We start from the raw sequence: 72089 nt of genomic DNA, 5'->3' as shown, positions 1-72089 counted from the left end.
ATCAAGATTTAATAGGGCAGACAGCTAGGTAGGTAAATATTTTGTTAGACATAAAATTTGGACGGTGCATATTGAATCAAAAATTCAATATGGCGTTCGGGGTGGTTAAATCGTACATGAGTATTTGTTTACTAGTATTTCAGCTTTAATATATATTTTACCTTTAGAAACATCTGAGCTATTACTAAGAAGTAAACGTAAAAATAGCGTCCATTGATCACATTTCAATACTATTTTAAAAATAATCATTTGTCGTGGAATTCCAAATTTACATGTAAAACTTCAGGACAATATGTAGGAGTTTTACCTGTAAATTTTAAAACTTCATGATAATGATTATTTTTTCAGAAGTTAAATTTTGGCTTTTTGTGAATTCCACCAAATAAACTTGGCAGTACCTCGTCATAAAATATTTCCGTGTAACTGTTTAAGTAAGAAAAATATAATAGCTACCAGAAAAGTGGACAGAGAAGCAGTCCTACTTTTAATCCAAACTAAAACAAAATTAAAGCCCTATTCTATCACCTTTTTTCACTTTGGGTGGACCGGACCGTGCATGTTCTTATTAATTATGGGCAAGAAATACGAATGATTATTGTTTCCAATTTGAACTACTGCTAGTGGTATTTTCTTCGCATTATCGATAGAGATTTTTACACTCTCAGCTATTTGATGGAGGTTTGAACTGATTGTGAACAAGAATGACAACTAAAAATTGCATAAGAAGTTCGTCTCTGTAACTAGTGACGTGTTATACACATTTATATATTATTTATATAGATATACAAATATCGTATGAAAATGTAACACTGTTGTTAACAGAAAGTAGGTTATAGAGGTATACACTAAAAATATAACTACATGAATACAAAATCTTGTGTTGGCTATATATTTCTGAAAAAATTCTTATTCAATATCCACTGATGTTTATTCTATATCAACCTCTTAGACGTTACAGCGTCCCTTGGTCGTTGGGTTCTGGCCTAACATAATTATTCACACGAAAATAACTTTCAACGTTATAGTCAAAATTTTACTCCTTAGATTTTTTCTTCTTCAAGTGGCAATTAATTACATTTTACACATTATGGGTGTGTTTGGTATGGAAAATGTTTTTTCGAAGTAAAACATTTTTACTCCTTAGATTTTTTCTTCTTCAAGTGGCCATTAATTATATTTTACACATTATGGGTGTTTTGGTATGGAAAATGTTTTTTCAAAGTAAAATATTTTTACTCCTTAGATTTTTTCTTCTTCAAGCGGCAATTAATTATATTTTACACATTATGGGTGTGTTTGGTATGGAAAATGTTTTTTCAAAGTAAAATATTTTTCTGGAAAATAAGTGAATTTCTACTTATTTTTTCATATTCGGTTGGATAGTGAAATACAAGTGAATTTCTTACTTATTTTCTCATGTTCGGTTGGTTGATAGAAAATATTTTCTTGAAAAATACCACCCATGCCCCACCAACCCCACCACCCCATACCACACCAATCCCACACTCACCTCACCACCACCACCCACCCCAAGCAGCCGCCCTCCACCACCCATCCCCCAAACAAATCCCACCCCCACCCATCCACTACCCTCCAATGCACTTCATCTTCACCCACCCCTCCCAAATTTTCTATTTCATATATTTTATTTTACTTTTATAAAAAATGGGAAGTTTTTTCTTATTCACCCAACCACCACCCACTATCCCTCACCACCACCCACCCCACCCCAACCACCACCCCACTCCAAAGTTAACCACTCAAACTTTTCATTTTTATAAAGGTGAAATTAAATATGAAGTAAAAATTCGGGATGGGGTAAGGGGTGCGGGTGGAGACGGGGGGGGGGGGGGGGTAGGGGGTGGGGTGGTGAGTCATAGAAAACCAAAATAAAATTAAAAAAACTTCTCAAAACTTTTTTTTAAAAAAAATGGAGGGGGTGGTGGTTGGGGCGGGGAGGACAGGGGTGATATAAAAAACCAAACAATTTTTTTTTATTTGGTGATTGGTGAAATGTCAATTGTAGACTTGTTTTCCCTATTTTGATTAGGGAAGTCATATTCCCCATTTTTAAAGAACTTATTTTCCTAAAGAAAATATTTTTCAAAAATTTTGACCAAACGAACATGAGAAAATTAGAAAACATCCCTACCGAACACACCCTATGTTTTAGCTTGTCTGCCGAAGTTTTGTCGTGTTATAAATGTTGTATCAAATTGTCATAATTTTCTGTCGTTTAAACCTAACGGAACCTAGAGTTATGTAAGGTAAACCACCACTAATTACTGTTCTTGATGGCAAAATATAAATTGCTTCTGTACAAAAAGACGGAATTTGTTTGTGCGAGAAAAAGTAAGAAGACAAAGGGATAAAAATCAATACTACAAGAAAAACCGAAATTAAAAGCTCTATTAGAGTTCATTGAATCTCATAACTAAAATAATAGATCATGAAAAGAACCAATTAAGAACAGGGAAGTTACAACCTTGAGTATTTGAAAATGGAGATACAATATCCAAACAATGTTTTAAACGACATTTTGTGACTCGTCTGGGGCTCGTCCCTGGGGAGGGCATTCACAAAAATGCCCTGAGGCTCACGAGTGAGACTTTATTATGTGAGGCTTACGTCTTAGTGATCAAAGGTGTGCCTCAAACGCCCAACGCTCAACGTTCGGGGCTCACCCTATAGTTCCTATGCAAATCCTCTGTCAAATTCTGTAATTAGCAATATTGGCTTTCAAAATTCTTTAACAAATAAATGATAAAGGTTCAATTTATCTATAGAAATATGACTGTATGGGGGTAAAAGCGTGTCCGGACCTGGGAACCTATTTCAGCCACAGGGGTTGTCCAGTTGGTTCTCATTCTCACTAACTCCCGTCACATCAGCAGTCAACAATCAGAGCGCTATCGCAGGTATATACGTAAGGGTGGCGAAAAAAGTCACGTCGGTTGTACCTTGGGAACTATGAAAAATGGAGGAGTGGCTTAGATGGACCTAGCTTAGGGAAGAAGGAAGGTGTTGTGGACAAAATGCATATCCGGGCGAGCCTCAGCAACCGGGAACTTGGAGAGTTCGGGGTATCTACACAGCTGTCCTCCACTCCTACCAACTCAGGTCATGTCCGCAGGCCTGGATCAGTGTGTCATAGCAGAAGCGTACGTTGAGCCACAATCACATCACATCGCCCGAACGTTAGGGTTAGAAAAGTCTTGTTTTGGCTTATATAAGGGAATCTAGGGGAAAAGAAAGGCATTTTCTTCTTTCCCATACACATTCTTGTAAACAAATACTCTTGCAAACATCAATCTATTCTTAAGAGAACAGGGCAGATACCCGGAATCGTAACTTTCAGATCATTTTTATCTGTTTTGATCATACTATATTATTTTCATTATTCAATAAACTATATCACGATCTACTGGGCTCGTAAAAGGAGTTCTCGGGGTTAGATACGTCCCACTTGTCTTCAAAACCTTAGAAAACAAATCTTTAACTGATTTTTTGGTTAAGTCCGATTTCACCGGAAAACAGTTTGGCGCCGTCTGTAGGGACAGACAATTGTGGTGTCGTCCTGACTCAAAGCAGAAAACCTTAAAAGGCTTACTTAGGTCTGGAGTCGTTCTGTTTGAAAAAAAAACATGTTTGATCATGCCTATAACAGCTAACAGCATGTCAGGAAGCAGTGTTCCAGCAGGAACGAGGGACCCACAAGGCTCGCAGTTGAGGAACCAGCAGAGCTTTGTCAAGAAAATCAACCCGAAATTGGAAATGCAAGTAAAGAGGGAGGAAATAACGCCACCCCTAGAGGAAACCCATAATGAAGACCCAACAAAGAAAACCCACTCTGACCAGTCGGCGAAAAGCAGCGACAGAGTTTCTCGAAGACGTTATTCCAAAAAAAAAGAAAAATGCGCCCTTACCCCAGGGTGGAAGGAATCTATAAAACGGAAGACCTCCCATAGGAGATAACACTAGCAGCAGTTCTGGAATCAAATAGCGCCATGATGAAACGTATGGAGAAGCTCATGAACCGCATGGTCAGGGTCCAGGGGAGCACTAGTTGAATGCCCTATGGATAACTCGGAGGTCATTAAGGCGCCTGGGACACCCAAGGTGGACACGAAACAGATGGAGCCGGAACCAGTCAAACAGAGTGCAAAATTGGAAAGGATTGCCAAGTTAGAAAAAAGAGTTCCACGACCGGATGAGCCAAATACCTGGGGCTCCCCATATCCTAAAAGGGGCAGGGAGCGAGGAAATATAGAAAGATTCTGTACAAACCAAGTTCGGCTCCCTCGCTCATCCCAAAGATGTTCAAAATACGAGATATTCCTAAATATGATTGAACCACGGATCCGGAGGAGCACATAACGATCTTCAAAGCATCCATCACTAGACATGACCTCAAGCAACACGAGATTGAATCAGTCATGCTGAAAAAATTCCAACACACGCTCGGTAAGGGAGCGCTTTCCTGGTATAATCTCTTGCCTAAAAATTCTATTAACTCTTTTGTTGCTCATGCAAATACGTTCGTAAAGGCCCATGTTGGGGCTCGAATGTTCGAGACGCACAAAGAGGATAACTTTGCTATAAAATATAGGAATGGTGAGACGCTCCGCAACTATTGGAGAGGTTCTAACGAGAGAGGATGCTACTGCCCGCCATACCGGAAGACTGGGCTGCTACGACATTCACGGATGGATTAAACAACAATGGTTCCGAGGCATCGAGAAAGTTCAAAGAAAGCTTGAGGGAGTTCCCGGCCAAGTCTTGGAACGTGGTTAACAACAGAATAGAGTATGACCTTAGAACTGGATCCCGAACAGAAATAAAAAAATAAGTCGCTGGAAAGGCCTGCTAATGCCCATCATGCTAGGCAAAGGAACCCACGAGACTGGTATGAACCGTATGCAACATGTCCTCCTCCAAGGAGGGACGCAGGGATCCAAAGACCGTGATATGATCAAGGCCAGCCCAGGAAGTCCTCAGTGGACTTGCCCCCCCCCCCCCCCCCCCCCCCAAGCATGGCATAATATAATTTTAATGTGGAAGCTGGGGAACTGATCATAGCCATGAAAAAGATGAAGGAAGCAAGGTTTCCAGTAGCAACGCGGTCTAATCCAAATAGACGCGACGTAGAACTATGGTGCGAATTCCACACCCTCCCCTAACACTCGATCGAGGATTACATGCATTTGCATTATGAGGTAGTGGACCTATTGCGAAGGGGACACCTGAAGAAGTTTCTAAGCAACCGGTCCAAATACACTCGGGAGAAGGACACTGGGACTTAGCACAAGCAACAAATTCCCCTGGGCACGATCAATGTGATTTTTTAGGCAAAGGCCGCCGGGACAATAACCCAAGATCCTTATGACAACAACCTATATACTTCCAGAAAAGGAGGAAGAAACCATCTCAAGGACCCCGTTACGTTCGAAGCTGCGAAAGAAAGGAATGTTGGTGGTCCACACACTAATGCATTGGTAATATCTCTTCAAATTTCTAATTTTAACATAAAGTGTGTGCTTGTTGATCCAGGTAGTACTGTGACCGTTATGCAACTCCGAGTTCTCAAGGAAATGCAGATAATGGAGCAAGTGATCCCGGTGATTAAAGTCCTGATTGGGTTCAACTTATCCAGCGAGACCACACGAGGGAAAGTCAAGCTAGTCACGCATATTCAGGGGGTCTCCACGAAGGCTCTGTTTGACGTCTTGGAGGGTGACATGCCTTACGATCTGGTGATAGGATTACCATGGTTGTTCGGCATGAAGGCGGTCCTTTCTACTTTCCATCAAATCATGAAATTCCCCACTCCTTGGGGGATAGTCGAGGTCCAAGGGGACCCAGAACCCAGCCTAGAAAGCGTAGCCCCGACGATCGCCAAAGACGATCGTAGGGACAAAAATTGCTAGCAATTACAGAATACCGACCTTAGGCCCCAACCCGTGGCCAAGTATGAAAAATAAGCAGACCGGGTAAAAGATTTGTCCAATGAGGGTCCGCGGGAAAAGACACCAAGAGGATTAATTGCACCGGAAGAGGTAGACGCAGGAAGTATCATACCTGAGGACCTCAAACTCACCGCATGCTGTCCAGACCTACCGAAGGAACATGTATACCTGGGCTCGGGCTTGGAGCCAGAGTCCCGGAAGAAATTGCTTAAGTTTTTAACGCATAACATGAATAGCTTCACTTGGTCGGGTTTGGATGTTGCAGATATCCCTCTGGAGGCGATCATCCATAAGGTAAGCATAAACCCTGATTGCCAGCCGATCAAACAAAAAAGGTGCCTGATGTCGGAGGAACGCAGTCAATTCGCTAAAGAAGAGGTAGCCCGGCTCATTGAGCATGGAGTGATCAGGGAGGTAAAATAGCCGGATTGGTTGGTCAATGTTGTGGTACTCCCTAACAAACCTGATAGCTTTTGAATGTATTTAGATTTAAATAAAGCATGCTTGAGGAACTCGTACCCCATGCCCCGTCTAGATCAGGTGATCGACTCGGTGGCTGGGCACGAATTACTCAGCTTTCTGGACGTGTTTTCAAGGCTCACCCAAATTTGGTTGGACCCTGCAGACCAGGAAAAAACTTCGTTCATCAGGGAGAACGAGACCTACAGCTATAATGTCTTGTCTTTTGGCTTGAAAAACGCAGGGGTCACCTTCCATCGACTGACTCATCAGATGTTCCAGCATCAAATGGGCCTGAGCATTGAAATTTATTTGGATGACATAATTGTTAAATCCCTGGGAACAGAAGAACACATAAGACATTTGCAGGAAGCATTCGATATTCTCTGTGCCCACAACCTGAAGTTGAATCTAGAAAAATGTGTTTTCGGGGTTGGCACCGGAAAATTCTTAGGTTTAATAGTATCCAACAGAGGTATCGAGGTTAACCCGGATCACATTCGGGCCATCAAACAAAGACCAGACGTCCTTGATAATACTAGAAAGGTGCAACAGCTAGTTGGGAGAGTGACATCGCTAGGCAGATGCTTGTCTCGATTGTCCGAGCATTGCCAGAATAGCGTGCTAAAAAAGAAAAAGAACTGTGAGTGGACTTTAGAATGCCAACGGGCTTTGAGAGATTTGAAGAAATACTTGTCAAATCCGCCCCTTCTAGCAAGACCGAACGAATGAGAACCCGTGCTAGTTTATTTGGCTTTTTCGTTGGTATATGAACGAAATAGGATTTTTTTTTTGTATTTCGTTAATTAAAAAACGAAATATGAAAATATTTTTTTTTATTTCGTTCATATAAAAACGAAATAGGATTTTTTTTTTTTTTTGTATTTCGTTTATAAAAAAACGAAATATGAAAATATTTTTTTTATTTCGTTTATATAAAAACGAAATAGGAATATATATATATATATATATATATATATATATATATATTGCATTTCATTGGTATATGAACGAAATATGATAATTTTTTTTTGTTTTTTTGCATTTTGTTTATATTCCAACGAAATAGGACATTAATTTTTTTTTTATTTCGTTTATAGAAAAACGAAATAGGATTTTTTTTTTTTTTTTTTTTTTTGCATTTCGTTCATATTCCAACGAAATAAGAAAGTATATATATATATTTTGCATTTCGTTTATATTCCAATGAAATAGGATTTTTTTTTATTTCGTTCATACCCTTTTTCTGATCTCCTTATCCTCTCCATTCTCCATTCGCCATTCTCCCTTCTCCATTCTCTGTTCTTCATCTACCTCCATTCTTCCTCTTCTTCCATTCTTCAATCTTTTCTTCTTTTTCTACTAATCCTATCACAAGGATTCCTCAACTTTTGCTCCATAATCTTCTTCATATTGAGGTAATTTATTAATTTTATAAATTTTTACATATATTTTTTTATTTAGTCATTATAAATTAGTTCACATTTATTTTTTTGATTTATTTATATCTTATACTTAGTGTAGTAGACTATAATTAAGAATACAAAAGTTACAAGTTTAATTAATCAATAGTTGGTAATTTCAGTCGTTGCTTCAATTAAAAAAAACTTAAAAAAATGTTAGTAGAGTTTATTGGTCAACGAACTATAATTAAAATACTAAAAAGATCGTCGAAGCTATTGATTAAAAAGGTCTAAATTTATATTATAAAATGTTCTTTTAGTTAGTCATTTTCATAGAACAACAGTTAAAAAAAAGATGAAGAAATTGTGAGGAAAGTAAGATTGTTAAATATAACATAAAGATATTTGTATCATTTGTTGGGTCATTTTCTATGATCAAATTGTGACTAATCGTTGGAGATTATTTTCTGTTGATAAGCATGAAGAATTTTTATTTTTCAAATTAAAAGTATAAGATCAAGAAACTGTGAGGAAGTTGGACTTGTTTTTGAAGCTAATAGACAAAAATAGCATGTCCTTTTTTTTTTTTAATACCAAAATGGGTATTTCGTTGGATAACTAACGAAATACTGTTCCGATCCGGTAAAAAAAAATTAGCTGTCCTTGCATCCCCTCTCCAATCATATGGTTTGTTTTAAATAGAAAAGAAGTAGTTATATGTAAGATGAATACTATTATGGCAATTAATTATGAGCTTAACCAAAAGTTTAATTACATTTCGTTGACCACATAGGGAACTGCAATTATTTTTTGACAGTTGTACTCTTATTAATTTTTTTCCTTTTCTCACGTGATAATATATCTTATAGTTTGACCTTTGTTGACTTTCCTATTGAATATATAGTAAACAATTGTGTAATGTGTTGTCAATTATTCTAACAACAGTGGCTTGGTGTTGCAATGTTATAGATATGGATCGCCCCAAAGTCACTGTACATCCAGGTCTAGAAAACTATGATTTATTAATACTCTAGCAACAGCATCGATCCCAGGCTGTGTGGGATGGAAAATTGACTGGACAGAACACGTGTTTAACTATACGTCGTGCGAATCATGAATTCTGGAATCACGTGAGGCATTACCCTTTACATAATCGCATCCTTAATTACTTTGAGAGGTGTGGATTTGGGGGAGTTTTAGCAGTAGGTAATGTGCAGTATGATGAAGGAATCCTCACTGCACTTATTGAGAGATGGCGTCCAGAGACGCATACATTTCATATGCGGACTGGCGAATATGTCATCACACTGCAGGATATCGAGGTGTTATATGGCATTCCCGTGGATGGCCACCCATTGGTGCAGAAAAATGTTAAAAATATAACTAAATCAACGTGGCGGGAATTAATGTACGACCTTACTGGTTGGTTGCCTGGAGAAGAAGCAATTATAGGTAATAGCTTGTTGGTAATAACACAATTATCTAATCATTTGGAAACCTTGATTGCCAAGAATGATATTATTGATGAACACACTGATGAGGCTGAGGTACAAAAGAGGGTCAGGTTGTACTTGCTTTGGTGGATTGGTGGCACTATATTCCCTGATAATACTGGTTCAAAGCTTAGTTTACACTTTTTGCTTGACATAATAGACCTTGATGCAATCGGCGGGAAAGCTTGGGGAGCAACAACATTATCATACTTGTACAATTGTCTATGCGGTGCTTCGATGGCTAATAGCCGTTCCACAGGCTTTCTTCAATAAACCGTTGTAAGAATCAAAGACATTTGTCGTCATAGCCCCCACCTATAACCACCGTCCTTATACAATGTTCATTTTTCCTTCGAAAGCTCGCTTAACCACATATGCGCTGCAGGTGACAAAGTTTTGATTTGTTGCATCCTCATTTGGTATTTCTTCTTCTGGTGCTCTGTAGCAGCCAACTACATTAGCTTCTTAAGATCAGAGTTAAGAAACTTTTTGTTAAAGTTACTTTTTAAATGTCGAACACAAAATCTATGATGTGTGGTGGGTGGCTGTAACCATTCATGTGTCATTACACATTGCAAGATCCCTTGGTGACGTTCAGAAATTAGTCCAATGCCTTTTCTATCACAAACAACATGTCTCCATAAAAAACTGAGAAACCAAGTCCATGACTCATAGCTCTCACGTGCAACTATGGCATATGCAAGTGGAAAAATATTTCCGTTTGCATCAATGCCAATAGCAATCAACAATTTCATCTCATACTTACCATAGACATGGGTGCCATCTATTGAGATGACCGGCCTGCAACTTTTGAATCCATCGATACTTGGTTTAAAGGCCCAGAAAAGATACTTGAAGATGTGTTCGCCTTGCATTGTAGTTGACTCGTGTGTCCACTCAACAATAGTGCCCGGATTGAAATGTTCTAGGGCAGCCATGTATTGAGGCAATGCCCTAAAAGAACCTTCGAAATCACCATACACCATCTCAAAAGCTTTCTTACGCCCTTTTTGCGCTTTTCTATAACTAGAAGTATAGTGATGGATGCCTTTTATAGTTTCCTGAACAAACTTAATACTGATTTGTGCATTGATCATAACATATGGTATCAATGAAGTAGCAATCATGTTGCTATTCAAATTGAAATGATCCTCTGTATAATCATTCGTGTCACAATTATGTGGCTCAATCATTTTTCCTGCTTTCCACATACCACTTCCGATCAACGAAAAACGGATCATCCAACTACAACCTTCCTCATGCCGCTTGCAAATAACCTTCCAAAATGTACCTTTGGCTTGATCTGTTTTAAATTCTTTTTTGTGGGCTATATTATAGAGTCTCACTGCACCTTTCATTTGCTTCTTGCTGTGAAATAACATACCTATTTGTATGTACAAGAAAAAATATCAACTCCTAATTACACCAATTAAAATCACAAAATTCAAAAATAATATATTATTAAAAAAATTAGTCGCACCAAACTAACCTGATTTGATAACTTTAAGATTACTGGAATTCCAAAGTGCAGCCCAAACAGACCTGTTATCTCTCATGTATGCAAAATCTTCCGGTTCTACTTCTTCTGTATTATCCAAATATGGGATCACATTTGAATGATAATTAACACCAAGATTACTGGGGGCCGCAACATCGTCATCAGAATCGTCACCGTCGGCAGACGATTGATCATCGTCCGTCCCTTCATGATCTAATGGACTATCGCTATCCGACTCATTTATTATATCATTAGCTAAATCGTTATTGCTCACAATTTGTGTGAGCTGAGTCAACGCGGGGTTATCTTCAAAATCGTTATGCCTATAAATAAGAAAAAATCATAGAATTTACAAGTCAAACACAATTCTACAATCCATGAATAAAGTGAATAAAATATGATTATATTTACCTATCACTGTCACCAGGATGTGAAGGGTGTCGTACATTACAATTCAAATTATGCAACTGCGTAGTAGCATTACTTGGTCCACCCGTCTCACGATTCTGTCCACTCCAATCAAAGTTATGATCGTGCGTTGAAGCCATACCATCATACTGTGTACCATAATTAGTTGTATCATTTGACTGACTACCAAATCCTACAATTGTTTGTTGTTGAACTACACCCCTTGAAAAACCAATATTCAAACTTGGGAGATAGGTAGTACCTCAAAAATCGAACTCATTGTCGGTTGGAACTTCAAACTGGGTAGAGCGTTGAACTGTAGCATACATGTCAAGCGCCGCTATACATATGAGATTTTTAAAAATCTCAGGACAACGAAGAAATGACGATAAAGATTCATCGTCCGTAATTGGCATCTCACCATAAATTGGTGAACCATCGGCTGTAAATGAACTTGGACATCATCCGGTTATAACCACCGATAGTTCAGGATAATTTATGAACATTTTACTCCTTAAGACGCGTTGCAGACGATCATATTTTAGGGAAATTGGAAACCTTTGCCCTATTTCAGGACCACAGTTGTATCTAACCGAACCTACTTCATACACAACTTCACCACCACAAAATAAATACACTTTAACATGAGTTTCCGTCATCTTTTATGAAATAGATGAGAGAAAAAATAAAAGTTCAAGGATATGAAACAGATAAGAGAAAAACAATAGATGAAAGATATGAGATGGATAAAAAAAAATTGAAAGACGAATGATATACCATAGGTAAAGATAGAACAATATTTATAAACGGAGAAAAGTAAAAAAATTTCGCAAATTAAGTCACGAAATGTAAAAGATATTATTTTGACAACTATTCAATGCTCGTCTGAAACTGATTGAACTAACAGAAATGAACAAAAAAATAAAATTAAAACCATATCGATATGGAGAGCAGAAAAACGGTAAAAAAAAAGGGTTTTTTTTGTTATATACCTGCGAAATGGAACAAAACATTTCGTTGGTATATAAACGAAAAAAATAATTATTTTCCTATTTCGTTTTTATATAAATGAAATACAAAAAAAACATTTCCTATTTCATCGGTATATGAATGAAATACAAATATATATATATATATATATATATATATATATATATATATATATATATATTTCCTATTTCGTTTTTATATAAACGAAAAAAAAATTATAATTTCCTATTTCATTGGAATATAAACGAAATGCAATATATATATATATATATATATATATATATATATATATATATATATATATATTTCCCTATTTCGTTTTTATATAAACGAAATAAAAAAAAATATTTTTATATTTCATTTTTTTATAAATGAAATACAAAAAAAAAAAAATTATACTATTTCATTCATACATCAACGAAATACAAAAAAAAAAAATATATTTTCCTATTTCGTTTTTATATGAACGAAATAAAAAAAAAATCATATTTCATTTTTTAATAAACGAAATACAAAAAAAAAATATTTGTTACATTTCGCTACAAGTGGAGCGAAATGCAACAAATACCGGACTGGAACAGTGTTGCTTGCGGGTATTTCGTTGGATAACCAACGAAATACCCATTTTGGTATAAAAAAAAAGGCATCCTATTTTGGGGTATTAGCTCCAAAAATATGCCATTTTGGCTCCGGACTCTATGAAGTGGTCACTTTAATCAAGCTAAAATGGTGTGGTTGTTATACCCCATTTTAATCGGGTTAAATTATAGTACAACATTTTGGTGATTCCTATTTGTTTTATTTAAGGAGTCGCCACCTAATTAATTTAACGGTGAATTAGGACACCCAGATGTTAACTAAGGTAAAGTTAAAACTAAACCTCTGTTAATAGTCTGCTTAACCAATGTGATTCTAGGTAAGGGTTCAATTAGTCTAAAGGGAAGGTATTAGGCACCCTTTAAGACCCATTAACAATGGTTAACCGACCGGACTTATGATTAATTAGGCTAAGGGTAAATATAGTATTATAAATGTTTGGGAAATAACTTATAAATATAGCTAAAGTTTTTAAAGGAAAAGGTAATAATGTTATTAGAAATAAGACTTGTAAAAATAATAATTTGTATAAAAGAAGAGTTTAGTCATGAACTGAAGGAGCACGGGATATGTAGCGTTTTAAAACATAATTGAAAATAACTCTGGGAGGCCTTAACTAATTTTTGTTTTAAGAGTACGGACGAGATGGAATCTTCCTTCTCCCTTTTTTATCATGTTTATTAACTATACCTAAAAATGTATGTGTTTGATTTAAACCCGAAGAGTTGTTTATAAAATGTATTCGTGTTCATATTTGTATATCAGTAATACCTTAAGATTCCCAATATAGTAGGAATAAAAAATACGTGTTCATGGGTTTACACTCTTGAAGATCAATTATTTTGATATAGATAAATATTATAAGTATTATAGATAATTTAATATAAAAGGAGAAAATGGCATTATGGAATTAAATATTAGTTCTTCCTACCCATTTACTAAAACCAACCCGACTAAATTCGCTAAGATTCGCCTAATCTAAACAAATAAAACAAGTAAAATGTTAGTCATGTAATTACAAATTAAATGCACAAAGAAAATAAAATAAGAAAAGTAAAATGATTTAAATGGGCTCAGCCCACTTTAGTATTGCTCCTGTTTGCTGCCACTGTTATGGGCCTCGGCCCAGAATTCTTTTTGATTTCTTGGCTGCGGATGGGGCTGACTCGAGAGGAGGATTTTGTTGGGCTTTTAGCCCAACACCGGATGTGGAGGAAGAACGAGTCCCTCGGGCTCGTATGCGATGTTCATGCATAAAAACGGAAGAAAAGGATTAGTATATAATCGATGAATAAGGTCAAACATGTAGAATACAAACTCAACCAAATCAGCAGATTGTGTATATTCTATGTATATTTGAAGTATACCTTGTGTATACGTAGGTATATGATCTCACAGCCTTAACAACGTTAAAGCATTTATAACGTACTGAAGCACATAATCTGCCCAGCAATGGCAGTAGACATTACAAGAAAAATTATACAATATGCTAAGGCAAACAACATCAACACAGCAATAGCAGTGAGTATTGCAGGAAAACTGCCTAGTATGTTAAGGCAAACAGCATTGGAGTATTTATACATACTAAGGCAACATCTGCCCAGCATTAGCAGTAACGAGATCTGCAGATTTTGGGATGATTCATGGTATACCAAACATCTACTAAATTTAGGAGGGACATTTATGGCATTCAGACACATTTCAATTCATATCTTTATGTTAACAAAGCAAGACACCAGTAGTTATAATAAAAAAAATCATCTCTGCATGTAGCTTATAATACTAAAGCGATAACAGAATATCGTCGCCTCTCAGTTCACATTATTCAATCAGTTTCTCATCTATCATGAACATATAAAGAGGAAGACAAAATACTGAGGCAGAGACATAACACAGACAGGTAGAATACCAGGCCTCAAAGTCATTTTGAAACAAGTAATATATGATAATGTTACAGCTATTGCAAACGCAGACATACATCATACATGATTGACTCACAGAACACTTTTCTGGTAAGGGAGCAGGCAGGTGGAAGTTCAATGGACTAGTTCATATATACTGAATCATCTTAACACTTAATTGTATATTTTCAGCAAATGAGAAGAATGCATTATCTAGTTAAAAAATAGTTGTCGCAGTTACCTCTTTTCTCAAGATCATTACATGTACCCAAATTAAAACAAATAAAACAGATGCAAGATCACAAGGTTGTCAGAATCATCAAGAGGCAACTACTGCAGTTAGTCAATAGAATAGGTGGTTTAAAAAGTCTTAGATTTTATGACATAACTGGGCATGCTTTATATCATATTGGATTCAACTGCTTCAACCAAATGATAACTAAGCTAGCAAAATAATTCAAAGATTTCAAAGGAGGTACACACAACATATATTCATAAAATTTGATCGAAATAGGACCTCAAACATGTGTCATAAATTTCCCAGAATACTAGATAGGTTCACAGGTGCTACCAGTTGCATCTAACAAACTTTCTACCCACACTCTGCGACTTTGGGATACCAAACCAATCGACCTAGACTCATATCATGGACACAGATTTAACAAGAACGACAGTAAAACTATGCACTAAACAAATTAAAGACCAGAACTTGAATTACTCCTTCATTCAGCAGCCAGGTTTGAAACTACCATCGGCAGTTTTTAAAATGGGCATTCAACTGCTTCTTAACAAGATGAACATATATTTATGACCACAACACAATTTGTAATGACATAGATTTGTAATACCCTGGGCTTAAAGGAATGTGCCTGATCACAGTTGAATCAATAGTAAAATCACAAACCACAATATTGCACCTACTAACAAAATATTACTAAACTAATGCAGGTTCTGCCAACATCGTTTGAAACCAATCGACATCTAATCTTCATTATGGAATGACCAGCCTTGCTATGACAACCAAAATTAATCAACATGGAATGCTTACTCAATATAATACTGATCTAAAGGACACTTAAGGCAGTTGATCTAACATGCTATACTAATCAACCAATTCAACTTTAATATAGCTAAATGCTGCAGGCAGGTCGAGCATAGAGGATCAGGTTAAAGTAGTCTATAGGGCCTAGACAACTGGGTCAAGCCGAGATGCCTAGACAAATTCCATTATCAAACTGAAACTAAAGTATTAGAAGAAGGGAAATTATTTATGCTGGCAACACGAACAGGTTCACACATATTAAGCTTTCATATGCAAAATGATTAAAGCAGCTTGAGTTAGATAGGAAGAACACAGCTCACGCATTTTGAACCAACTAAAATCAAACTACTATACCCAACATATCCAATGGCATAAACAGAACTAACTTGGCGACTAAACCATCATGCAGGATTGATTAAATCCGAACTAATGTCCACATACAAACAGACTTATCTATTAAACTGAGCTAATCAACTCTAACCAAACAGCATATAGAATAGCAACTGAAGGATGCGAAAACAAAAGAAAAGGGGAATTACCTTCTTCGGGTGCAGCGAAATGGAGCTTCGGATCCTTCGATCTACACTCGAACACTTTGAAATTCGAACTTGCGTATGCTCGGATTCGAACGAACACCCACAACAAAAACAGAACAAGATCTAATATTTTGTGACGATATCGAGCAAATTGAAAGCCGATGTTTTAAAGGGGAACTGGAACAATTAAAGACTTGTATTTTCAAGGGAAATCTGGCGATTCAAAGACTTTGATTCTTGGGGATTTCTGCGATTAAGAATCTCTCTTTGTAGAGGATTTCAGCGACTAAAAAAAAATATATCTTTGTAAAAGGGATTTCCCCGTCTCCGAACCTTGTCCCTAATGAACTAACAGAAATGATTATTTATAGGGTGGATTAGGGTTTTCGTTTGAAGAAAGAGAGAGAGAGGAGCAGGGGGGACAAGAGGGAGTGGGTGTGGCAGAGGCATGGGGAACAGGAAAGAATGGGGGGTAGCAGTGGCAACGTGGGGGGAGGGGGGAGACGAGGGAGAAAGGAGGGAGAAGGAGAAGAGGGAAAGGGGGAAGGCGGCGTGAAGAAGAAAAATGAGAGGGGAACCCTAGGGTTCCCTCATTTTGAACGGAATTGGGCTTCCGGGTCGGGTAAATTGTTGGGTTGGGCTAAAAATATATGGGCTGGGGTATTTAAAATGTGGGCTAATCGATTTGGGCTAGTGAATTAAAAGAATGGGCTGATTGAATAAAAATGTGGCCAGGTAAATTAAAAATGTGGGTTGATCTTAAGAATTGGTCCGAAAAATAGTATGAGTTGATTGGGCTACTACATTTAAATAAAAGACCTATTTAAATAACTTGCGTTAAAATATTACTTAATATAAAATATGCAATTATTAGTGCTCAGATAAAAAATGGCGTTCTAATAACCGTGTAATAATATTTCGAAAATCCACAGTAAATAAACACTATTATTTAATTATGCAAAGATAAATGCGATGCGTGTGCGTAAGCTGGTAAAATGCCGAAAAATGATAATAATACTAATAATAATAATCAGTGCGGTAAAGAATAGTGAAACGCCAGTATTGATAAGAGGCTAATAATTATAGTAAAATATAATATATATTTTTTTTTATTTTCCAAAAATATTAGAAGCGTAAATAGGTATTTCGGAGGAGAGGCGGGACAAAATTGGGTGTCAACAGTGGTTAGTAATGTAGATTCATCACTGATAACGTCCAAATCCACTCCTCAAAGAGAAAGTGTACACGGTCGTATGCAATATAATTTACCCAACTATGAGTCGGGGTCGATCCCACAGGGAACAATATGCTAGGCGATTAAGAAAGTAAGGAACTTTCACCAACTAAGCTGAAGCCAAACGATAGATGATATTTTGGTTTTTGGAGAATATTATAACTAATGCGGAAATGTAAACTTACCTAGAAAGCAAGTAAAATGATCAATGGCCACAAGCATGGATAATAGGATATTACACTCAAGTAACGATCCAATGTATTTTACGATATTACAACTAAGAACGAGGTTATGTTAATAGATAATGATTTCTAAATTCTCATTGAAAGTTTCTCAACCAAATCAATGAATTTCACCTTAAGCTTTCTCAAGCCTTAAAGTGTGATATTAGGCACAATCAATATAATCCCAAGTGACTTCCCTCTCTCGAGCTCAAGTCATTAGATGAGGGTTAACTAATCTTTCCCAAATTGACTTTCCTCTCTCGAGCTCAAGTCAAATTAAATGGGTAAGTCCTAGGGTTAGCTAATCCCTTTGGAAACATTCAAGAATGAGATTTATTAAAGAAACAATAACCCACTTCATTAGGAATAAAAATCATTTAATACATAAGCATAACAAGAGTTTCAAACCAAACTTTAATCAAGAATATTTTCATAAACAAGATTCAAGTATTGGAATAGAAAGCTACACACTTAGATAATCAATACAAAGCAAGGAATTGAAGAAATGAATTGAAGGTTTAAGAAATGCTCAACCAAATCTTCAAATCTTCAACCCCAAAGTGTGGTGTAGAAACCTAGTCTCCAAAACTTGTCAAAAAACTGCCAAAGATATGTTTTACAAACCCTAAAAGAGTATTTATATCATTCCAAAAACGGGAATAAAATCTGGGCAAAAATACCCTCGTGCACAACATGCTACTCGCATCTTGTGTCACAGGTGCAACATGCGAGTCGCATGTTGTGCCAAAACCGTAGCATGTTGTGCCAATTTCTCTGTCAACTCATGCTGCTCGCATGTTGAACATGCTGGTCGCATGTTCAACATGCTGCAGCAAGTGCTGCTAGCATGTTCAACATGCTGCACGCATGTGCTGCTAGCATGTGCTGCCAGAAAGTGCTTCTTGTTCAATTTTTGCTCCGTTTTGCTTCGTTTTGCTCTCCGGGCATCTTATTCTACAAAACAACATAAATACACACAAAGTAACAACAAAAGTGCGTAAAGAGTCACAAAAGCTTAAGGAATTAGCATCGAATATTCCGTAATTTCACGGCTCATCAATCACTTTCATTAAAATAAAATTAATTAAATGATTTGGCCATAATGTAGAAGTCCAAAGAAACTCAATAGGGTGTAGTGCTCCATCTTCATGGTGGTTGACGCGTCACATATATATAGAGTGATTGACAAGTTTTTACTTTTTACCCCTTATTTTACCTAATCTTATAAGTTAATGGAAAGAATTGGCGTCTCCATACATATCCACTTTAGGTCAAAGTGGAACTGTTTAAAAACTAATTCGTAACATCTATTTAGAGGATATAACTACATTTCTACATATGTGCAGTTTCTAGAATCTTTTGGCAGAATTATATTTGTAATGATATTTCTCTTCTTTGGGAAATCCAATGTGGTGATTAACCCATAAGTTAAATTGTTGAACAAGAACAGGAGTTCAGTTATTTGCAGAGAATGGACAATATTTTAGGTGTTAAGCGGTTCTTTTGGGCGGGAAGCAGGCCATGCCCTACGGGCTAGGGGCATCTCTCGCAACCTAAGCACCATTATTCGATATTACCCGAGAAGCAAAAGATTCATCAGTCAAAGCTGAAAATACATGCATAAATAGTAGTTTAATGCTGAGGCCGACGACTAAAGCTTGGGATGGAGTCATATGAGGCGGAAGTCTCACGTATGGTTCTCTGAAAAGGGAGTGGTACCTACCGAAGCTTCAATCAAGCACCACCGATCAATTCTGCTTTGGGGTCACCCCTAACTCTACCATTATTATTGGGGTATGAGGTTCCAGAGTTGAGACAAATATATATAATATAAAGCTAGGCCTAAATAAGATGATGTGGCATACTGTTTTGGCCAAAAAACTCATTTATTTTTTTTCTCAATTTTTTGAATTTTTCTTACTTTTGTTCATTTATGTCCTGTTTTTAAAAACCCAAAAACCACTTCCCACGATCTGTTAATTATACCTCCACCCAAAAGTCATGCACGTCCTACAATTCTTAATATTATCAGTTTTGGGCTTTTAATACAATAATGAAGAATTAAATATGGGTACCTTAAATAGAGATGTCCTCTCTCCACTACTAAAAATTACAGAAAAATTGAAGAGTAAAAAAATCTCCCACCCAAGTTTTGGTTGAAATGTATGGACAAAAAATGAAATCAGTGTTTTGACGAGGCAAATGTGAAGCAAAGTTTATGGCCACCAGAAGAATATATAGACCACAAAAATTTATTTGAAAAGTCTGAAATTTGCGCCGCTCAATAAACAAGAAAAGATGATGTGTTCATCAGTGATCAGTCCATAAAAAGATTACAGAAGGAAAAAGATGTGTCTGCACAAAAATTTGGGTATGTACTGCCTCTTTTTTTTTTTTTCCTTGAGTGCGTGAATAATGTTTTAGATATATAGTTGAATCTCGGTAATGTAGTGCCTCTTTTTCTTAAAAATAAATAAAATAAAATTATGTGAAAGAAGGTGGTGAAAAGTTGTAATTAGTTGAGATGGCTTTTTGACATGATGGAATATTTTTAGGATGTTCAGTGCAGTGACGAATGTAGCGTGATAGGTGGAGGTTCGATTGAACCCCAAACTTTGGAGGCGAAATATAACTTTATGCTTAAGAATTTATTAAAAGTGCAATAAATAGTAGACATAAATTCATAACTTTTAAAAATACAACGGGTTTAAACTAATAATCTTAAGAGATTGAACCCATAGATTTTAAATCCTGAATCCGCCTCAGGTTCAGCGGACTATTAGAGGATAAAACATTTTAAATTTTGCTGAATATTAGGCTGGTAAGAAAGAGGAAAAGGAAAAAAAAAAAAAAAAAAACCAAAACTAACGAATGAAATAAAGGAAAGAAAAAATAAGAGAAAGAAGGAAGAGATAAAAATAAGAACCAGCAATGTTTCAAATCTTAAGAATTTATACATTACATAAAGTTTAAGATATTGCATAATCTTTTTAGATTTTATCTTTAAGGAGAATTTAGATTTATGGCATAAGAAAAATTCTTTCATTTTCTGAATTATTATGCTTGAGTGGACTAGCAATTATTTTTGTGTATCTTCGTTAATGCATGACCTGAGATTTTATTAATTAGCATCTCTATCAATTTATAATTGCTCACTCTATTTGAACTCAAAAGTTTTATTTGTGGCAATAAAAAGATTGTGGGATAAATTAAGTCGAATCCTAAGCTCTAGGATTAGAGGCATAACAAATTTCAATGTTCCAACTCAGGCATCCACAAATTCTCAACCACAGATAGGACATTTCCTTGTTAAAATAGGACATTTTATTGCAAATAATATTTTAAATAAATTAAAAAAAAAGATAAATCACTCTAGGTAGTTTGATACATCTTAAATGTTGGAATCGTGTTTAAGGGGTGAGGTCGTAACAACCTTTAAAAATAATGTTTTTTAATATTTTAAAGAAACAAAATCAAATATTTATCTACTTAAATTATACGAGCAAAATCATCAAAGCATTAAATGTATGAGAAATAAAAGTATAATATTTATTTATGGAGTTATAAAAATTATGTAAAAATTTTGAAATTAAAAAGAAATATATCTATTATGTTATCAAAACAAATAAATTATCGGTAGTGAATTTACAATTAAGAAATCCCATTTTTCGTTAAAAACATATATAAATTGCAAAGGTAAAAAATTTAGGTGTGTACAACCTATTTTTTGCTTATATTTTAAATATTTAGATATTAGAAAAAGAGGATCATTTAATTAATTCAATAAGGTTCTTTTTCGCGCGGACTAATTCACTAGTTAAAGAATGATCGAGACAACATATCAGTTGCTCCTTTGTACTTTACTTGAATATGTTTTTATGCTATTAACTATTCTGATGATACATTGAACTGCCAAATTGCAAAAGAAATTGAATCTATATATAATATAAAGCTAGGCATAGACAAGGTGATGTGGCACCTCTCTATGGCCTAGAAAACTATTTATCTTTTTTCTCCTTTTTTTGCCTTTTTTATCTTTATTTTTGTATTTATCTTATTTTTGAAAAACTCAAAGTCTCTAAAACAATTGATGACAAACAAAACTGAAAGTGTAAAACACATTTAGTGAGGCCACGTTCCTTTCGGATATCTGTTACTACTATTAAAACACATACAAGTAAATGGAAGATGATAAGACCAACTTTTCATTTCCAAAACGCTTAATTTTTATCATATAAAACTAAACTAAAGGGTTGAAGATGAGTAAACCAACAACAATGGATCATTTCTTTAACTTTTGTATCTTCGCTTCTGAAATGCAATTTCTTTAACAGAAGGGAAAGAGAGACTATCTTATGGTCCTTCTAAAGGTTTTGTGTGTAACGAGAAATATTATGGAGTAACAAATATTTCTCTTTAAAATAAAAAGCTTTTTGAGAAGGTATTGCACTATAATTCCTCATACGGGGAGGTATCGAAAAAAAAGGACCCATTTGATTGAAGAATTTATCGAAAGAGTCATGAGAGTGGTCAAAGGGCAAAAATAATTATTCGGAGAAAGAACCATATTTTGATATTTTCACAACAAATTAGGAGGAGAAAATGATACGGAGGAAAAAGGGATTGAACTGGCTAATCACTTGATGATCCGGTGGAGAATAGGAACAGAGAGTCGCTCCCATAAGCGTATTTTGTTTTGTGATTTGAGAGGAAATGTTGTTCGACGGTTACTGAAGGGAAGAAGATGACAGGCTCGGGAGAGAAAAAAGAAGATCAAGCGACGAGTGAAATTAAAAAAAATGAAGGAAAAAGGAGAAAGAAAGGTAAGGGAATAGCAAAGCCCACAATAAGGAGCCGAAATTGGTGCCAACATATCTCTTCAACTTCTTTATTCTACAATTCCTTTCTTTTTTTATTTTTCCCTAAAATTGTTTTTCATTTTATTTTTTCATATCTGTTTTTTTAATTATAAAAATTAGTGTTCTTAGCATTAATTTTGTAATATTATTTTGTAATCCTTAAATACCATTACTCTAATAAAATCCTAACCCTCTCCATCACTGTCACTTCCTCACCCTATGTCCTTAAAACTCAGTAGCTCTCTTCTAACATACGAGAATTTGAAGCTCTTCTCCATTAGAAGCAGCCAAATTTAAGTAGCAACAAACAAAATTTCATTAATTGCATGTGTTTCTTCTATTCAAATGTTTTGTGTACTATTTGAGTATGTTATACTAACGAACTTTAGTATAATTATTAACTATTTTATTATAGCTTATGATTGTAATTTAGCTTATCATAAAATAATTTGTACTCATAAAAAATAATTTTATCTAATCAATTTTGTATTGAAAATGAAATGAGGCATAAATTATTTTGCATTTGAATTAATTTGGAATTCAAAAACTTATAAAAATAACGTTCTTATTAGTGTAAATGATTTTAAGGGTAGTTAAGTCACTTTAACATAAAAAATACTTATCAGCACTTTTTTTTGCCAAACACTTCTGCAGCTTATTATTAGTTTCAGCACTTTTATCCAAACGTGTAACTGCTTATTTATCAAATCAGCTTCAGCACTTAAAAATACATATCAACACTAAATGTTTATCAGCTACTTTAAATCAGCTAAGCCAAACGGGCTCTTAGAATAGCAAAGTAACGAGAACATTTCAATGATTATATAGATGTTATTGCTAATTTGTGTCCACATTTAAGTAAGAATATCTTTCATCGTGGGACAAGAAGACCAGTACCTAATAATATTTTCTAAGTGAGAATCTTAATTTTCAAAAACTCTCTTTAAATCTAAATGACAAATAATATTTGCAGATACTATCAAACAATTTCAAGCCCTTGACCTTTTAACAAAGGTGATAAGAAAAATTAAGAATTGAAAAAATATTTTGGATAGCATTACTTTGATCATAAGCAACCTAATTCTGACGCGATAAAATTGTCAACTTCCTTTTCTAATGCTTTTATAGGTTTTAGTGTGTTGAAAGTTTTGACAAGAAAAGGAGTTCATAGAAAAAGTAAACAAAAATTAAGGAAGGAATAAAACAAGAAGTGATAACTACACTAAGCTTTTAGTGTACTAAAGAACAAGTGAAAAATTAGTGTTAGGATGCACTTTCTATATTAAAATCGAACATGAAAATTAATTATTTAAAATAAATTATAATTAAACTTCTCCACTGAAAAAATTCAACAAGCTACGGAACAGGCGACAATCATTCTTATCATAATTATTTTAACGAATTTAGTTTTAGTTCCTTAACTTTTTATTTAATTTTCATTTTGTTATATAAAAGTTTTAAATTGTTACAATTTTATTTTTGGAAATTAGCGAAGTACACGATCAATTACTAGAAAAGAAAATCGTTTAATTTTAGAATATAAAGGAAATAAATTTGTGAAGGATAATTTGACGTATTTTGCATCTAATTGGAATAATATAAGTGGTCTATTTTAATGACCGCGCGAAGCGCGGTTAAATTGACTAGTGCTATCATAAAGCTCTGTATTAGCTAAGTTTAAGAATTGGAGATAAGCAAATTTGAGCCGCTAACATCCGCCGCAATGATAAATCACCATCTCTCGGTGTCCCCTATTAATTTTAACAAAATAGGAAAGCAAACACTTAAATTGGAATAGAACAAAATATAGTTTTACCATTAGAAACATCTGAGCAATTACTAAGAAGTAAAGTTGTCGTCACTCGTCATATAAAAAAAAAAATTGCGTGCACACTTTAGGTAAGAAAAATCATAGCAAACAGAAAAGTAGACAAGAGATCGAAACATTCCAACTTTTAGTTCCAAACCAAAACAAAATTAAAGTCCTATTCTATCACCTTTTTTTCGCTACGAGTGCATGTTACTTATGGGCAAGAAATAAGAACCATCATTGTTTTCAATTTGAACTATTTTATGTATAAAGTCCAAAAATTAAAAGAAAATACAAATATTAGTTTAATATTAACTACTTCCTCTGTCCCAATTTATGTTGTCCTTTTCGCTTCCCAAAAGTCAATTTGACTACTTTTTAAGCTAAATTAGATTAAATTAACTTTATATTTTAAAAATAAATTTCAATATTCAAAAATTATACGAAAAGTACATTATCAATATAATATCGATATGATGAAAAAATACATTATCAATATCGGTCAAAGATTACATATCTTGAACATCAAAAAACGAAAATTGCCATATAAATTTAAAAAGAGACACATATTCTAGTATCCATTCGATTGTGTACTTTAAACAGAAACAGAGAATTTTGTGTTGTGTACTTTAAGCGATAGAGAAAATCTTATTAGCAATTTGAATAGCTTAGAAAAGAACTTTTTTAATCTTGGGAAAAGGTCCAAATATACTGTTGAAATACATGAGAAACTCCATGGTTCATCTCTCACAGATCGAGGAAAGAAGAAGAATGAAGAAGACGAGATGAAGATGAGAGATGAAACCAAATGAGTTCAGACAGGATCTGGTCTTGGATACATTCTAGATTTTTCTTTTCCAAGACCAGATGGACACGTGGGAGCATCACCACCATTTATCAGGGAATGTGGTGGACACATACATACTGTTGAATGGTCATGTGTGCACATGAGGGATTGTAGATATTTTATATATCCCTCACGTGAGAAGCACATGAGGGAATAATATTTGGTTACATGTAATTTTCTGTTACTTCATAGACTAATCAGAATAGTACAGGTGTCTATATATTTTTTATTTTGTTTTAGATAGTTTTGTATATATACATGTACATGGATGAGCAATAAGATCATAGAAAATTTTCCACAAATTTATAATCTCTCATCAATTCTTTCATGGTATCAGAGCACTAGTAAGCTCGATCCAAACATTCACGAAAACATCAAAATTGGAACCATTATCTCTAATTTAACAAGATGGTTGAAACAACACCAGGTGATGAAGCAGACAATGTTGAGAAAAGCATCACCTATGATCATAATCATCCTTATCACCTTAATATCTCAGATTCGCCTGGAATGACTTTGGTAAACACTGTGTTTGATGGAAGAGGGTACCCAGGCTGGAAGAGATCTGTTCTGCTATCATTATCAGCCAAGAAGAAACTTGGATTTATCAATGGAGCTTGCAAATGCCCAGATCTGAATTCCCCTGAACATGAGCAATGGAGTTGTGTTAATGACATGGTCATTTGTTGGATTTCTAATGCATTATCAAAGGACATTACCGATAGTGTATTATCATCAAAAACAACAAAAGAACTATGGGACAACTTGGAGAGAAGGTTTGGAAAATCCAATAGAGCCAAACTTTACCAACTACAAAAGGAACTCGCAGTTCTTGTGCAAGGTAACAGTGACATAGCTAGGTACTTCACTAAACTTAAGAGATTATGGGATGAACTAGATGGATTGAATGTGATTATAACTTGCACATGTACATGTGTATGTGAAGGAAAAGAAAAATTGACTAAGTCCTTAGAAGATCAGAGTCTTATTCAGTTTTTTATGGGACTAAATGATATATATGCACAAGCAAGAGGAAATATACTAATGATGAACCCCTTACCCAGCATGGATGTTACATATTCACTACTCCTTCAAGATGAGAACTAGAGCGAAGTGTATGCAAATGCACACCTTACCACTGATTCTGCTTCCTTTATGGCAGGAGGACAGAATAAACAACAAAACACACAACTAATGGCTGACTCTGCAGCTTTCATGGCAAGTGGACAAGCAAAAAAAGTTTAGAAATTCAGAAATCAACCCTTTAGAGGAGGGAACACAGCTCAAAAATTCAACAACCAAACTCAGAAATTTACTAAACCAGTACCAAAGTTTAGGGGAAAGAAGAGATACAATCCTAATGTCTCCTGTACCTATTGTGGAAAGACAGGTCATGTACAAGATGATTGCCACAGGCTTCATGGGTACCCAGAAGATTTTGAGTTCACTAAGTCTTGGAGTTTTCAGGCACCATTAAAAGAAAATGCTGCAGTAACACATGAAGAGGAAGGAAATGGAACAGGGGAAGTAAATGAGTTCAACAACAACAACAACAATTTTGGACAACAATTCACCAAGGAACAGATTGCAGAAATGATGCAGATGTACAAGCAGGCAAAATCAACCCAAATAGGAATCAATGCTAATGCAGTGGCTGGTACTATTCTTAAGTGTTCAGGATTAGTTTTTATTACTTTAAAATCAGACACCTGGATCATTGATTCAGGTGCCTCAGAACATATGTGTTTTGATGCAAATTCATTCCTGTTTATAGTTCCACTTCCTACACCTTTGAACATTAGTTTACCAAATTCTTTCAAGCTAATTGTTACTCATGTAGGGAGTATTTCTATTCTGCCTGGTCTTGTCCTAACAAATGTCCTTCATGTCCCAGATTTTAAATACAACTTGTTGTCCATTCATAAATTATGTGTTCAATTCAAGTTGGATGTCCTATTCACAACTAGTGGGTGTCTATTGCCGGGCTATTTAATGAAGAATCCACAAGCTTTTGGTAAAGTTAGAGAAGGACTATATCTTTTGGAGCCCACTAGTTTTAAGTCTAAGTGTTTTTCCAGTGATAATGTATTTTCTTTTACAAAAGGAAGCAATTCCAAATCTAAGTCTGTTAAAGTTCCTACTTCTCCTCATGTTTATGCTATTCCTAATGTAATGCTTTGGCATTTAAGGTTGGGTCATCTACCATTCTCAGCAATGAAACATTTGAATTTCATTCATTCTCATTCTGGTTCTGATTTTATTTGTGATGTTTGTCCTAGAGCAGAACAAACTAGACTGCCTTTTCCAATCAGTGCAATAAAATCTAAACATAGTTTTGAACTCATTCACATTGACACATGGGGACCCTATAAGGATAGTACCTACAATGGGTTCAGGTATTTTCTTACTATAGTTGATGATTTTAGTAGAGGGACCTGGACATTCCTATTAGGTACCAAAAGCAATGCTTTCCCTGTACTCAAAGATTTTCTTTCTATGGTGGAAAGACAGTTTAAAGTAAAAGTTAAAATCATAAGGTCAGACAATACACTTGAATTGGGGAAAGAATCACAGGAGGCAGCATTCCTTGCATCAGAAGGGATTATTCACCAATTGAGTTATGTAGCTACACCTCACCAAAATGGAATTATTGAAAGAAAGCACAGACATCTATTGGAGATATCAAGGGGACTCATGTTTTAGTCAAGTATTCCTAAATGCTATTGGGGAGAATGCATACTTAGTGCCACTCATATAATCAACAGGTTGCCATCTAGTGTTTTAAAGGGACAGACTCCATATGAGATATTGTTTAAACATGAACCTAGTTATGATCATTTGAGAAACTTTGGTTGTCTTTGCTATGTGTCTACATTAGGGCAGGGAAGGAGCAAGTTTGAACCTAGAGCAAGGGCCTGTGTACTTCTAGGTTACCCTTTGCATCAAAAGGGGTACAAAGTTTTGGACCTGGAAACTAGAATATTAGTTGTTTCTAGGGATGTCAAGTTCCATAAATCATACTACCCTTTTGCTAATGTCAACCCATCTCATGTACCCATTTTTACTTTTACACTTCCTTCCTCACCTGATGCTAATGATATTCACCTAGCACCACAATCAGAAGCATCAAGTTCCACACACTCAGATGATGCACATTTTTCAGATCCCTTTCATCAAACTTCCCACAGCTCTCCTATCTCAACCTACACACCTGGTTCATCTTCCAATCCCAGCACACATTCTATGAGTCCTAATGTACACGTTCCTACACAAGCAAACATTAACAGTTCACCTAACCCTACCGTAACACCTGGTTCATCCTCCAATCCTACTACACATCCTATGTGTCCTAATGAGCAAATTCCTAATCAAGCAGTCATTAGCAATCCTCCACCAGAGGAACCTAGGAGAACAAGCAGAGTAACCAAAGAACTAGCATACTGGAAAGACTATATTTGTAACAGTATTGTCTTCACTGATCTTAACAAAGCATGCTTTACTCAGCCTGATCCTCCTGTTCAATATGCCTTCTCATCTCTATCTAACTACAACAAATCTGTCCTACACTCCCTTTCTACCCTTACTGAACCTACCAGTTTCAATCAAGCTTCACAACACCCACGATGGCAATTGGCCATGGATGTAGAAATCAAAGCTTTACAGGATAATAACACATGGGATGTGTTACATCCCGTATTTTCGTACGTTAAGTTGCATCGTAAGTTAGTCATATAAGCTCAAAGGACAGGATTATGTTTGAAGTTATAAGTGTTTATGTCATGTTTAACAAGTGATAAACGAGTGTCGTGAAGGTTAGAGGTTAAAACGAATCGGAGAAAAAAAATAAGTTTTGTTAAGTTTGGGATGTTGAACAAGTTATACAGACTGTATGGAATTTTGGTTATATCCAAATATGCAAATAAAGAGATCGGTGTATAAAATTTTGAGGTCCCGAAATAATTCCGGTAGATGAATAGTGATGCAGATGAACAGTAACTCGGGTGAACAGTGACGACCAGAAAATTAAAAGGGGAAAATCTGCATTTTTTTTCCACTATTCCTACCCTTCTATCATCCCTAAACTTTCTCTAGACTCTTCCAAATCTTCTTTAAGTGACCTAATTTATTTCCATCAAAGTTTGACAAGAAACCATTCTAAAATCAAAAGACTAGTGATGGGTGTAAATTATTCATGTAATTTTATACATAAAATTATAAGTTTTAAAATAAAACATGAATAATTATATCTTATTCTCTCATATTTTCTGACCGAATTTTACAGGAAGAAGAGTACTGCAGAAGAATAGAGAAGAAACAAATTGTCAAAGAAGTAAGCAAAGAATTCAATAGGTGCAACCACGAATTCATAAGTCATAACCATGGAGTTTTACATGTGGGAATTACAAAAGTCAACATTAGGAGAAGTTGTGAAATCCACGGGTGTCATCGCTTCATACTCACACCCGTCAAGTGTTGAAATCCACGGGTGTCACCTCTTCATACTCACACCCGTCAAGTGTTGAAATCCACGGGTGTTACCACTTCATACTTACAGCCGTCAAGTGTTGAAATTCACGGGTGTCACCGCTTCATACTCACAGCCGTCAAGTGTTGAAATTCACGGGTGTTGCTGCTTCATACTCACACCCGTCAAATGTGAGCATCAAGAAAAGAGTTGCAAAATTCACGGGTGCGACTACCGTTGTCATACTCTCACCCATCAAGTAAGGTCACAGATGTGAGCACTACTTCAAAGAATGCATTCGTAGGGAGAGACACTACATTCTCCTGTAAATAGAAGCATCACTTTACTTACAAAGGGGAGAATAGAATCCAATCTTGAGAAAGACATAAGAAATAGTCTTTGCTCTATTTCTCTTCTTTTTATTTATATTTGTAGGAGTAGTATTTTATTTTAATTTCTTTCTTACATACTCCTTAATGGAGTAGTTTCTTTTTGTTGGGATAGTTGAAGAAGCTTGGTATGATGTTATAATATTATCTTTACTTTAATTTTTTGATGTCTTGCTATTCAAATCTTTGATCTTGCTTCTTTTAGTCCTAATTCTCACGGAGGGATTAATTCAAGATAGTTTATCGATTCAAAAATCTCAATATTATTTTTTTAGTCCTAATTCTCGCAGAGGGATTAATTCAAATAATTTTGTTGGTTTAAAATTGTTATCTTATTTCTATCGGTCCTAATTCTCATGGAAGGATTGACTCAAATAAGTTTAATGACTTGAGGAGTCTCTATCTTATTTCTTTCAGTTCTAATTCTCGCAGAGAGATTGTTTCAAATAAGTTTAGTGATTTTAAGGGCTAATCGCAAGAGGTCTTTATTCCTCACAACACAAATCAAGTCAAATAAGTTTTCCAATTCTTTTGTGGAATATACTAGAATAAGTTTTTATTATAATTGTACCAAGTGGATTCAACAATTCCCAACTCTTTTCTTTTTAAATTTTCTGATAAGTTGTTTATTTTATTTTAAGTAATTTATAATTTTGAAACCTCTCCTTTTATCAATTTGATTCTCTCAAATAGTACTCAAGACAATACACATCTGTAGCCTAGGTGGTTCCAATCTCTGTGGGACGATATCTTAAACTATACTAGAATTTGACAGAGTACGAGCGAAATTTACTATGCACTTTGGCCTCGTCAACTAGTAAGGGGTAACATAGTAAGTGTGATGATTGTTGCGTGGCTGCTCATTTGAGTTGAAAACTGAGGATTTTTCGTGGAAGTCATGGGTGTTCAAGGTAAGAAGATCTTAACTTTGTTATTAAATTATGTGTAAAAGAAATGCTGGTTTTAAGGCGAAGAAAATATGTTTTGCAAGACATAAAGTGAGTTGATGGTATGGCAATCTTATGGACTGATTTTGGATGGAATTTGAAGAGATTTTCACTTATTTATATTATTGTATACTGTCCTTGTGGTTGTTGATGATGTTGTGTATATTGTGGACTGTTTTGGGGTTACGTTCTTGTGGTAATTTATGGCTGGTAATTTGATGGAATAACTTGGACGTAAACTTGAAATAGAATATTTATATATATAGAATAAGATTCTATACATACGGGCTGTTTTGGAAGAATCTCTCAGATGGCTTTTGATTTAACTTAGTGGCAATGTGAATATGCACTAGGATTGATGTGGTGTTGTCGTATTGGATTGAGTTGAGTTGAGTGGAAGTGAATGTTACAAGCGAGATGCCATCCAAATCCTCATAGACAAGCTACTAGTTTAATATGTGAGTTAAACTTAGCCTTCATTAGAAGCCTCCTTATGTTGTGTAGATTGGAATTGAATGGTTTGATGGATTGCTCAAGAAGTATTAAGGACGCAGCAAGATTAAGGTATGTATGGCTAATCCCTTTCTTTCTAAATGCATGATTCCTTGTTATAAACCTTTGTACCATATCCATGATATCCTTGCCTCCACAAATGCTAGAAGCCTATGAATTTCATGATCCTTACGATATTATTGAGCTTATTCATGATCTTTGAGACTATTCTTTGTGATTGATCTCGCCTCATAATACTTGTTCTTTCGAGGTGAGATACAGTGATGACGATTCTATTTCTAATGCTATCTAAGTTCATGGCTCTCGATACTCTCATGACATTATCTATTTCATCTTACGATGGTTGATCCTTCAAGAAATAATATAGTGATAATGATAATGCTAATGATGGTGTTGGTTTCATTTATGTATTCTTATATATATGTATGTATGCATGCATTGCATCCCACTGATCAGCTGGGTATTACACCGAGTCCTAAAAGGGCAGGGTACGGATGACACCGAGTCCTGAAAGGGCCGGGTACGAATGACACCGATTCCCGAAAGGGCCGGGTACGGATGACACCGAGTCCCGAAAGGGCCGGGTACGGATGATACCGAGTCCCAACAGGGCCGGGTACGGATATGACATAAGTATGTATAGTAAATGTATGTGAATGCAAGTGTGTGTATATTGTATATGGATATTTATGAAATGTTTTTCCTATAGACAAGTTAATTTACGTGGCAGAAATCTCAGGAAGTGTACGAGGTATAATTGCTCACATTATCTTATCTTATTCATTCTTATATCATGTTACTATTCATTCCTTACATACTCAGTACATTATTCGTACTGACATCCCTTCTTGTGGACGTTGCGTTCATGCCCGCAGGTGTAGATAGACGAGACAAGGATCTTTTATCGTAGGCTACCTTCAGGTACTGGTCTTGAGTCGTGGCTCCACTTCTTCCTGGAGCATTGCCGAGTCTGGGTATATATATATATATAACTTGTGTTAAGGGTATGTCGGGGGGCCCTGTCCCGACTTGTATACTTCAGTCATGTTCATAGAGGCTTTGCAGACAGTTCTTGTGCACAACTTAGTTATATTTTGTCAGTTGTTATGTTGGCGTCATGGGTCCATTGTAAATATAGTTATGCATGATAGTATGTTCATATTTAGCCCTTAGCTTTATTTTTACCATTCGATACATGAAGGATGCGAGTTATAAGTTGGTTCGCTCGGTTTCCGTAGGGTGTCGGGTGCCAGTCATGCTTTACTAAGGGTGGGGTGTGACAAATTGGTATCAGAGCAGTTTTGTCCTAGGGTTGTCTGCAAGCCGTGTCCAGTAGATTCTTGTTTATGGGTGTGAAGCGCGACACACTTATAAACAAGAGGCTGCAGGGCATTTAGCAACGATTGACCTTCTTTCTCATCTAAGATCGTGCGATGAGAGCCAAGTCATAGGAAATAAAATTCCTTGTAATAACCCTTGATTTCAGCGAAAGAATGGTATTGACAAAGGAAGTGGATGATGATATTGGGATTACAAAGGTAAGTCACTTTGCTGAAACTATGTCATCAGAATGTGCATCTTCTATGCGAATGAATTGGTCATAACCGAGATAAGTTGATTGTATAGTAAAGCAGGGGAATTAGTTAAATGTATAATTTATTGATAAGTTCAGTTGTAAGATTGCAAACGACAGAAGTTGAAGGAATCAGTACAGAGGTAAGTAATGATAAAAAGGATTATAAGTCATATCTGGTAAGAATGTTGCAAGTATTATTGAAATGTATAGCCAATGAAAGGAAGATAAAGTGACCTTGGAAACATAAAAGGACAATTGATAAAAGTTCAAGTATATTCCGAGTTGTGACGCATGAGGTAAGTTTCGTCATCTTTGAATTTCTGTTCAATATTGAGAGCCCTGTGAGGCGAAGGTGTGTTATGCATGTATATACTTGGCACTGTGAGGCATTGCATGTATTTTCTGGGTTGCGTGCAGGTTTTGGGTAGTAAGAAATATAGGGGAAACTTTGTCAAAATTTTCCAAAAATTTAAGGACGAGGACCAAAGATTTAAGAGATAACAAAGACTATACGTCTATGATTGCTACAGATTGATTAAAGGGAAAGTGTGGGACAAGTTGATATGGGATGACAAAATAAAGATGACGCTACAAGTGGACATCGGGCATTAGTTATTGGAATAAAAAGTACTATTCCGGCTGGATAGATAGTTGGGCACATCATTATTTCAAGTATCCCCATAAATTTCGATCGAAAATGGCACTGAAATACAACATCATGAGGTAAAACCTTTAAGAGGGGAAGCAAGTAAGCTTGAGTAAGAGCACAAGGACTGAAATAATATGTCGTAAATATTATATTGGGAATGGATTATAGATATAGTTTGAAGTAAGAATTATTATGGAAATAAGTTTAACAAGATCTGAAGGCAAGTCAGCAAATGAATAGAGTAACTAAAGGGTATCTTTTGAGATTGGACTGAAAATAATTCGTGAGGAAGAAAAGAAATTGAACAATATTCCAGTGGGGGGACTTAATGTCTACAAAATGGGATATGGAAGGCAACGCAAAGGATGACGATGCTACGAGTTCAAAAGAATGGGTACTGAGGTAATGAAAAAAAAGGTATTATCGGTGGAATTGTGTCCTAATGGCATTGCGGTTTATACGAGAGTAAGAAGAGAAAAGCGACAGGTGATAAAGGTTATAGAATTGTCTATGGTAAGATATGATAACCAAGAAGCGAATAAGGAAGAGTACGACAAGATAAGTCAAGAGAGATAACAAGAAGGACATGGTAAATATACGAGATATATAGAACAAAGTGATGATATCGCGAGAAAAGGAAAGTTTTGAATAAGAATGGAAGAGTTGATATTGACTTTGACGTTGAAGTAAGTTTCGTCTTCGTCTTATTTTAACATTCGAGGACGAATGTTCCAAAGGGGGGAAGGATGTTACATCCCGTATTTTCGTACGTTAAGTTGCATCGTAAGTTAGTCATAAGCTCAAAGAACAGGATTATGTTTTAAGCTATAAGTGTTTATGTCATGTTTAACAAGTGATAAATGAGTGTCGTGAAGGTTGGAGGTTAAAAAGAATCGGAGAAAAAAAATGAATTTTGTTAAGTTTGGGATGTTGAATAAGTTATACAGACTGTATGGAATTTTGGTTATATCCAAGTATGCAAATAAAGAGATCGGTGTATAAAAGTTTGAGGCCCCGAAATAATTTCCGCGGATGAATAGTGACGCGGATGAACAGTACTCGGGTGAATTAAAAGGGAAAAATCTGCATTTTTTTCACTATTCCTACCCCTCTCTCATCCCTAAACTCTCTCTAGACTCTTCCAAATCTTCTCTAAGTGACCCTAATTTATTTCCATCAAAGTTTGACAAAAAACCATCCTAAAATCAAAAGACTAGTAAGGGGTAACATAGTAAGTGTGATGATTGTTGCGTGGCTGGTCATTTGAGTTGAAAACTAAGGATTTTTCCTAGAAGTCTTGGGTGTTCAAGGTAATAATATGATCTTAACTTTGTTATTAAGTTATGTGTAAAAGAAATGTTGGTTTTAAGGTGAAGAAAATATGTTTTGCAAGACATAAAGTGAGTTGTTGGTAGGGCTATCTTATGGAATGATTTTGGATGGAATTTGAGGAGATTTTCACTTGTTTATATTATTGTATACTGTCCTTGTGGTTGTAGATGTCTATTTTGGGGTTGCGTTCTTGAGGTAATTTATGGCTGGAAATTTGATGGAATAACTTGGAAGTAAACTTGAAATAGAATATATATACATATATATATACATATAGAATAAGATGTTATGCATACGGGCTGTTTTGGAAGAATCTCTCAGATGGCTTTTGATTTAACTTAGTGGCAACGTGAATATGCACTAGGATTGATGTGGTGTTGTCGTATCGGATTGAGTTGAGTTGAGTGGAAGTGAATGTTACAAGGGAGATGATGTCCAAATTCTCGTAGACAAGCTACTAGTTTAATATGTGAGTTAAACTTAGCCTTGATTAGAAGCCTCCTTACGTTGTGTAGATTGGAGTTGAATGGTTTGATGGATTGCTCAAGAAGTATTAAGGACGCAACAAGATTAAGGTATGTATGACTAAACCCTTTCTTTTAAAGGCATGATTCCTTGTTATAAACCTTTGTACCATATCCATGATATCCTTGCCTTCACAAATGCTAGAAGCCTATGAATCTCATGATCCTTACGATATTATTGAGCTTATTCATGAAATTTGAGACTATTCTTTGTGATTGATCTCACCTCATAATACTCGTTCTTTCGAGGTGAGATATAGCGATATATATATATATATATATATATATATATATATATATATAGAATAAGATGTTATGCATACGGGCTCTTTTGGAAGAATCTCTCAGATGGCATTTGATTTAACTTAGTGGCAACGTGAATATGCACTAGGATTGATGTGGTGTTGTCGTATTGGATTGAGTTGAGTTGAGTGGAAGTGAATGTTACAAGGGAGATGTTGTCCAAATTCTCGTAGACAAGCTACTAGTTTAATATGTGAGTAAAACTTAGCCTTCATTAGAAGCCTCCTTACGTTGTGTAGATTGGAGTTGAATGGTATGATGGATTGCTCAAGAAGTATTAAGGACGCAGCAAGATTAAGGTATGTATGGCTAAACCCTTTCTTTTAAAGGCATGATTCCTTGTTATAAACCTTTGTACCATATCCATGATATCCTTGCCTTACACAAATGCTAGAAGCCTATGAATCTCATGATCCTTACGATATTATTGAGCTTATTCATGATCTTTGAGACTATTCTTTGTGATTGATCTCACCTCAAAATACTCATTCTTTCGAGGTGAGATATAGCGATGAAGATTCTATTTCTAATGCTATCTAAGTTCATGGCTCTCGATACTCTCATGACATTATCTGTTTCATCTTACGATGGTTGGTCCTTCAAGGAATGATATAGTGATAATGATAATGCTAATGATGGTGTTGATTTCATTTATGTATTCTTATGTATATGTATGTATGTATGCATTGCATCCCACTGATCAGTTGGTATTATACCGAGTCCCGAAAGGGCCGGGTACGGATGACACCGAGTCCCGAAAGGGCCGGGTACGGATGACACCGAGTCCCGAAAGGGCAGGGTACGGATGACACCGAGTCCCGAAAGGGCCGGGTACGGATGACACCGAGTCCCTAAAGGGCCGCGTACGGATAACACCGAGTCTCGAAAGGACCAGGTGCGGATAACACCGAGTCCCAAAAGAGCCGGGTACGGATATGACAGAAGCATGTATAGTAAATGTATGTGAATGCAAGTGTGTGTGTATTGTGTATGGATGTGTATGAAATGTTTTTCCTATAGAAAAGTTAATTTACATGACAGAAATCTCAGGAAGTGTACGAGGTATAATTGCTCACTTTATCTTATGTTATCTTCATTCTTATATCATGCTACTATTCATGCCTTACATACTCAGTACATTGTTCGTACTGACGTCCCTTCTTGTGGACGCTGCGTTCATGCCCGCAGGTGTAGATAGACGAGATGAGGATCTTTCATTGTAGGCTACCTTCAGGTGTTGGTCTTGAGTGGTGGCTCCACTTCTTCCTGGAGCATTGCCGAGTCTGGGTCTATACATACATATATACATACATATATATATATAACTTCTGTTAAGGGTATGTCGGGGGCCCTGTCCCGACTTGTATACTTCAGTCATGTTCATAGAGGCTTTGCAGACAGTTCCTGTGTACAACTTAGTTATATTATGTCGGTTGTTATGTTGGCATCATGGGTCCATTGTACATATAGTTATGCATGATATTATGTTCATATTTATCTCTTAGCCTTATTTTTACCATTCGAGACATGAAGGATTCGAGTTATAAGTTGGTTCGCTCGGTTCCCATAGGGTGTCGGGTGTCAGTCACGCCTTACCAAGGGTGGTGTGTGACAGGATGTCATAGAACTACCTCCTGGAAAGAAGGCACTACCCTATAAATGGGTGTATAAAGTGAAACATTTGTTAGATGGTAGCATTGAAAGATTAAAAGCGAGGCTTGTGGTGAGAAGGGACATCCAAAGAGAGGGCATCGATTATAGAGAGACATTTTCACCAGTGGTAAAAATGACCACCATAAGATGTTTAAGGGTATGTCGGGGGCCCTGTCCCGACTTGTATACTTCAGTCATGTTCATAGAGGCTTTGCAGACAGTTCCTGTGTACAACTTAGTTATATTATGTCGGTTGTTATGTTGGCATCATGGGTCCATTGTACATATAGTTATGCAATGATATTATGTTCATATTTATCCCTTAGCCTTATTTTTACCATTCGAGACATGAAGGATTCGAGTTATAAGTTGGTTCGCTCGGTTCCCATAGGGTGTCGGGTGCCAGTCACACCATAAGATGTTTGCTGACAATTGCAGCAAAAGAGATTAGGCAGTATCTCAATTGGATGTTAATAACGCGTTTCTACATGGTGATTTACAGGAGGAGGTGTTCATGAAGTTTTCTCCAGGAATGCCTCCCCTAAGTCCTAGGCATGTTTGTCTACTAAAAAAGACCCTGTATGGTTTAAAGCAAGCTTCACGGCAGTGGTATGCTCGGCTTGCAGGGGCTTTGAGTTTTAAAGGTTATTCATCCTCTCTAAACGCGTATTCACTATTTTTCAAGCAAAGGGGTTCACTTGTTTCAATGATCGCAGTCTACGTAGATGACATATTATTGACAGGGAATGACCAACTAGAAATATCAGACATCACATGCTTTCTCAATACAGAATTTAAATTCAAGAACTTGGGACATATACACTACTTTCTTGGTATGGAAATTTTGCGAGAAAAATCAGGCTTTATTTTAAGCCAGAGAAAGTTTACCTTAGATATGTTGGAGGAGTTCAACGTGAGCCATTCACCCTCAGTCTCCTCTCCATTAGATCCATCTCTCAAGCTTCGCATGAATCAAGGACCTCTCATGGAAAACCCCACGATCTATCGTCACTTAGTCGGGAAATTGAATTAGCTGACGAATACCCGACCAGATCTCGTATTTGCAGTGCTCTGTTTGAGCCAATATATGCAGAGCCCATGTTTGACTCATTTTTCTGCTGCTTTGAGGGTCTTGCGTTATCTTCAACAAGACCCAGGACAAGGAATTTTACTCGCCTCAAATCCTTCTTTTTCTCTCATTGCTTTTTGTGACGTCGATGGGCCTCTGGCAAGAACTCTTGGAGATCGGTAAGTGGGTTCTTTATCACTCTCGGAGGAGCTCCGATCTCGTGGAAGTCAAAGAAGCAAGTATCCATAGCTCTCTCTTCTGCAGAGGCGGAACACCGCTCAATGCGACGTGTGACCGCTGAAATCACGTTGTTAATCTGTCTACTCGCAGATCTATCAGCTCCGGTGACTCTTCCTATTTCTCTACACTCCGATAGTCAGGCGGCCATCCACATCGCACCCAATCCCGTGTTTCACGAATGCACAAAGCATGTGGAGTTAGGACTGCCACTTTGTGTGCCAACAATTTCTATATGGGATCATCACTCTCTCATTTGTTCCTTCCAAGGACCAGTTAGCCGATTTATTTACTAAGCCCCTTTCTGGGGTCTCTCACAAAGAAATTTTAGGCAAGTTGGGGGTAATGACTCTCCCATCCACCTTGAGGGGGGGGGGGGGTGTTGAAATACATGAGAAACCCCATGGTTCATCTCTCACAGATCGAGGAAAGAAGAAGAATGAAGAAGGCGAGATGAAAATGAGAGAGATGAAGATGAGAGATGAAACCAAATGAGTTCAGACAGGATCTGGTCTTGGATACATTCTAGATTTTTCTTTTCCAAGACCAGATGGACACGTGGGAGCATCACCACTATTTATCAGGGAATGTGGTGGACACATACATACCGTTGAATGGTCACGTGTGCAGCACATGAGGGACTGTAGATATTTTATATATCCCTCACGTGAGAAGCACATGAGGGAATAATATTTGGTTACATGTAATTTTCTGTTACTGCATAGACTAATCAGAATAGGACAGGTGTCTATATATTTTTCATTTTGTTTTAGATAGTTTTGTATATATACATGTACATGGATGAGCAATAAGATCAGAGAAAATTTTTCACAAATTTACAATCTCTCATCAATTCTTTCATATACCCCTCAACTTTGCGATTTAGAGTAGATATACCCCTCGTTACAAAAGTGGTGTATATATACCCCTGCCGTTACAAAATGGCGCAAATATACCCTTTTCACTTATGAGGTTTTAAAAAAAAATCATTTAGGTTGTTTACTTGTTGACTTGTATTTTCAATTTTATTACTTTATCTCTCCTAATTTATAATATGATGTTTGATTGGGTATGAATTTATGAAAGGAAAAGGACATACTTTTCAACTTGTGATCCGTGAAAAACAAATCATAAATATTTATGCGGCTATAAATCATTTTAATTATAAGGGTAGAATGAGTTAGGGAATGTTAAACTGTTTTTAAATAAGAATGAATGACATTTTTTTTTTAAAGCATTTCGTCTTTTACTATGCCCTTCCTTGTTTGAACCTCCCACTTCACTTTTAAGGCTATACCATCACAGTAAATGCACTAATCTTATCAAGTTCATGTTAGAATTAGACTGTAGATCGATCTACCCAAGACCTATCATGTCAAATCATCGAGAAAAATAGACTGAATGTGGAAGCGTACCTGAATCCATAGCAATGAGTATGATTTTTCAATCTCACGATTCTGGTCTTCCAAATCTAGACGTGAGGCAATATCTCTTTAACTGGTGCTGGATGTCACAAAAAAAAACCCCCTGGGGACCATAACCCTTTTTATAATTGAATAATTTATGTAATTCTAGTTTAGTCCATCATTAAATCATAATTACATCCGGTTACCTATAAAAAAATCTCATATTTTATGAGGTGTCTAATGAGGCCCACATAACTCTAAACCCTATCAGATCACGTTTAATCTTGGCCAACCCTTTAATGATAGCAGTTAACATACAATTTTTCATACATTTATATACGTGCAAGTCCATATATTCTTACAGTTCGTGAATAATAAATGATACATTAAACCACTGAATAGAAAAATTGAATGCTATCATAAAGTTTTGTATTAACTAAGTTTAAAAATAGTGATAAGCGAATTAGAGCCGTTGACATCCGCTGCAAAATAAATCACCGTCTCTCAGAATCCCCGGTTAATTCTACCAAAAAGGAAAGCATGAACTTAAATTGGAATAGAGAAAATATATGTTTACCATTAGAAACATCTTAGCAATTACGTACTAAGAAGTAAAATTGTCGTCAATCGTCAAAAAATATTTGCGTGCACTTTAAGTAAGAAAAAATAATTGCTGCCAGGAAAAGTAAACCAGAGAAGCATTCCAACTTTTAATACCAAACCAAAACAAAATTAAAGTCCTACTCTATCACCTTTTAATTCACAGGGCGATCGATAACTTCCAATGTTATAGTCAAAATTTTATTACTTCTGAGATTGGACATTTTTTTGTGAGATTCAAGAATGTGCCTTGGTGTCTGACTCCGCTTTTAGATGTGATAAGTTTGGATGAAATGGTGGTGAAACGCTAGTTGGTAGGGGTGAACAAAACCAAACTGCACCAAACCGACAAACCGAGTCAAATCGAAAAAATAACTCGATTAGTGATTTGGTATTTAAAAGAAAAATCCGACTATAAGTGGTTTGGTTTGGTATTAACTAAAAAAGTCAACCTGAGACCAAACCAACCCGACATTATATATAGTATAATTTTTAAAATTATTTATACATAAAAATATTTATTATAATAAGTATAATTTATATATTTTTCTTTGACTTTGTCATAGTTTTTATTTTTTAACATCAGATTTGGGCTTAGAGTATAAGCCCACTGTCATATTCTCTTTTGTCTCTAATCCTATTGGAAGGAGTAGGATTTAAGTGTTGAATTTCTCTAGGTACCTTTACTTGTTAGAGGTTATTTTTTAGCAACTACTCTTGAATTTAAGTAGTGAAAATGGTGGCAATTAGAAGCATGCCGACTTGATTCCATGACTTCCTTGATGTCTAATAATATGAATAGCATAAGTGGTAATCTGACGTGAAAAATGCACAAGCTTCAATTGCAGATGGTTGAAAATTACATGTTTTTCCAGTATATTCCTGCTATTAGCAATTCTGGGAACTCAGATTGTTCTACTGTTGCTTATTGTTAGATGAGTTACATCGAGCCACAAAAATTCAAGAAACCCGAGAAAATCCGAAGTTGAAAAACCCGAGTATTATTGGTTTAATTTGATTTATAAATATAAAAATCCGACATCTTCGGTTTGGTTTAGTAAAGGGAAAAACCAAACCAATCTGGCCTATGTACACCCTTACTACTTGGATTGGACTATGTCGAAATTATAATACTTTAACTTTAAATCTTTCAATTTACTACTATATGCTATCATAATATGTTTAACCATGGCAGGTAGAAACTAATTATTTTGTACTATTGTGCACAATTTTGTAATTATCAAATCCGGGGCATAGCATTATTAAGGAGTTAGAGTAGTGTTTATTCAAATGTTCTCAATTAATGTTTTATGGTGGGGTAAAGCTAAATGGCTAGCATACCATGTCGTGCTCAATCAAATAATGAACATTGACTATTATTTGGAAGTGGATGTAGTTATCCTTTGAAGAAAGCATAAATTGAGTGATGAGAACTTAAAACTGTATCATGTTAAGGTCCATAAATATGTAAAGAGTTGTTAAAAATACCATGTTCTTTCTAAACTTAACTAGTCCAGTGAAGCCCGTGCTGAGCCTGAGCTCAAGATCAAGACAATACTGCACTTTATAATGTTTTTAATGGAAAAAAAAAAGTTGTGTACGTTTCTTAGGCACAACTCTTTTAAAATGATCGCTTCTTAATCCTGTATTATTCATTAATTAAATTTTTTGATCATATACTAAAAGAATTGTTATATGAAAGCAAGTTTGCTTGGGATAAACAAATATCAAAGAGACAGAGATAACATGATGTTTAGTAACATAATTTAAATTATGCAGAATGATGTCAAATTGACTATGGTCATAAATTGAAAAAGACTATTTTATATTTTATGAGTTTGTGAGCATATAATTTCTAGTTAGATGTAGGAACAACGTGCTTTGCTATTCATTGATTAACTACTCATAATTTCAAGGTGACGAAGTTTTATGCTAAAACAAATATGGTGATTAAAGTCTTGGTTTGGATGAAATTCAAAATATATTGAATTCTTTGAAACAAAGTTTAAGAATTGATTTAGTTTGTCATTAACTCATTGATGCTTTATTCTTAAAAGAAAACTTTCTTACTCAACTCATTAAGGATTACATGAGTTCTGACAAATTAAATTGTTTGCAAGAAAAGAAAGATGCGATTATAAGCATCTTTTCTATTCCACTTAAATTAAGCAAATTGAATAAAATTTAAAGTTTCTTTTTCTTTTATTTTCCAAGATTTTAATCTATTAATTTTTAAAAAGTTTTAAAATTTATTTTCCATTGTATAATTGTGTTAAATCATTAAATCTAACTTTATATTTTCAGAAAAAGTTTTTTTTTTTTTTACTAAAAATAAGATCAAGAGAAGTTTAATGGTAATTTAAGAATTACTAAAGACAATTTGATCGATATAGTACTCTTCCGGTACCAAATGTGTTCTTCAAAGTTATTATCATCACAATTTTAGATTATCTTTGTGCATAGTTATTTTTATTAGATAACATCATCACCATTGACAAATTTTTTAGCATTTTTAAAGGGCTCAAAATTGATTATATTGACCAAATTGATTGTGTCAACCTAAGTAAAAATGGAATAAAGTATGGGCAAAAATAAGACATGAAAAAAAGATATGCTATCAAAAAGGGTTTCAAAGTATCTTGATTTATTAGAATATACTTTCATACATGAAGTAATAAATAGCAACTCTAAGGACAATTTGAAAGACCAAACTAATTTGGTTGGGCCAACCAAATAGTTATAATGTAACTAAGTACTACAAACTCATTACATTACCCCTTATATATAGTAGTAAATTCATGTCACAATCAATATGATTCTCTTTTATTGGCTGATACAATCAATATTAATTTGCTAAAGCTAAATGGCTACCCCAAATATCACACTTTATATATGGCTTGAGGGTATTTTCACCCTAACTGAGTGAAATAGAGCAAATTCATTTGTAAGTTAATCGTGTTTAAGTCCATCTTGTGATTGAGGAAGATGAAGGGTGGATCCTAAACGAGTAAGATTAACATAATCTACTGGACCATGAGCTGACAGTCCCGGGATTACTAATCCAACCATCCTAAATATTATCTCAAACCAGCTTTGTTTGTAATCACTTCCTTTAATCCAAGGGAGAATGAAACTCCTAATCAGCTCAAAAGCTGCATTCAACACCTTTGGTAAAACCCATAGCAGTGAGAAGTAATTCTTGTTTGGTTCTTCCTCCAAAACCTGCAATTAGTAACAACTTAAGACTTTGTTGAATTGGAACTAACCCTATAAATAACTGAAATTTAATTAAGACTGATGAACTTGTTTAATCTCCTAATCAATGATATTGATAAATGTGTCTCTAATCTAATGGGAGACCAAAGTGGCATATATAGTCTTTCTGCTCGAACTATATATACAAAATCAAAGAGTACGAAAGATAATTCCCTTCATTTGGGAAAAAATGACATTATTTATTATCCGATGAGTCAAATAGGAGCGATTTCCCCCTCTAATTTTAGCTATTATGATACGATTTAATATTTTTTATGCAGCTTTTGAATATGTAAAATCCTTTTTTTGAAATGAAAAAGTTGGTGTTTGAATTAATGCTAAAACGAAATATGTTGATCCCCCGTGATTAGATACCCACTACTACTCTTTTCGTGATGGTAGAAGACATTTTATATAAGTATGCATCTGAATGCATAGTGAATGTAATGGTGCTCTATCCCCAAATTATCTTGAAATCTTAGATTCGTTACTAATTGAAATCGATAATGTAAGAATAGCGAATGTAATGATACACCACTTACACTATCTTAAAATTCTAGATCCGTTACGGACCGAAATAGATCATATAGCATGACATGTCCTTTAAAGTTAGTAGAGAGACTAGAAAGTTTACCTTGCCTTTGTAGAGGCTATTGTAGTATAGACATGATCCAAAGTGCTTGAAGAAGAGAGTTTTGTCATCATAGGGCAATCTTGGCACCATATCATTGCAATAAACATACCTAAAATACTTCACATCAAACTTCTTCAATTTCTCCATCATGAAATTCCCAAATTGTTCATCTCCAACCCTAGGTTGTCCAAATGTATAAATCCCTTCAAGTTTATCCAATAGCCACTCCTCTTCATGCAAAATTAACACAGATGCAAATAAAATTGCTAATGCACCACCTAAGCTATGTCCTGTCACTATGAACTTTGCTTTCTCACTTTTGCTCAATATTTCTTTCAAATCTTCTCTGATTTTGTAATATGCAAATTGCTTAGTAGTATTATTTTGTTCTTGGGCTTCTTGATTAATAATGTCTTTGGGCCAGCCTATGGGTTTTTGCAACCCTAGGGCTTTCATGAACCCTGCATGAATTTTACCCATCCCTTCAAGATCATACCATGATAGGTCTATATCTGAAATCCATGCATTTGCATAAAATGGACCTGTCCCTCTAAATGCTACTACAATTAAGTTTGGATCGTCAGTTTTGTCTTGAAACATTGTGGCTTGGGTAGAATATTGCTCCTCGTAAGCTGCAAAACAAAAGGGATTCACCAGGTTATATATATACATAACTTTTCTTTTAACCTATATACGAGTACAATTTTCCGGCGAAAGGGATTCAATTGAACCCTTTCACCATACATAGCTCTGTCATTGTATACAATGACAGTGTAAATGATTTTTTACATTATCAAGCCACTTAAAATATAATTATAAGTATATGTGTAGCTAGATTAAATGATTTTTTACATTATCAAGCCACTTAAAATATAATTATAAGTATATGTGTAGCTAGATTACTAACCTAGAAAGAAAAAAAGGCAGGTCACGTGTTACAACTTACCATAGGCTAAAACACACTAATAAAAAAAATTCTAAATATTATCCATGTCTATAAGTTTATTTTTCCATTATTGCTCTATCTACTGTTCAATTAGATTATAAAATTGGGGCAAAGATAATGAGGCAGAAGAAATAAATTTGTATTCGATTTCAGCTTTATTTTAGAAAAAAAAAATCAAAAACTATATTGAATTGGAGAATTGAATAAGGGATGTGCAATTCTCTGTTGGTAAATCAACGGTGACGTCTTGACGCAAGTTTAAATTCTATCAAAGTATGACGTTAGGTTTGATATCATTTTGATGCTTTAAATGTGTTAAAAGGACTAATATTTCACTAATTAATGATGTAAACAGCCTAACAAATAAATAAAAAGAATTCTATCAAAGTATGACATTAGGTTTAATATCATTTTGATGCTTTAAATGTGTTAAAAGGACTAATATTTCACTAGTTAATGATGTAAATAGCCTAACAAATAAATAAAAAGTAATAAAGTGAAATCAACCGAAGAAGAAGCTAGTAAAAGATCAAAACGTACTTTTTGGATCACTCAATAATAAAGAGAGCAATTGTGAAAGCAATCATTTCAATCAATCACTATAATTTTTGTTATTGCACATGAGCATCCCCAGGTACATGGGTTAATGAATTAGTTATTTATGAGATCTGGAGGTGAATTATTAATACTCTGATGTCTTAATGATAACGCTAATAATTAACAGATGGTGGGATATGCCTAGTAGACTACATGCCAAATGCATCAACCAAGCTGTCCCTGCTATTATTATTTGGGAACTCTGGAAGAGGAGAAACACTATGAGACATGAAGGGAAGGTGTCAATCACAAAACTCATTTACCAGGTGATGTATACTTTGATTCAATTCATGAAGGTGAGAAGGAGAAATTTTAGGTATGCACCATATAATTGGAGTGTGATTGTTGAGGCATTACAGAGATATTCTCCAAAGATAAGAGTAACACCAGTGACTTGGAGAACTCCAGATATTGGATGGATAAAAGTCAATACTGATGGAGCCTCAAGAGGAAACCCGGGTAGGAGTTCATGGGACTTTTGTGTAAGGGATGAAAGGGGAGATGTGATACAAGCACAGGCCAGAGAAATAGAGGATCTTCAAAGCACCAACACCGAGGCAGAGGCCCTAGCCATTTTACAGGCTCTCAGGTATTTAAAAGACAGTCAATGGAATCAAATAAGGATAGAGACAGATTCACTTTTGCTGAAGAACTCTATTCAAAGGACATGGGAAATTCCTTGGCAAATCATTACTATGGTGGAAGAAATTTGGAGAATAAGTGAGGAAAAAGTGGTGGTGATAGAGCATATTTTTAGGGAAGGAAACAAATTAGCAGATCACTTGGCTAATTTAGCTTTGGACACAGGGGACATACAATTCAATTCCTTTCATGACATGGAGAGCCACTGTAAAAGAATTGTGAACAGTGACAAATTACAGCTGCCCTGTCTAAGAATTAGATCATGTTAAGGAGACTGAATATAGGGGGAAGGTGGGAGAAAAGGAGGTCCTCACACTCAAATCCTTTGGGAGGAGAATGTGAAGGATTTGGTTTACACTAACTGTTTGCTAATGGTTGCAGGTACACAAACTAACATAAATGGAGGATTTTAATTCAACAGGTACCACAGAACAACCACACTGAAGGAATACCAACAAGCAGCGAAACACAGTGTAATCAGGATGTTGAGAAGTTTTACCAGCATAAATTGCAACTGGTTGGAGGCACTTTTGACAAATGACATGAAGTGGAATTACTGCTCCTAATGATTGAGCACATGGAACACAACAGACCTCTTGAGTACACATGGGCATATAGTTTCTATTTAGTGGTTGTTTCTTAGTTAGTGGTATTAACACCCCGGGATGCTCATCCTACTGTGAACTGGTCATTAGTTAGAAAATGTACTGCCTTGGTGCATATAGAGGGCCAAATATAGAGCATGTGAGATATAGAAACAGAAGTTCTTTATGGAGCAATTATTTCAAATTTCATTCTATTAGTAATTTTTTAACAATTTGTAATATCAAATTAAGACAAGTTATAAGTCTTAATTTGATAATTAGTTTAAATTTTGTATTTTCATTAGCCTTTTGGCTAGAGTTGTACAAACTTCTGGATTTTTTGATAAAATATATAAAATTAGCCCTAGGCCAAAAGCTTAGTGGACTTTTATTAAAAAAAAAAATAACGCTAAAGTCAAAGATTAGCACTATTTTCATAAGTATAGTTAATTACTTAATTATTAAGAGATAAGTATAGCTGGAAAATTGTAAAGCACTTAGAGGATGTACTGGAATCTACTATATATTAATTCTATAATTAGCTTGAACCGGTCAACCTATCTGCATTTTACGTTTGTTGAAATTCATAACCGAAGACAGTTCCAGGGTCTAAGCCATAGAGATTCAATCTTTAAGGTTTTTCGCATTGATCTACTATTTATTGTAATTTTATGAATTTTTTTTTTGCATAAACTCTACTCTGCATTGAACCCGATATCGATACTTTACATTCGCCTCTGTCATAACTCTGTCAAGTGAAAGGACTTCTGGAAATTAAATACTTAACTCTGTCTGTCATAACTTTGGCTAACTTATAACTGATCCCATATTGAAGTATATATACTAAAGCAAAAATGTTGTTTATAGTTATTTTGATTATGATCTTTTAATTGAATCAAGCCACGGTCGATAAGAGTTCGATAAATTTGAGAAAGGATTAAATATATACACTGATATATAGTGTACAGTAGGGGTGTACAATGTAAACCGATAAATCGCACCAAATCGATAAATTAAGAAAAAAAAATTGACTAGTGGTTTGGTTTAACTTGATTTGGTGTTGGAAAAAAAACCCGACCATAATTGGATTGGTTTAGTAAAAAAAAAAAAGTCAAACCGAACCAAACCAACCCGATATTACATGTATTCAATTTTTAAAATATTTTATACATAAACATATTTATTTATTTGTAATGTAATTTATAAATATTTCTTAATTTTTTTCGTAATTTTTTATGTATTATCATATTATTCAAGTTTAAACTTAGAATTTTAAATGACAATAAATATATCCTATGGATCTTAGTAACTCAAATAAAGTCCAAACCAAAACTAACTCAACACTAATGCTAACAAAAGAAATTCAATTACCACTAGGAATGACAATAATGTTGGATATTTATTCTTTAGTTTTGCATAGTTGATTTAGAGAGTGAAAATACATAACTTAAGTTTTTTTTTCTTTGTCATGTAATTAATACTTATTAGCCATACTTATTTTAGCATGACTTAGTATTTTTAGATTATGGTCATTTTCTTTATGATTTGTTAATTAGCAATATTTATTTTAACTGATTTTATTAGCTTTTGTTGAATATTTTAATACAATGTCATCACTCTTCTCACACTTTGTGTTATTTTCTTAAGAAACACCTTAATTATATAGTTGTATCTTATTAGGACTAAAGAAATATTTGAAGTAAAAGTTACTCCGAGGTTTTGTATATGTTTTGTATCAAGACTATTCCGGAAAACAAAAACGAGAAAATCGAATAACATGAGAAAACCCGAGGTTGAAAAATCCAAATTTTATTGGTTTGGTTTGATTTATAAATTTTAAAACCCGACGTAATTGGTTTGGTTTGGTGTTTAAAAAATTCAAACCAACCCGGTCCATGTACACCCCTTGTGTACAGATTGTCAATGTTGTTCTATTTGTGATACTATATTGATTACTCTTTTCATTTCAATTTATATGACACCCTTTCTATTTTAGTCAAAAAGACCTATTGTTATATTTGAGAGTAGTATCTTTTATATGCTTTACCCTTAATGATATGCGTTTATAACAACATAATGCAAAACGTTATATCTTGTTTTAGGCAATAAATTTCAAAAAAATTTATAGCAACACAAATAATACATCTTATTAAGATCACAGGTTTTAGAAAATTATTCTTTCTTAAACTCCATGCAGATTCAAACTATGTCAAATGAATTGGAGAGACAAAAATCAACTTACCATTCCAGAAGTTCTGTAGCCCCAAGAAATGCATCTGCATATAACATTAATACAATTTGTACATATTTTATCAGTAGAAATAAACTTCAAAACTTTTCTTATCAATGAAGGGAAGATTGCTTAAAATTGCAAAGTAATTAATTACCTGCCAATGATGTTGGATCACTGTTTTATTAAGGGCTTCATTTTCATACGATAATTTAGCAGCCATGATTGACACGTGTGGACTATATCTTCTGTCTCCCATCTTTATTGTCCTGTCTAAGTCCACTCTCATATCAAGGTTTCCGATCAACGACCTGAACTTCTCCGATGACTTTTCCGGCCTTACTGCTTTTCCTACAATACAAAATACTTTACTTATTTACACTGATAATATCAAAAAATTTATAATATCAATGTTATTTGCACAATTTATGTAACAAAAGATTAAGTAATTATGACATTTTCATTGTTCAACTTAATTTGTTTCGTAATATTTCAATTTGGCCTTTTTTTTTTCTTGTAGGATTATTGTGACATTTTTTAATTAACTATCAAAGTTTAAATCTATGCTCTCATTCGTCCCTTCTAAAAAAGAATATTGGCTTCCATCTGGTGAAAGAAAATATTTATCGAGTAAACGTTGTTGATTCAGCGCGAAATTTATTTAAGAGACTAAAAAAGACTTTGCAAAAAAAATCATAAGTTGAATGACTATTTGAGAAATTCAAAAGTTTAAAGGACGATATTCATGCCCTGTCATATTTCCAGCACCGGACTGAAATAATTTCTTTGGTAGGATTGGATTAACTAGGATGATTCCATAGTGGCAAAAAGAAAGTGACATTACTTCATAATTAGCTTAATTAAGGTGTGCACTAAGAAAATGCGAATTTTCAAGGGACAATCTCATAGCTAGGGATACTGTTGAAAATATGGAATTTTCAGCGGAAAATACATCAAAAATGTTTTGCGACAAGCCAATTTCCAACGGATCCATCGAACATATTTGTTGAAATTTCCCTCTCTTTTTTTTCCGCAGTGATCATTTCAAAAATTAACTCCTAATACTGCAAGCAGCAACAACAACATACTAAGTGAAATTTCACATAGTGTGGGGTCTGGGGAGGGTAGTGTAGCGGATCTTATAACCCCTATCATGGGAGGTAGAGATGTTATTTCCTGTATACTCAAAAATTAACTCCTAATAATAATGAGAAGAAAAAGAGAGAACCGAAAATAATAAACCTTGTAATATATTCAACAAAAGCTGAAGAAATCCACCATTGAAAGAAGGATAATTCAGCAACATCCCAACCATATAACCTAAACTATCCATAGGTTTCCTAAACCAAAACAATAATCTCTGCATGACCACAGAGATAAATATAAGCCATCGCCGTCGAAAACCTCCTATCCTCTCTACACCGTCCGATACATCACAGAAATTTCTTTTGTCGAATTCACTAGAATATAAAATACGAATAAAATCAAAGCAACTAGCCTCTTGTGGCTTTAACTCAAAGTAACCTTTGCAGAATTCTTCCTTGTTAGACATTATAACTTAGAAGAAATGTGTATGAAAAGTTTTTAGATGATGATGTTTATTTTTAGATGATGATGTTCACAAAATATGTCTATATTTATATAGTTATATGAGGGTTTTAGTGAGCTCACATTTTCAATTAAGAAACACGTTTTATCCTATTGGATATATTTGTAAACTAATTGATGATTATATAAATAATCTACCTTATGTCTTTAAAATATAAGATTGTCACTTGTCAAAGTTTGAGTTCACGTAAATAAATTCCAAGTACACGGTGTCTTACTTTGTCTTTGGTCTTAAGATTCCCTTAAGAAATCTATTCACATCGAGGTGTATCCGCTAAATTACCTTTAATTAAATGATACATATTTAATATGATTTTTTGGTTATGCAAAAACTCACTTATCTAAATAAGGGTACATTTGGAAGAAAAAAAATTATATCTTCTTAATTATGTAACAAAATATTTATTTTGAACTAAATATATAAGCTAAAAATACCATATGATATCGACCGGAGGGAATATTTTGAAAGGTGCTTTTCGAAAAAGTACTTTTAGCGCGTTGTGTTTTCTGTTTGACTAATTAATTTGAAAAAACTTTTGCCAGTATTAAAACACCAATTTATGCTCGACGATTGAGGTTTCAAAAGTGCTAACGGGAATAACTACTTTATTCCGTTTCATAAAAATAATTGGTACTACTCCAAAACATTACTACTTTTTCCTTAAAGCTTAGTCTAACACTTAGCCTCTCTAAAATAACACTTTTTCCTTCATTTTGTTCAATTCAACTCGAGAAAATACAAATAACTCGGATGTACAACTGGAAGAAAAGTAGCTATAAAATGCTAATCTCAATTATCGTGTTTGAAGATTTTCTATTGCTTTAACTCGTATTAGTATACATTGACAACATAGAATACTTATTTTCTTCACTATAGTAATTTTGCCTATTGTAGAAAATCGTTGTTCAGCCTTAGCTTATATTCTTCAAATTACTAATTTTACTTATTGTGGATAATTATCTTTAAAGTCATTATCTGATTGTAAATATAAAAATCGTTTATATGCTGTCAAGTATATTTTCTGTCACATATAGGCACGGGCGGCGGCGCAATCTGGTTTTAATCAAGCTAAAATGGTTTGGTTAATAATATATAGATTGACCACTTTTTTAAAACTAATTTTAAGTGATTTGGTCATAATGTAGCATTTCAAAGAAACTCAACTCGTGCTCCATCTTCGTGGTGGTTGACGCGTCACACTCAAATATATTCATGATAATTTAGAGTGATTGACAAGTTTTTACTTTTCACCCCTTATTTTACCTTATCTTAATTAGGGGAAAGAATGCATCCCAATATAATCCTCTTTAGGTAAAAATGGAACCGATTAAAACTAATTCGTAAAACTCTTTAGAGGATATAATTACAAGTGTAGACCATTTAAGACGGTTGTAAAATAATAAGTATTCATTCATCCTTAATCAGATTCAGAGGTTTCGAGTTCGAACATTGGATATGAAACTACATTTTATAGAGAATTTTTACAAAGTGAGATTCTAGAAGTGAATCAAAGCTAGTCGGGCCTCAAAGCGGATGCTGAACATTAAATGAGAAAAAAAAATACATGTATATTTTAGAATATTTTGGCAGAATTAGATTTCTAATAAAGTTTAATGAACATACGTAAAATAACTTCATAATTATGGTAGTATAGCGCAACAAAATATTTGTATTTGATAGACCCCTTTTCTTCTCCGAAACTTATATGGTCTTGTTATCTGATTGAGTAGTCTGTTTCTTTGAGGGAGAATTTCTACTATATAGAAGAGCCAAGATGGTCGTCCAAGGGCATTTTTGTAAATTCAGAAATAATGGCATTTTGGTAAATCTCACCTCCTAGCTAATGCCCAGTACGCAGGTCCTCAATATTATTGATTTAACAAATTTAGAAGAAGAAAACAACAGTCAAAGAATATTTTTTTTGCTGTTTTGTCATTCGGAAGCAAGGGAAAATTAGTAGATTTTGCAGAATTATGGAATAATTTAATCTTTTAGAATGTCAGTTGTTTTGAAACTCTTTATCTTTTTCAGGGCTGAAGTTCATGATTGTTGTTGTTCATTCTTTCCACATGGTCTTCAATTCAGCATATAGAAGTGAAAAAGATTTAAACTTTGAGTTGAAAAATACTAAGAAGAATTTCTAGAATTCTAAAAACTGTCCCTTCATTTTATGTCAAAGGGGAATGGATTCGGGATACTTTGTGTCAATTGTTTCATCGAAACAATCTCAAACCCACAATTAACATTCTATACAGTCAAACCTCTCTATAACAATCAAGTTTTCTCAGTTGGTTGGCTACATGAACTTTCATCTTGTTGGTAAGTGTTCGAATGTAATCCCCTCTCCCCTATGTAATATATATATATATATAGTTTTTTTGGAACCGATGTTTTATGTTATATTTTATCTATCAATAATAGTTTTTTGCCTATAACAGCAACAATCATCTTTATAATAGTACGCTCTTTGATTATAATAAAGATTTATAATCAAAGACACAAGATTATAATCAAAGACACAAGAAAGTAAAATGAGACATTTAAATCTTGTATCTTTATAATAGTACGCTCTTTTGACAATATAATGATTAATCATCTTTATACAAATATAAATTTATTCCGGCCGTTTGATTATAAAAATTTATAATCAAAGACACAACATTTATAATCAAAGACACAAGAAAGTAAAATGAGACATTTCAATCTTGTGTCTTTACAATAGTACACTCTTTTGACAATATAATGATTAATCATCTTTATAGATATATAAATCTCTAAGATTATGAATAATAGGTCTAGAGATTTTAACCAAATATTTTCATATATCAATACACAATTCATGACAAGAATATTAATTTCCTCATTAAAAGATATTTCTTCGCTATACAAAGTGTGATTAAGTTTATAATTTGGCAATTAAAAATAAAAAATTAGATTTTATATATGCATCTTTTCTTCCTATAAGAACTAAATATTATTTAAATGTCATTGTTGTTATAGGTGTATAACAGGCGTTCGTTATAGCAGCCAAAAGATTTCACTTCTTCAAACCCGACAATGCTATAGAGAGGTTTTGACTGTTTAATTAAATGATGGCTCTGGGTCGTTTGGTACACAGACTAAATTATCCCAGGATTATAATCTCGGGACTAATTTATCCCATCTGGGAGAAGGGATAAATAATTCCAAGGTTAGTGCGATAAGGTCGGATATCCCATCCTTAAGATTGTACTTCATTTTATACTCTGTTTGGTAGAAGGTAGAAATTTATAACTGGGATATCCCAGCTTATACCATGCACCAAACGACCCCTATAGTAACCTTTGCAAAAAGAAGAAATTGGAAATTTTATAAAGTAACCTTCGCAAAAGGAAGAAATTAGAATTTTTACATGTAAATATTGGGCCCGAGCTTAGCACGGGCTATGTATTGCGGTATAATATCTTTATATTATTTGATATTATTTGGTAGCATATTTGTAGGGAGATAATTACCATATATTAGTTAGTTTCCTTGTTTCACTAATTACCATATATTGGTTAGTTTCCTTGTTTCACTAATTACCATATATTGGTTAGTTTCCTTGTTTTACTAGGATCTTAGTTTCCTTGTTTCACTAGGATCTTAGTTTCCTTGTTTCACTAGGGTTCAAGATTATATCCTATATATATTCTCTCTTGGTGAATGAATGGAACAAGTCAAGATTGTATAGTTTCTACATGGTATCAGAGCCACACGATTTTTTCTTCTCTTCATCGTAAATTTCCATGGCCGGTGACGCCGTACCTCCTCCACCACCACCCAAAATTGAGTCTAATTCTCCCTATTTTCTCGGTCCTCAAGACCGACCCGGGGACTATATCACGCCTACTCGTTTCAAGGGCGATAATTTTGATGAATGGGCAGCCGACATACAAACAACGTTGGAGGCACGACATAAATTTGAGTTCTTGGACAGCACTATCACTGAACCGCAGCCTCCTTGTACAAAGTCCGATTGGACTGCAATTAACGCAATGTTAATCTCTTGGATCACAAATACCATTGATGCTTATGTCAAATCTTCCTTGTCAAAATTTAGGGAGGTCAAACCCTTTTGGGATCACCTTAAAAGGAGGTTCGCGCAGACTAATGGACCACGAGTTCAACAGCTTCGGTCTTCCCTGGCTAAATGTGAACAGACCAAAACCATGTCAATGTCCGTATATTACGGAAAATTACATGCTCTATGGCAAGAATTGGATCATCATGAGCCCCTGATTTCTTGTACTTGTTGCTCCGTCACACGTTTCAACATCTTCACAATTGGCAGACATTTTTACCAAAGCTCTCGGCAAAATTCAGTTTGACTTCTTGCTTTCCAAGTTGGGCATTTTTTATTCCCATGCTCCAACTTGAGGGGGGTATTGCGGTATAATATCTTTATATTATTTGATATTATTTGGTAGCATATTTGTAGGGAGATAATTACCATATATTAGTTAGTTTCCTTGTTTCACTAATTACCATATATTGGTTAGTTTTCTTGTTTCACTAGGATCTTAGTTTCCTTGTTTCACTAGGGTTCAAGATTGTATCCTATATATATTCTCTCTTGCTGAATGAATGGAAAAAGTCAAGATTGTATAGTTTCTACACTATGACTCATCTAGTTTAAAAATAAATATTAAGTTGGCAGACACAAAGCAAGCGATAATCAAGATTTAATAGGGCAGACAGCCAGGTAGGTAAATATTTTGTTAGACATAAAATTTGGACGGTGCATATTGAATCAGAAATTCAATATGGCGTTCGGGATGATTAAATCGTACATGAGTATTTGTTGACTAGTATTTCAGCTTTAATATATATTTTGCCTTTAGAAACATCTGAGCTATTACTAAGAAGTAAACGTAAAAATAGCGTCCATTGATCACATTTCAATACTATTTTAAAAATAATCATTTGTCGTGGAATTTCAAATTTAAATGTGAAACTTCAAGACAATATGTTGGAGTTTTACCTGTAAATTTTGGAACTTCATGATAATGATTATTTTTTCATCATAGAAGTTAAATTTTGGCTTTTTGTGAATTCCACCAAAATAAACTTGTCAGTAACTCGTCATAAAATATTTCCGTGTAACTGTTTAAGTAAGAAAAATATAATAGCTACCAGAAAAGTGGACAGAAGCATTCCTACTTTTAATCCAAACTAAAACAAAATTAAAGCCCTATTCTATTACCTTTTTTCACTTTGGGTGGACCGGACCGTGCATGTTCTTATTAATTATGGGCAAGAAATACGAATGATTATTGTTTCCAATTTGAACTACTGCTAGTGGTATTTTCTTCGCATTATCGATAGAGATTTTTACACTCTCAGCCATTTGGTGGAGGTTTGAACTGATTGTGAACAAGAATGACAACTAAAAATTGCATAAGAAGTTCGTCTCTGTAACTAGTGACGTTTTATACGCATTTATATATTATTTATATAGATATACAAATACCGTATGAAAATGCACCACTGTTGTTAAAAGAAAGTAGGTTATAGAGGTATACACTAAAAATATAACTACATGAATACAAAATCTTGTGTTGGCTATATATTTCTGAAAAATTTCTTATTCAAACCACTGATGTTTATTCTATATCAACCTCTTAGACGTTACAGCGTCCTTTGGTCGTTGGGTTCTGGCCTAACATAATTATTCACACGAAAATAACTTTCAACGTTATAGTCAAAATTTTACTCCTTAGATTTTTTCTTCTTCAAGTGGCAATTAATTACATTTTACACATTATGGGTATGTTTGGTATGGAAAATGTTTTTTCGAAGTAAAACATTTTTACTCCTTAGATTTTTTCTTCTTCAAGCGGCAATTAATTATATTTTACACATTATGGGTGTTTTGGTATGGAAAATGTTTTTTCAAAGTAAAATATTTTTACTCCTTAGATTTTTTCTTCTTCAAGCGGCAATTAATTATATTTTACACATTATGGGTGTGTTTGGTATGGAAATGTTTTTTCAAAGTAAAATATTTTTACTCCTTAGATTTTTTCTTCTTCAAGTGGCAATTAATTACATTTTACACATTATGGGTGTTTTTGGTATGGAAAATGTTTTTTCAAAGTAAAATATTTTTCTGAAAAATGTTTTCTTGAAAAATAAGTGAATTTCTACTTATTTTTTCATATTCGGTTGGGTAGTGAAATATAAGTGAATTTCTTACTTATTTTCTCATGTTCGGTTGGTTGGTAGAAAATATTTTCTTGAAAAATACCACCCATGCCCCACCAACCCCACCCCAACCCCACTACCCCATACCACACCAACCCCCACACTCACCCCCACCGCCACCACCCACCCCAAGCACCAGCCCTCCACCACCCATCCTCCAAACAAATCCCACCCCCACCCATCCACTACCCTCCAATGCACTTCATCTTCACCCACCCCTCCCAAATTTTCTATTTCATATATTTTATCTTACTTTTATAAAAAATGGGAAGTTTTTTCTTGTTCACCCAACCACCACCCACTATCCCTCACCACCACCCACCCCACCCCACCCCCACCACCACCCCACTCCAAATTTAACCACTCAAACTTTTCATTTTTATAAAGGTGAAATTAAATATGAAGTAAAAATTCAGGATGGGGTAAGGGGTGCGGGTGGGGACGGGGGGTAGGGGTGGGGTGGGGAGTCATAGAAAACCAAAATAAAATTAAAAAAACTTCTCAAAACCTTTTTAAAAAAAAAAAATTGGAGGGGGTGGGGTGGTTGGGGCGGGAGGACGGGGGTGATATAAAAAGCCAAACAATTTTTATTTATTTATTTGGTGGTTGATGAAATGTCAATTGTGGACTTGTTTTCCCTATTTTGATTAGGGAAGTCATATTCCCCATTTTTAAGGAACTTATTTTCCTAAAGAAAATATTTTTCAAAAATTTTGACCAAACGAACATGAGAAAATCAGAAAACATCCATACTGAACACACCCTATGTTTTAGCTTGTCTGCCCAAGTTTTGTCGTGTTATAAATGTTGTATCAAATTGTCATAATTTTCTGTCGTTTAAACCTAACGGAACCTAGAGTTATGTAAGGTTGATAAACCACCACTAATTACTGTTCTTGATGGCAAAATATAAATTGCTTCTGTACAAAAAGACGGTATTTGTTTGTGCGAGAAAAAGTAAGAAGACAAAGAGATAAAAATCAATATTACAAGAAAAACCGAAATTAAAAGCTCTATTAGAGTTCATTGAATCTCATAACTAAAATAATAGATCATGAAAAGAACCAATTAAGAACAGGGAAGTTACAACCTTGAGTATTTGAAAATGGAGATACAATATCCAAACAATGTTTTAAACGTCATTTTGTGACCCGTCTGGGGCGAGCCCCTGGGCAGGGCATCACAAAACGCCCTGAGGCTCACGAGTGAGACTTTATTATGTCAGGCTTACGTCTTAGCGATCAAAGGTGTGCCTCAAACTCCTAACGCTTAACGTTCGGGGCTCACCCTATAGTTCCTATGCAAATCGTATGTCAAATTCTGTAATTAGCAATATTGGCTTTCAAAATTCTTTAACAAATAAATGATAAAGGTTCAATTTATCTATCGAAATATGACTGTATGGGGGTAAAAGCGTGTCCGAACCCAGGAACCTATTCCAGCCATAGGGGTTGTCCAGTTGGTTCCCATTCTCACCAACTCCCGTCACATCAGCAGTCAACAGTCAGAGCGCTATCATAGGTATATACGTAGGGGTGGCGAAAAAAGTCACGTCAGTTGAACCTTGGGAACTATGAAAAATGGAGGAGTGGCTTAGATGGACCTAGCTTAGGGAAGAAGGAAGGTGTTGTGGACAAAATGCATATCCGGGCGAGCCTCAGCAACCGGGAACACGGAGAGTTCGGGGTATCTACACAGCTGTCCTCCACTCCTACCAACTCAGGTCATGTCCGCAGGCCTGGATCAGTGTGTCATAGCAGAAGCGTACGTTGAGCCACAATCACGTCACATCGCCCGAACGTTAGGGTTAGAAAAGTCTTGTTTTGGCTTATATAAGGGAATCTAGGGGAAAAGAAAGGCATTTTCTTCTTTCCCATACACATTCTTGTAAACAAATACTCTTGCAAACATCAATCTATTCTTAAGAGAACAGGGCAGAAACCCGGAATCATAACTTTCAGATCATTTTTATCTGTTTTGATCATACTACGTTATTTTTGTTATTCAATAAACTATATCACGATCTACCAGGCTCGTAAAAGGAGTTCTCGGGGTTAGATACGTCTCACTTGTCTTCAAACCCTTAGAAAACAAATCTTTAACTGATTTTTTAGTTAAGTCCGATTTCACCAAAAAACAGTTTGGCGCCGTCTGTGAGGACAGACAATTGTGGTGTCGTCCTGACCCAAAGCAGAAAAACCTTAAAAGGCTTACTTAGGTCTGGAGTTGTTCTGTTTGAAAAAGAAAAAAAAAAGAAAAAACACGTTTGATCATGCCTATAACAGCTAGCAACATGTCAGGAAGCAGTGTTCCAGCAGGAACGAGGGACCCACAAGGCTCGCAGCTGAGGAACCAGCAGAGCTTTGTCAAGAAAATCAACCCGAAATTGGAAACGCAAGTAAAAAGGGAGAAAATAATGCCACCCCTAGAGGAAACCCATAACGAAGCCCCAACAAAGAAAAACTACTCTGACCAGTCGGCGGAAAGCAGCGACAGACTTTCTCGAAGATGTTATTCCGAAAAAAGAGAAACGTGCCCTCACCCCAGGGAGGAAGGAATGTATAAAACGGAAGACCTCCCATCGGAGATAACACTAGCAGCAGTTCTGGAATCAAACAGCGCCATGATGAAACGTATGGAGAAGCTCATGAATCGCATGGTCGGGGTCCAGGGGAGCACCGGTTGAATGCCCTACGAATAACTCGGAGGTCCTTAATGCGCCTGGGACTCTCGAGGTGGACACGAAACAGATGGAGCCGGAACCAGTCAAACAGAGTGCAGAATTGGAAAGGCTTGCCAAGTTAGAAAAAAGAGTTCCACGACCGGATGAGCCAAATACCTGGGGCTCCCCATATCCAAAAAGAGGCGGGGAGCGAGGAAATATAGAAAGATTCCGTACAAACCAAGTGCGACTCCCACGCTCATCCCAAAGATGTTCAAAATACGAGATATTCCTAAATATGATGGAACCATGGATCCGGAGGAGCACATAACGATCTTCGAAGCATCCATCACTAGACACGACCTCAAGCAACACGAGATCGAATCAGTCATGCTGAAAAAATTTCAACACACGCTCGGTAAAGGAGCGCTTTCCTGGTATAATCTCTTGCCTGAAAATTCTATTGACTCTTTTGTTGTTCATGCAGATACATTTGTAAAGGCCCATGCTGGGGCTCGAATGTTCGAGACGCACAAAGAGGATATCTTTGATATAAAATATAGGAATGGTGAGATGCTCCGCAACTATTGCAGAGGTTCCAACGAGAGAGGATGCTACTGCCCGCCATACCGGAAGACTGGGATGCTACGACATTCGCGAATGGATTAACTAGCAATTGTTCTGAGGCATCAAGAAAGTTGAAAGAAAGCTTGAGGGAGTTCCTGGCCAAGTCTTGGAACGTGGTTAACAACAGAATAAAGTACGACCTTAGAATTGGATCCCGGACAGAAATAAAAAAATAAGTCGCTGAAAAGGCCTGCTAATGCCTATCATGCTAGGCAAAGGAACCCACGAGACTGGTATGAACCGTATGCAACTTGTCCTCCTCCAAGGAGGGACGCAGGGACCCAAAGACCGTGATATGATCAAGGCCAGCCCAGGAAGTCCTCAGTGGACTTAGCCCCCCCCCCCCCCCCCCCCCAAGCATGGCATAATATAATTTTAATGTAGAAGCTGGGGAACTGATCATAGCCATGAAAAAGATGAAGAAAGCAAGGTTTCCGGTAGCAACGTGATCTAATCAAAATAGACGCGACGTAGAACTATGGTGCGAATTCCACACCCTCCCCGGACACTCGATCGAGGATTATATGCATTTGCATTATGAGGTAGTGGACCTATTGCGAAGGGGACACCTGAAGGAGTTTCTAAGCAACCGGTCCAAATACACTCGGGAGAAGGAAACTGGGACTTAGCACAAGCAACAAATTCCCCCGGGCACGATCAATGTGATTTTTTAGGCAAAGGCCGCCGGGACGATAACCCAAGATCCTTATGACAACAAACCATATCCTTCCAAAAAAGGAGGAAGAAACCATCTCGAGGACCCCGTTACGTTCGAAGTTGCGAAAGAAAGGAATGTTGGTGGTCCACACACTGACGCATTGGTAATATCTCTTCAAATTTCTAATTTTAACATTAAGTGTGTGCTTGTTGATCCAGGTAGTGCTGTGAACGTTATGCAACTCCTAATTCTCAAGGAAATGCAAATAATGGAGCAAGTGATCTCGATGATTAAAGTCCTGATTGGGGTCAACTTATCCAGCGAGACCACACGAGGGAAAATCGAGCTAGTCACGCATATTCAGGGGGTTTCCACGAAGGCTCTGTTTGACGTCTTGGAGGGTGACATGCCTTACGATCTGGTGATAGGATTACCGTGGTTGTACGGCATGAAGGCGGTCCCTTTTACTTTCCATAAAATCATGAAATTCCCCAGCCGGGGGGGATAGCCGAGGTCCAATGGGACCCAGAACCCAGCCTAGAAAGCGTAGCCCTGACGATCGCCGAAGACAATTGAAGGGACAACAATTGCTAGCAATTACAGAATACCGACCTTAGGCCCCAGCCCGTGGCCAAGCATGAAAAATAGACAGACCAGGTAAAAGATTTGTCCAATGAGGGTCCGCGGGAAAAGACACCAAGAGGATTAGTTACACCAGAAGAGGTGGACGCAGGAAGTATCATACCTCAGGACCCCAAACTCACCGCGTGTTGTCCAGACCTGCCGAAGGAACATGTATACCTGGGCTCGAGCTTGGAGCCAGAGTCCCACAAGAAATTGCTTAAGTTTTTAACGCATAACATGAATAGCTTCACTTGGTCGGGTTTGGATGTTGCAAATATCCCTCTGGAGGCGATCATCCATAAGGTAAGCATTAACCCTGATTTCCAGCCGATCAAATAAAAAAGGTGCCTGATGTCGGAGGAACGCAGTCAATTCGCTAAAGAAAAGGTAGCCCGGCTAATTGAGCGTTGAGTGATCAGGGAGGTAAAATATCCGGACTGGTTGGTCAATGTCGTGGTACTCCCTAACAAACCTGATGGCTTTCGAATGTATTTAGATTTGAAAGATTTAAATAAAGCATGCTTGAGGAACTCGTAGCCCATGCCCCGTCTAGATTAGATGATCAACTCGGTGGCTGGGCACGAATTACTCAGCTTTCTGGACGTGTTTTCAAGGTTCGCCTAAATTTAGTTGGACCCTGCGGACCAGGAAAAGACTTCGTTCATCAGGGAGAACGAGACCTACAGCTATAATGTCTTGTCTTTTGGCTTGAAAAACGCAGGGGTCACCTTTCATCTGCTGACCCATCAGATGTTCCAGCATCAAATGGGCCTGGGCATTGAAGTTTATTTGGATGACATAATTGTTAAATCCCTGGGAACAGAAGAGCATATAAGACATTTGCAGGAAGCATTCGATATTCTCTGTGCCCACAACCTGAAGTTGAATCCAGAAAAATGTGTTTTCGGGGTCGGCTCCGGAAAATTCTTAGGTTGCATAGTATCCAACAGGGGTATCGAGGTTAACCCGGATCACATTCGGGCCATCAAACAAAGACCGGACATCCTTGATAATACTAGAAAGGTGCAACAGCTAGTTGGGAGAGTGGCCTCGCTAGGCAGATTCATGTCTCGATTGTCCGAGGTTGCCAGAATAGCATGCTAAAAAAAAAAGAACTGCGAGTGGACTTTAGAATGCCAACGAGCTTTGAGAGATTTGAAGAAATACTTGTCAAATCCGCCCCTGCTAGCAAGACCGAACGAATGAGAACCCATGCTAGTTTATTTGGCTTTTTCAGAAATCGCAGTAAGTGTTATGCTCGTTCGCGAAGAAAAAGGTACGCAATCCCCTATCTATTGAATCAGATTTTTGGGTTTTAAGAAAACTAACGGTATTTATCTCTTTCATGTACAATTAGGAGTGAATTTTCTATCCTTTTTTAACTTATAATTCGTTATTACCCTTTTATTGTGGTAGCCGTAGTTTTCTTGCATTATGGAGAAAATGTCTTAACATTTATGATTTTAATAAGTGAATGAAGTCTATAAAAAAGTACAAAAAATAAATCTAAGTAAATCTCATAGTTTTTTCTTTGAATAAATAAGTTTGAATTCGTGGATTTCTTTTTTAAAAATGGGCTTAAGGTATAAAGTTCATTAGCCTATTAGAGATAAATAAAATTTTGGTTAAAAAGTATTTATAAAAAAAGTATCTATAAAAATTAATATATTGTATATATATAATTAAAAATTATGTATAAAATTTATCGGTTCGGTTCGGTTTTTTCTTCGGTTTGCTTTTAGTAAAACCAAAACCAAACCTAATATTATCGATTTTAAAAGTTTAAAATCAAACCAAACTCAACCCAAGTAAATATCAATTTATTTAATCGGTTTAGTACGGTTTGGATCGATTTTTAACCAAACCCTGAACACCCCTAGTTCTGGGCATTCATTTAGGACGTAAGCCTCGAGAACTTTGCTAGATTTGAGCCAAAATTGCTTAACAAATTCTTTTTTAAATGTTAAATATCCAAAAGTTAATTCATAGTAAATTCTCAAACTAAAAATCTCAAAAAGTCAAAAGTTTTTTCTAATTGTTTATCCTAATTTCATAATCTTTTCTCTTTATTGTTTATGGAGTAACAGATACACTTCATACCTTTTGTATGCAAAGTGCAAACAACAACGCAAAAGAGATTTGTCCTCTAATTCTTACTATGCTACCACACTTGCATTTTCCTTCTTGGTGCTTTATTTCTTCAAGATTTTTTAACATTCTTTAATTTATCTTTCTTAAGATAGTTTTATTTTAGAATTTCTTTTGATATCACTCTGGTTTAGATAATGTTTTGAAGATCTATTCTGGCTTATATTATATAAGTATTACTTTGTTATCTAGTTTAGGTTTAAAAATAATAATTATATGTTATTGTCATTTTTATCCTTGACTTAGTTGGACAGAATATCATTTTTACAAATCTAATTATGTCCCATCATAGTCATGTTATTGGTATAATGGATCTTTATGTCATTCAACTTTTCCAAGAATTTTTTAATGGTATGAGCATATGTTAGCCTGTTTATAATAAATATATACATTTTCCTACTCCTTTTTTATTTTTATTTTATGATAATTAATATTTTTTATTTTATTAATTTATAATATACTAAAATTTAAATATCCATTGGACTTATGACTCGCCTTATGCCCATGCCTTTTAAAATACTGGTGGCAACATTAACTCATGAAAATATAATCCGTTTAACTCGTCCAAATTTGAACCAACTCATTTATTAATTCGTTTCATTTTGACCCGTCATTCAACCCAAACCATCCACTTACCATTCCAGAAATTGTGCAACCCCAAGAAGTGCATCCGCAGAAAAAAGAAAAATACACAAATTTAGTAGTACATATTTTATTAGTACTAGAAAACTATCAACTTTTCATTGCGGTAAAGGGAAGATTGGTTTAAAATTGAGTACACTCCAAAATTACCTGCCAATTATGTTGGACCTATTGAGTGCTTCATTTTCGTACGATAATTTAGCAGCCATAATTGACACGTGCGGTCTATATCTTATGTCCCCAATCTTTATTGTCTTGTCTAAGTTAACTCCCGTATCAAGGTTTCCGATCATCGATCTCAACTTTTCCGGCGACTTTTCCGGCTTTACTGCTTTTCCTACATTACCGTAAAATATTTTACAATATTTTACTTATTATATAAACAGTGACAGCATAAAAATCTTTACTTGAGCCGAGAGTCTTTCGGAAACAGCCTCCCTACCTTTCGAGGTAAAGGGTAAGGCTTACATACACTTTATCCTCCCCAAATTTCACCTTGTGAGATTTTACTTGGTATGTTGTTGTATATTTCATGTAAAGAGAAAATAATTATTTTTATACATCTTAGCCTCTCCAGACCCCACTTATGAGACCACACTGGACATGTTGTTGTTGTTATAAAGAGAAAATAGTTAAGTAGAAATTTGATGGAGAAAACCCCTGAAAGTTAATATATGCAAGACAGTTCATGACATGATTTTCATGAATCTTACAACTCTTTTATAGATAAATTTTGTTCCACAATTTTAAAATTTCTCGATTAGTCGTGGCTCGTGAGATTTGTTGGGTGGCCGTATAAAAATTTATATTGATAGCTTAAAAGAATAAGAAATTATATATGAGGTATAGGAATATTTGACTTGCTTGGGAAAAATCATGTAGGCTTAGCTAAAGAGTGATAATATTATATCATGTTAAGATTTTGAGGCCATTTTAGTATTACAATTTGGAAGATACCCTCAAAGCTTAAAACCAAGAACGTTTTCCCCCCCTTAAATTCTAAGATAAAAAGTTTCTACATCTTTATGATTAGTAGAGAGTAATCATCGGGCACCCAATTGAGCCTGTACGGCGTTTTCTTTTTTCATGTAGGGTAATTATAACAGATATTTTTGAATTCACTACTTCACTACTACCCCTAATTCTGGCCTTCTAAAAAGAGTATATATCGGCTCTAACAATTTAATTGGCATCCTCTATCAAAATGATTAAAAAAAAATAAGTCTAATTTTCATGTATTCATAGCAAGCTAGAGAAGGCCTACATTAATTTCGACCGCTAAATCATGTCTTGTGTGTGCATGAACCATGCATTTGACTTCATTTTACTTTGAATGTTCAAAGCAATTATACAAATTCCCACAGAAAAATAAAAATTTGAAAAGATGGAGAAATCTTAGAAGTTCTTCCATCTTCTAATGAAAGAAAACAATATTTATCTAAGTAAATGTAATTGATTTGGCACGAAATTTAATTAGCTAAGAATCAAAAGAAGATTTTCCGAAAATTTGTAAGTTGGATGATCATTTTAAAAGTTTAGAGGATAATGTAGTATGGCAAGTCTTCTTTTCAGCACCAAGAACTTGATTTTCCGACTAAAATGATTTTTTTTAATGATTTTATAGCGAAAAAAAGAAGTAACATTTCTTCATAATTAGCTTAATCTAAATGGCCCACCACTAAAAATGTGAATTTCCGAGGTATGTTCTCGTCAGAATGTCGTCAGCAAATATGAAATTTTTGACTGAAAATCTATCGACATACACATTTTGCGACAAGCAAATTTCTTCTGCGACGGAGGTCATCAGAAAATTTCACATTTTTTTAGTAGTGGCTATTTGAGAAATTATCTCCTTATAATAATTGAAAGAAAAAGAAAGAATGGAAATAACAAACCTTGTAATATATTCAACAAAAGCTGAAGAAAACCACCATTGAATGAAGGATAATTCTGCAAGAGCTCAACTATATAACCTAAATTGGCCATGGGATTTTTAAACCAAAACAAGAATCTCTGCAAGACGACGGAGATAAATATTAACCATCGCCGGCAGAAACCTCTGATTGTCTCTACTCCGGCCGATACATAAAAGAAATTCCTTTTATCTAATTCACTAGAATAAAAAATACGAATGAAATCAAAGTCACTAGCTTCTTGTGCCTTTAATTCAAAGTAACCTTTACAAATATCTTCCTGGTTAGCCATTGTAACTTAGAAGAAACGAGCATGAATAGTTTTTAGATGATGATTTTTTTTTGGTCTTGAAAGATACTATTATATTAAAGAGAAGTTTTTAGATGATGATGTTCACAGAAGGTCTATATTTATATAATTATGCATGAAGATTTTAGTGAGCTGACATTTTCAATTAATAGAACACGGTTTTATATATCCTAATGGATTAATTAGTAAATTAATTGATGATTATATAAACATAAGATGGTCAGTTGTCAAAGTTTTAGTTAACGCAAATAAACTCCAAGAACACGGTGTCTTACTTTGTCTTTGGTCTTAAGATCCATTATAAAATTAACTGGTTGTCTGACTTCTAAAATCTGCTTATTTGAAAAAATATTTTTGGAAGAAACAATTTTAGAGAGTAGCAATTAATTTGTGTATGGATAATTAATTTAAAAAGCACATTTGCCAATATTAAAACATTAATTTGTGTTTGGTCAAGGTTCGAAAAATGATTCTGGAAAAAACTAGCTACTTTTTTCAACTTCTAAAAAACTGTATCTGTTTCACTACAAAACTGGTATTTACATTAAGTTCTCTAAAGATCTTCCAGTTCCTAGCCTGCCTGCCGCCAGGTAAAATATATCATTGCACCATGGACCGCAGACCCGGTTCTTTCTTCATCTTGCACCAGTGATGCTGCTTGATGTAAGCACTCTTGGACTCCACCTGAGGTATTTGCATTCCCAGCCACTGATTGATTTCTCTCCATAATGTTTTAAACCATTCACACTCAACAAATAGGTGCTGAGAATCTCTATTTCTTCCTGATCACAAAGCAAACAATCAGCAGTAGTACATTCAATTCCCATACCAATCTTCCTGTCCTTAGTAAGCAACTTGCCCATTTTTCAAATAATTTATTTTACTTATTTGATAATTGTTTATAATAAGTCATGACCTGATAGTGTGAAAAATCTTTTATAATATTGTCAGTGTATTTTCTATTACATAAATATAGGCATGGCGATATCTGATTGTTTGTTTTGATTACTATTAGAAGTAGATATATGAAGTGGTCACTTTAATCAAGCTAAAATATTGGTTTGGTTAATTTGTAATGTAGATTGATCACTTCATTAAACTAAAATTAATTAAATGATTTGGCTATTATGTAGAAGTCCCAAGAAACTCAATACGGTTTAGTGCTCCATCTTTATGGTGGTTGACGCGTCACACCTATATATAGAGAGAGAGTGATCGACAAGTTTTTACCTTTTTACCCCTTATTTTACCTTATCTTAATTAGTGGAAAGAATTGGCATCTCCATACATATATCCACTTTAGGTAAAAATGGAACTGATTAAAACTATCGTAAAATCTATTTAGAGGATATAACTACATGCATGTCTGCCTGTGTGCAGATTCTAGAATCTTTTGCCAGAATTATATTTGTAATAATATTTCTCTTCTTTGGAAAATCCAATGTGGTGATTGACTCATAAAGTTAGATTGCTGAACAAAAACAGGAGTTCAGTTACTTGCAGAGAATGGACAATATTTTAGGTGTTGTTGCCTTACTGGCAGTCATCTCTCGCAACGCAAGCACCATTATTCAATATCATTCAAGAAGCAAGGGATTCATCAGTCCAGATTGAAAATATATGCATAAATCGTGGTTTGATGCCAAGGCTGACGATGGAAGCTCGGGACTGAGCCGTATGAGGCGGAAGTCTCACGTTTGGTTCTCTAAGAAGAGAGTGCTACCTATTGGAGCTTCAATCAAGCACCACTGATCAATTCCACTTTGGGGCCACCCCTGATTCTACAATTATAGGGGTTTGAGGTTCAAGAGTCTAGACAAATTAAAGAAAGATAAGGCAACATATTATGATTAGTTGTTCCTTTATACTTTATTTGAATTTGTTTTTATGCTATTAGCTATTCTGTATTGAACCGTCGAATTGAAGAAAAAAAAATTGAATGCTATCACAAAGCTTTGTATTAACAAAGTTTAAGAAGAAAAAATATGCCGCAAAAATAAATCACCATTTCTCGGATCCCCCTATTAATTCTAACGAAAAAGGAAAGCAAACACTTAAATTGGAATAGACAAAATGTATTTTTACCATTAGAAACATCTGAGCAACTGCTAAGAAGTAAAATTGTCGTCACTCGTCATAAAAGATAAAAATAAAAAAATTGCGTGCACTCTTTAGGTAAGAAAAAATAATACGTAGCTGCAAGAAAAGTAGACCAGAGAAGCATTCCAACTTTTAATGCCAAACCAAAACACAATTAAAGTCCTATTCTATCACCTTTTCTTACTACGAGTGCATGTTACTTATGGGCAAGAAATATGAACGATCATTGTTTTCAATTTGAACTACTATGTATGTATAACTAATTACATGAGGTTCGGGCTTAATTCATGATACAAAAGTGATAAATTTAATTTAAAGAATAACTTATATCACATTTTTTTTATTGCACAATAAATTTAATTTAGTGACACGCTAATCATGCCTAGTTGGCAAATTTTCATAATTATTAAAATTTCTTTCTAACATAACTAAATAATTTTTAAAGAACAAATTATTTATGAGAAAGGAAGTTTGAAAGGAGAATTAGCAATATAAAGGACACAGATTCGACATTCACTGAAGAAGCAAAATTTTGGAGGTTTAAAACAAATGAAGGGTGTGCCTATACATAGTTTGCAATTTTCTTATGTTTGGTTGATCGAAATTTTTGAAAATGGGGAAAATGACATCCCTAGTAGAAGTAGAAAAACCAGATTCCACAAATGGCCTGACATTCCACATACATTATTTCCTCCCCGCCGTCCAATACAACTCATCTTCACTCCAATTCCAGTAGGCCCGATCCTTACCATCTACTTAGCCTTTTTTTTTCTTGGATAAAAAAGAGTGTCCACTTAGCCTTTTTTTCTTAGATAAAAAAGAGTGTCCACTTATCAAATCAAGAAACAATTAACCTGATTTTTTCAGATTTGTCCCTATTAAGTGCTATATGATCAAATCTCAATACCCTAATTAGGGGCAGTTTAGTCTAATTGCCTATTTTTTTTCTACGAGTTAGTATTTTCTTAAGGGGTGTGCAAATGGCTAAGTGGACACTCTTTTTAATCGGGGGGAGTATTTATTAGGAGTAAAACATTCTAAATTAACCCTTACTAATTATGCTTTGAACATTTAAGTTTGAATACTAATACTCTATATGTAGTTACTTGATGATAAAGGGTATTATACGAAGAAATTAATAAATATTTCGTGATTTGCTAAAATAGACAAGTAAAAGGAAAAATTTATATTTAGTAAAAGGAACCAGAAAAAGGAAGGGAAAGAATAATCTAATAGTGACAAAAAGAGATCCACAAAAAATTACTACTCCCTCTGTCCCAATTTATGTGGCACAATTCAAATTTTGAGAGTCAAACAATTTAATTTTGACTGTGAGTTGGGCATAGAATCTTCAAGTTTTTTTAAATAAAATTTATATATTTGAAAGCTATGTAAAAAGTTTTATAAGTCTCAAGAATTGATAATCCAAAATATTTAGAAGATATAAGAAAAAATTACGATCAAAGAAAAATTTATTTGAATCTCGAAATCCGAAAAATACCACATAAATTGAGAGTGAGATATCAATTTAGTCCCAATTAGAAAGGCCCAAAAGAGAGAATGGCCATAAGAAAATGACTGAGGGCAATACGTAGGGAAAAAAAGCACAGACACGTGTAGCAATCGCATAGGACTAAATAATCTGTGAGGACAACAAAACATCACGGTTCCCGCTTATATATAGTTGTAAAGTCCAAAAATTAAAAGAAAAAATCAAATATTAGTTTAATATTAACTAATTACTCTGTCCCAATTTATGTGGTCCTTTTTTGCTTCCCGAAAGTCAATTACCTAAAATTTTAAGCTAAAGTAGATTAGATTAACTTCATACTTTACAATTAAAATTTAAATATTAAAAAAAAATATTTGAATAGTACTATAAGTTATAAAAAATTTCGTGTCAATTTGATGAACAATATTATCAATATCGATCAAAAATTACATAATTTGAATATCGAAAAACGAAAAATATCATATAAATTTAAAAAGAGACACATATTCTATTATCCATTCGATTGTATACTTTAAACAGAGACAAATAATTTTATGTTGTGTACTTTAAGCGATAGAGAAAATCTTATTAGCAATTTGAATAGCTTAGATTGGAACTTTTTTAATCTTTTATCTTTTCCTATTACATGATTAACAACAACACAATGAACAACACCAACCATTCAAGGGTCATAGGTAGGGGTGTCAATGGTTTTTACAAAACCGACTTAACCGACCAAACCATAGCGAACCGATTTTTAGGTTTTCTTTAAAAAAATAGACGGTTTATACATAAATTTATAACCATACTGAATAATTAGGTTGGTTTTTATTTTTATAAAAATAAACTGAAAAAATACCGAACCGTACCGAATATATTTATATGTATATATTTTATATATTAAGTTTAAAAATAATAAAATATTAAAATTTTGACCTTGGACCTCGGGTGATGGAAACAACTATGAGCCAGCAACATAATTAACACCCAAGGTCCTAACATTGAAACTTATTATACTACTTCTATATATTAATACTAAATTAGTTCTACGATCTCGATTAGTAACATGTAAGCTACAAGGTATTCGAACGAATTTGGATAGCAAACTACAAGATATTAGATATCTTTCTTCTCATATGATTTGAATTATATTTCTCTTATTGGATACTTAATCTTAGTAGACTCAGTTCTTGAGTCTCATCTTGATTGATTTCTTCACACTTGTGTGATTTAAATTATACCTTTTGTCTTTGCTAACACC

General features: G+C 34.9%; 2 protein-coding genes across 2 annotated transcripts; one reads left to right on the top strand and one right to left on the bottom strand.

The window, feature by feature from the left end:
* Positions 1-8799: 8799 nt before the first annotated feature.
* LOC132601869 (protein MAIN-LIKE 2-like) lies at positions 8800-9594 on the top strand. The gene is made up of 2 exons (XM_060314925.1): positions 8800-8820; positions 8863-9594. Exons 1-2 carry the CDS (start codon positions 8800-8802, stop codon positions 9592-9594), a joined length of 753 nt encoding a protein of 250 aa, XP_060170908.1.
* A 33991-nt stretch (positions 9595-43585) lies between these two features.
* On the bottom strand, positions 43586-51405 carry LOC132604096 (triacylglycerol lipase OBL1-like). The gene is made up of 5 exons (XM_060317429.1): positions 51061-51405; positions 49976-50169; positions 49831-49864; positions 44820-45451; positions 43586-44152 (listed from the first exon to the last, which is right to left on the bottom strand). Exons 1-5 carry the CDS (start codon positions 51368-51370, stop codon positions 43880-43882), a joined length of 1443 nt encoding a protein of 480 aa, XP_060173412.1. The 5' UTR covers positions 51371-51405; the 3' UTR covers positions 43586-43879.
* Between the last annotated feature and the right edge of the window lie 20684 nt (positions 51406-72089).

This window comes from Lycium barbarum, chromosome 7 (genome assembly GCF_019175385.1).
Source record: "Lycium barbarum isolate Lr01 chromosome 7, ASM1917538v2, whole genome shotgun sequence".
NCBI lineage: Eukaryota > Viridiplantae > Streptophyta > Magnoliopsida > Solanales > Solanaceae > Lycium > Lycium barbarum.
Note: the sequence above shows the minus strand (reverse complement) of the source record. Positions and strands in the feature narration are given on the sequence as shown.

Excerpts from the sequence above, each read along its gene's own strand:
- LOC132601869 (XM_060314925.1), top strand. The coding sequence starts at position 8,800 with ATGGATCGCCCCAAAGTCACT. Across the intron at positions 8,821-8,862 it reads TGGATCGCCCCAAAGTCACT|CAACAGCATCGATCCCAGGC; the intron begins GTACATCCAGGT and ends TTAATACTCTAG.
- LOC132604096 (XM_060317429.1), bottom strand. The coding sequence starts at position 51,370 with ATGTCTAACAAGGAAGAATTCTGCAAAGGTTACTTTGAGTTAAAGCCA. Across the intron at positions 45,452-49,830 it reads GCTACAGAACTTCTGGAATG|CTTACGAGGAGCAATATTCT; the intron begins GTAAGTTGATTT and ends TTTGTTTTGCAG. Across the intron at positions 44,153-44,819 it reads ATAGCCTCTACAAAGGCAAG|GTTTTGGAGGAAGAACCAAA; the intron begins GTAAACTTTCTA and ends TACTAATTGCAG.